Raw genomic sequence first — 68,700 nt, 5'->3', positions numbered from 1 at the left:
AGATGACATGAAGTATATGTTGTATCTAAAGACGTAAGGTGACATAAGGTATATATTGTATCTAAAGACGTAAGGTGACATGAGGTATATATTGTATCTAAAGACGTAAGGTGACATAAGGTATATATTGTATCTAAAGACGTAAGGTGACATAAGGTATATATTGTATCTAAAGACGTAAGGTGACATAAGGTATATATTGTATCTAAAGACGTAAGGTGACATAAGGTATATATTGTATCTAAAGACGTAAGGTGACATGAGGTATATGTTGTATCTAAAGACGCAAGGTGACATGAGGTATGTGTTGTATCTAAAGACGTAAGGTGACATGAGGTATGTGTTGTATCTAAAGACGTAAGGTGACATGAGGTATATGTTGTATCTAAAGATGTAAGGTGACATGAGGTATCTGTTGTATCTAAAGACGTATGGTGACATGAGGTATGTGTTGTATCTAAAGACGTATGGTGACATGAGGTATGTGTTGTATCTAAAGACGTATGGTGACATGAGGTATATGTTATATCTAAAGACGTAAGGTGACATGAGGTCCATATATGTTATATCTAAAGACGTAAGGTGACATGAGGTATATGTTGTATCTAAAGACGTAAGGTGACATGAGGTATATGTTGTATCTAAAGACGTAAGGTGACATGAGGTATCTGTTGTATCTAAAGACGTAAGGTGACATGAGGTATGTGTTGTATCTAAAGACGTAAGGTGACATGAGGTATGTGTTGTATCTAAAGACGTAAGGTGACATGAGGTATCTGTTGTATCTAAAGACGTATGGTGACATGAGGTATGTGTTGTATCTAAAGACGTATGGTGACATGAGGTATGTGTTGTATCTAAAGACGTATGGTGACATGAGGTATATGTTATATCTAAAGACGTAAGGTGACATGAGGTCCATATATGTTATATCTAAAGACGTAAGGTGACATGAGGTCCATATATGTTATATCTAAAGACGTAAGGTGACATGAGGTATATGTTGTATCTAAAGACGTAAGGTGACATGAGGTCCATATATGTTATATCTAAAGACGTAAGGTGACATGAGGTCCATATATGTTATATCTAAAGACGTAAGGTGACATGAGGTCCATATATGTGTTGTGTAGAAGTACGATGACATGTGGTATATGTTGTGTAGAAGTACGATGACATGAGGTATATGTTGTATAGAAGTACGATGACATGAGGTATATATTGTGTAGAAGTACGATGACATGAGGTATATGTTGTGTAGAAGTACGATGACATGTGGTCTATGTTGTATAGAAGTACGATGACATGTGGTATATGTTGTGTAGAAGTACGATGACATGTGGTATATGTTGTGTAAAAGTACGATGACATGTGTTATATGTTGTGTAGAAGTACGATGACATGTGGTATATGTTGTATAGAAGTATGATGACATGTGGTATATGTTGTGTAGAAGTACGATGACATGAGGTATATGTTGTGTAGAAGTACGATGACATGTGGTATATGTTGTGTAGAAGTACGATGACATGTGGTATATGTTGTATAGAAGTACGATGACATGTGGTATATGTTGTGTAGAAGTACGATGACATGTGGTATATGTTGTGTAGAAGTACGATGACATGTGGTATATGTTGTATAGAAGTACGATGACATGAGGTATATGTTGTGTAGAAGTAAAGTGACATGAGGTATATGTTGTGTAGAAGTACGATGACATGAGGTATATGTTGTATAGAAGTACGATGACATGTGGTATATGTTGTATAGAAGTACGATGACATGAGGTATATGTTGTGTAGAAGTAAAGTGACATGAGGTATATGTTGTGTAGAAGTACGATGACATGAGGTATATGTTGTGTAGAAGTACGATGACATGAGGTATATGTTGTGTAGAAGTAAAGTGACATGAGGTATATGTTGTGTAGAAGTACGATGACATGAGGTATATGTTGTGTAGAAGTACGATGACATGAGGTATATGTTGTATAGAAGTACGATGACATGAGGTATATGTTGTGTAGAAGTACGATGACATGTGGTATATGTTGTGTAGAAGTACGATGACATGAGGTATATGTTGTGTAGAAGTACGATGACATGTGGTATATGTTGTGTAGAAGTACGATGACATGTGGTATATGTTGTATAGAAGTACGATGACATGTGGTATATGTTGTGTAGAAGTACGATGACATGTGGTATATGTTGGGTAGAAGTACGATGACATGTGGTATATGTTGTATAGAAGTACGATGACATGAGGTATATGTTGTGTAGAAGTAAAGTGACATGTGGTATATGTTGTGTAGAAGTACGATGACATGAGGTATATGTTGTATAGAAGTACGATGACATGTGGTATATGTTGTATAGAAGTACGATGACATGAGGTATATGTTGTGTAGAAGTAAAGTGACATGAGGTATATGTTGTGTAGAAGTACGATGACATGAGGTATATGTTGTGTAGAAGTACGATGACATGAGGTATATGTTGTGTAGAAGTAAAGTGACATGAGGTATATGTTGTGTAGAAGTACGATGACATGAGGTATATGTTGTGTAGAAGTACGATGACATGAGGTATATGTTGTATAGAAGTACGATGACATGAGGTATATGTTGTGTAGAAGTACGATGACATGTGGTATATGTTGTGTAGAAGTACGATGACATGAGGTATATGTTGTATAGAAGTACGATGACATGAGGTATATGTTGTGTAGAAGTAAAGTGACATGAGGTATATGTTGTGTAGAAGTACGATGACATGAGGTATATGTTGTGTAGAAGTACGATGACATGAGGTATATGTTGTGTAGAAGTAAAGTGACATGAGGTATATGTTGTGTAGAAGTACGATGACATGAGATATATGTTGTGTAGAAGTACGATGACATGAGGTATATGTTGTATAGAAGTACGATGACATGAGGTATATGTTGTGTAGAAGTACGATGACATGTGGTATATGTTGTGTAGAAGTACGATGACATGAGGTATATGTTGTATAGAAGTACGATGACATGAGGTATATGTTGTGTAGAAGTACGATGACATGAGGTATATGTTGTGTAGAAGTACGATGACATGAGGTATATGTTGTGTAGAAGTACGATGACATGAGGTATATGTTGTATAGAAGTACGATGACATGTGGTATATGTTGTATAGAAGTACGATGACATGTGGTATATGTTGTGTAGAAGTACGATGACATGAGGTATATGTTGTGTAGAAGTACGATGACATGAGGTATATGTTGTGTAGAAGTACGATGACATGAGGTATATGTTGTGTAGAAGTACGATGACATGAGGTATATGTTGTGTAGAAGTACGATGACATGAGGTATATGTTGTGTAGAAGTACGATGACATGTGGTATATGTTGTATAGAAGTAAGACGACATGAGATTATGTTGTATAGAAGTAAAGTGACATGAGCTACATCTTGTATCTATAAAGTAAGGTGACATGAGGAATAGGTTGTGTACACGTAAGGTGATCTTTGAGGTATACGTTTACAGAAGTAAGGTGACGAGATATATGTTGTATAGAAGTACGGTGATCTATGCTATTTTTTTAATAGAAGTAAGGTGACATGACGTATATGTTACTTAGAATTAAGAAACCCGTGAAGGTCCCGGGGTAGAATAGGCCTTCAGGAACCCATGCTTGCCATAAAAGGCGACTGTGCTTGTCGTAAAAGGCGACTAATGGGATCGGGTGGTCAAGCTCGCTGACTTGGTTGACACATGTCATCGGTTCCCAATTGCGCACATCGATGCTCATGTTTGTTGATCACTGGATTGTCTGGTCCCGACTCGATTATTTCCAGATCGCCGCCATATAGCTGTAATATTGCTGAGTGCAGTGTAAAACTAAACTCACTCACTCATAGAATTAAGGTGACATGAGGTACATGTTGCACAGAAGTAAGGTCATATATGGTATATTTTGTATAGAAGTAAAGTCATCTATGGTATATATTGTGTAGAATTATAGTGAGATATGGTATATAGTGTGTAGAATTATAGTGAGATATGGTATATAGTGTGTAGAATTATAGTGAGATATGGTATATATTGTGTAGAATTATAGTGAGATATGGTATATATTGTGTAGAATTATAGTGAGATATGGTATATATTGTGTAGAATTATAGTGAGATATGGTATATATTGTGTAGAATTATAGTGAGATATGGTATATATTGTGTAGAATTATAGTGAGATATGGTATATATTGTGTAGAATTATAGTGAGATATGGTATATAGTGTGACCAGAAATTATGGAGAATTTTAGGAATATGTTTAATTGGATTTCTAGTGTAAACAACCTAGACCAAGTATCAAGTGCTTGGTTTCATTCAAGAGAGACAACTCCGTTAATTCGTTTTCACTTGTTTGGTGAGTGTTATCCCCATTTGTTTACTTGCTGGCAAATGACATTTTCAGTGATCCTCAGTATGGATGATTTAGACAACAGTAAGTAAATTTTAGAGCATTACAACAAGGACATCTGATCAGCTACAGTGATTTCAAGTAGAAAAGGCGTCCCCTTGTCCAATGTTTATCGTGTTTTGAAAAATATTGCAAATGGATATGTCATTGAGCACCAGGGAGGCGCAGGTAGGCCCAGAAAACTGAATGTCGGTGACAGGAGGCAGCATTGTATTCTTGTTTTTCAACTGGGACAGTGTGATTTTCCCAGATGAAAGTTCTGTGTGACTGTTTCTTAAAACACTGAAATTCTGGACGAAACAAACTGAAAAACCTTTGCCTCAGTGCCCAAAGTACAGTCCGAGATTTAACGTATGTGGTGGCATATCTGTGTTAGGGTCTTGGGCGAGAGAAACGATGATGCTCTGTTGAAGTAAGGTGACGTGTTGATATCATGCAAGCAATATTATCCATGATACCGGTGTATATCACCCTGGGTTAACCATGTCTTGCGGGATTCAGGTTTACCCACCATCAAACAAGGACATGTATGTTTTCTTCTCGACATCTTATACCGAGGAGCCGGAGTCCTGCGCGATGATGGTCAACATTCCCAAAACACAAGACTAATCCAAAGTTTCAAACAAAAGTATTTATGAAAATAAGAGTCCGATTCATCGATTACACATTATGCTGCTTAAAGCTTACTTGAATATTGCTAGAAGCGGCATAAAACTAAGTTCACTCCTGCATTTGCGCCAAGATTGAAACATGATCTTGACAATGCTATTAACAATTGCGAGGTGTGTTCTCTTTTAGGTTCTGATGCCACTTGATACAAGCACTCTTCCAGGCCAAAACTGACCACAATGAGCTATGGACGCAAGCTTCAGCACACTGGGGGAGGGGGTGGGGGGGACCAATCTCATATAAATTGGAATTGGTGGCAGTTTGACGGTCGGGTTCTCCCTCCTCACATAAATCACCTTGTCGACCACCAGGGGGAGCTGTTCCAAAGGGACAACACAAGACCTCACACAGCACTTGTTACAGTGGACTACCTGGCCAGTAAGTAAGTCAAAGTCCTCCCCTGGCCTTCCAGATACTCCGATCTTAACCCAATTGAAGCTGATGGATCAGAACGATAAATGTGTCCATCGACGTCGTCATCTGCCGTTTCCACCTCAACGGTTGTTCAACATGCTGCAGGAGTAACACAGGTGGGTTCCACAACGAAACATCCAGCAACTGAATAGTCTATATATGCGCTAACTAAATATGGTTCACTGTTGACGCCACGACGCAAGTGGAAAGCCTCGCTGAAGATAACATCTCCAAGGAAATGAACATTAAAGTGTGTGGCAAACTTGTTCTGCTTTCTTAGTATAATCATGGTGCGAGTATAATCCTTTAGCACTTCGTGGCAAAGCCTTATTTACAGTTATATGGTGTTGTTAAGAGTCCCTGCTACATTAACACCTTCATTAACACACACCCTGTGCTGTTCACATAGCAAATGACGACATGGGAACAAAGACGTGGATATCCAAACTATGTGACTTGCATTAACAAGGCCTACAAACACGACCTTGGGTTTGTTCGGCTTCATATTACTTGGCGATATGCCAACAGAATGCCGGAAATAAACGTCAAGTGGATGCCTTTGAGAGTTTGCAATTAAACGTCAATAAAGCCATTCACTATATTCACTCACTCAAGTTTTAAAACTAATTCCTTCATGAAAACGACAGGTTTTATAGATAACCTCTTTCTATTCTTTATAGGACCATCAGCTTGTATTGAGCATCATATACTAAACATTCTGCATATACCTAGGCACATAAGTAACCAGAAAGCGTCCTGCTCCAGACTGAATGGTGCAGGTTCGAATGGTGGAGTTTGTCGTATTCTCTTCTGGGGCAGTCACGGTAAGGATCGGGGATAGTAGGGCGCCCATATGGGGGTCAGTGCATTTACTCACAGATTGTACCACACAAGACAAGTAGGTGAAGTTGATGCAGGGCGAGGTGAGACTGAAGATTGACTATATTGAGATGCTGGAGTTGAAGAGGTTATACATTCAGCTTATATACATCCTTTTATCCGCTCCACCCAATACACCCACATACACTTTCAGAATTCCTGGATCCGCTCATGCATCCCCTTCACGTCCATGGAACATTCCAGGGCACAGATTTTCAAAGCTCTCTTCGATAGTCGTAAGTGCCATTTATTAACATTAATATACGACTGTCTTAGCACTAAGAGAGCTTCGAAAATCTAGGCCCTGTTTCATAACGTGTGCATCGACTCACACTCAGGAACTAAAAGTTGTTATCCATAATGTTTGTCAATATTGTAAATTAATTCTGGTCTCTTCGCCAGGAAATCGAAAGCTGTGTTACTAGGACGTGTTATTATTCACAGTCAGCATGACATAAATTGTGCATTTATTCAGTTGTGCAGGATGTGATGAATACTTCCGTTACGACTGGTGTTGTTCCTTCATTGAGAAAAAAAAAACTAGTGCAAATCATCCATATCCATACTCAACAGCATTCCAACAACCCAGAGTTCCCTTGAGTGCTTTATGAATAATCAGTGTTCCTGTCTTAATATAAGCGAGTCTAGTCTTTCGGTGCTATAAGATATAATCAAGCAATATCACAGAGGGGGGAACCAGAAATTAGCTCCACTCACTTTAGTGAATGGGGAATCGGACTCTTCAGCATGACGAGCAAAAGCTTTAGCCACTAAGTTACCCCAAACACCCCGGGTGCCTTAAATGCAGAGATTACATGCCATCAGTCAAGTCTCAAAGCAAATTCTGACCAACATCTTAGAAGGTCATTAAAATCAAGACTCACTCGATGGGCCCACCCATTCCAAGCTGAGCGAGTGAGTGAGTTTAGTTTCACGCCACACTCAGCAATATGTCAGCTATATGAATGAAACCAAGCACTTGATACTTGGTCTAGGTTGTTTACACCAGAAATCCAATTAAACATATTCCTAAAATTCTCCATAATTTCTGGTCACACTATATACCATATCTCACTATAATTCTACACAATATATACAATAGATGACTTTACTTCTATACAAAATATACCATATATGACCTTACTTCTGTGCAACATGTACCTCATGTCACCTTAATTCTATGAGTGAGTGAGTTTAGTTTTACACTGCACTCAGCAATATTACAGCTATATGGCGGCGATCTGGAAATATTCGAGTCTGGACCAGACAATCCAGTGATCAACAACGTGATCATCGATGTGCACAATGGGGAACCGTTGTGTCAACCAAGTCAGCGAGCCTGACCACCCGATCCCGTTAGTCGCCTTTTACGACAAGCACTGAGGCTTTTTATGGCAAGTATGGGTTGCTGAAGGCCTGTTCTACCCGGGGACTTTCACTGGTTGGCAGAGTGAGTGAGTGAGTTTAGTTCTATGCTGCTTTTAGCACCAGCAATATCACGGTGGAGCGACACCAGGCATGGACTTCAGGTATTGTGCCCATGTAGGGTATCGAACCCAGGTGTTTGGGGTGATGGGTGAACATTTCAACCACTGGGGTACCCCACTGCCCCTATTTTGAGCAGAAGCCACAGTTTACAGAAATATGTGCGCACACAAAGAAAATATGAAAATATTCATTAGCTACTTCTGGGTCACCATGAACAAAGGCAGAAGTTTGCTGATTCAAGCAAATATTTCCAATCCCTTTTATCATTCAACCGTTTGTATGTTTCCCAAAAGTGTCAACATCTCTATGGCTGGAAAAATGTTTAAAATGTCATCATGCATGCACTAACAGATGTGGACTATCTTGTCAAACAAATTTTACCATCAACAAGTAGTTATATAAATGTGTACATGAGTGTTTATTTGTTTACCTCCACTTGTAACATACAGGCTGTAACATCCATATCACACTTCTGTGTCACATTGTGACAAGCATGAAATACAATTCACTAGGTTTTCTTGACATGCTTATTGGAAAAAATTGACCGAATTAAAACTATTATTTATTTTTAAATGGTGGTTAATAATTTTATGAATCTTTCTCCTTGGGGAAATAAAATCACAAACATAGTTGCATCCAAGTCACTGTATGACCCCACTTGATTACTTACAGGCAGCTGCCATATAGCTGAAATATTGCTGAGTGGCTGGAATATTGCTGAGTGTGTCGTAAGACTGAACTCATGCACTCATCACAGCATGAAAATACCGATAATTAGAAATATTGTCATTATGAAGTATGTATTAGATTACTGATATGAAAATTGTGTCATTGGTAAATTCTTACAAAACAATTGATGAAATAACACACACAATACACAAAGTTATGTTTTTATTTATGTGGCACTTCTAAATTATGTTCAGAATGCTGCTACTGTAAGAAAACATTCATCGTAAATGTGACACTAACCAAATGTATGTAAAAAAGCTGATATTTTTCATATTGGCTGAAGGCTAATTCCTTGATTTTCATTAGTAATCAGTCAATAGCTTTTTGACAATATGAGTATACTTACAAACACTAATGCCAAGTTTGTGCTGAATGTCAGCCTCTAAACAGGTCTAGTTAAATCCCTGAGCAATGACCCTTCAGTAACCCAGTAACCCATGCTTGTCGTAAAAGGCAACTAATGGGATCGGGTGGTCAGACTCACTGACTTGGTCAACACATGTCATCGGTTTCCAACTGCGTGGATCGATGCTTATGCTGTTGACCACTGGATTGTCTGGTCCGGACTTGATTATTTTCAGACCACTGCAATATAGCTGGAATACCGTCAAGTGTGGCATAAAACTAAACTCTCTCGGAGTGACCAGTTCAAAAACACATCCTGCATTCTTGTTTGTCAGACGTTTGTTTACATTAACTTATAACATTCACACATTTTGCGCAAAGTGATAATAGAACTAACACTGTTGTAAGTCAGTGATACAGCAAAGGAGTCATACCAATCCTGGTATATGGTGGTATTCTAAAACAGGGAACTGACATTGTGTTAGTGATATACAGACAACCACCTGGTTCACATGGTAATTAAACAGGCTAGCTATTCTTGAAACGTTCGTAGCCCTACGAACTTCTTAAGCCCATTCTTAACACATTGGCTACGATAAAAGTTAACAATTCTTAGGGCTACGAACGTTTCGAGAATATGGGCCCTGGTAACCACTGATTTCTTGGTGTTCACCGGTTGTTCACTAAGCGTTCACCAGTTGTTCACAACTGTTAATTAAGAGTTCATCAGTTGTTCACTAAGTGTTCACCAAGTGTCCCTAAGATGTTCACCAGTGTTCACTAAGCATTCACCAAGTGTTTACTAAAAGTTCAGTGTTCACTAAGTGTTCACCAAGTGTTTACCAAGTGTTCAACAGATTTTCACCAAGAGTTCACTGTTCACTTAGCATTCACCACTTGTTGTCCACAGATGTTCACCAAGGGTTCACTAAGTGGTTGCCAGTTCACCAATTGTTCACTAAGTGTTCATCAAGTGTTCATATAGTTTACCAAGTGTCACTTAGTGTAGAGAGCTTGTCAGGAAAAAGCTTGTATTGACACCTTAAAACTGGCAATGGATTAATGTTTCTCAATTTCAGCTCTTCCTGAGCATTTTTAAAACCACAGTTTCACTTCCCGAGAAGGTCCTTTGTCTTGGCTTGCAGGAGTTCCTCAGCCTGGCTACTGTATCTCCTCATTGTCTCCAATACCTGAAATATCAGACACATTTCCAACAACTTTATACACTCACCCATACTTGACATCTTCATACATGTGCAGGTAAAGATATTGTTTCACCTCAATTTCAACATTTTCATCAGTCCCCCAAACCTTCTACAAAACAACGCCAACATTTATATCAACATCTTCTCCAACACAACCAAACTCACTGATAAATCTACCGCCACAGAAATTTTACCCAAATATCAACATCCCCACACACCATTATTGCGACACCAACATACCAACATCACCTAACCCACATGCCAATATCACCACACCCACACACCATCACCACATCCAAAGATCATCATCACCACATCCACATACCAACATCACCACACTCACATACCAACATCGCCACATCCACACATTAACATCACCACACCCATATACCAACATCATAACACCCACAGATCAACACCACAACACCCACAGACCTACATCACCACACCCATATACCAACCTCATAATACCCACATTCCAACATCACACTACCTCACCACACACAGACCAGTACCACCCTACCCATATACCAACATCACCACACCCATAAACAAAAATCACCACACCCGCATACTAACATCACCATACCAACATCACCACATCCACATACCAACATCACCACATCCACACACCAACATCACCACACCAACACACCAACATCACCACACCAACATCACTGTAATAACATCAACACACCCATAGACCAACATTCCTACCACATTAGGTGCCACGATACAGGTGCTTCACCACACAATACGTATCTCGATACTGAGGCCACAATATGATACGAGGGGACGTGAAAAAGTAGTGAACCTAACAATAATCTCGATGTCCAGTGTTTGTAACATTTCCATTTGATCCTGAAGGGATTATCAGCAAAGCCAAATGCAAGTGTCACATATGTGGGTAATGTGATGCACAAGATATGAGTCATCACAACACACTGGGGTACAATATTTGTAAAATAATTGCACAAAATGAAAATGATATGTCATTTAGTACCTCTTGGATAATGGTATGTCCTCAGATAATATCATGCAAAATATGTTTAGAAAGGTCGTGGATGAATTCTTCTGTGATGGTAAATCTGATGTTAAAACCATTGTTAACTCAACACCTTTAAACAACTAACTCAAGTCATTTCTGTTTTAAGTAGAGATTAATAGAGAAAGGACAACTACCTATCAACCATGTATCCATCAATCACACTCAAAAAGTCAGTTTTTGGAAAAAAATATTAGAGACAAACTGTTCAGATGCAAAATAGTAATCGACATATGTAACAAAAACTGAAGTGCTATAAAGTCACATGAATCACGCATTGTATCATGCAAAGCTTGCCAACGTTGCACCGGTGAATTGTGACATCCCTGTACCACATCAGTATTACCTAGCATCCCCAACCTAACACGCCCAACATATCATCCTCAAACTCCAGCCTCCAACATAAACATAACAACCCCATTACACACCTACATCAGACACCCCCAAATCCCCACCTCAACACCCCTACACCAACATCTCCAACACACTGCAACAATCCAAACCCCAGACCAACACTCCCATCTCACAGCCTCACCCCCATATAAACAGTCCTACCCCCCACACCACAGCTGACTTCTATCCTTGGACCATCACTCACCAGGTCCTGTACATCTCGTATAAGATCCTCAGGGTGACCTTCCTTATTGGCCTTGACCTTCTTTGTGTGCTTAGAATGGATGTCTCGTAATCTGTCCTTCAACTTGTTACACAAGACCTTCGCATTCTTCGCCAAACTTTCACGGTGTTCTGTTGTTACCCTGAAAAGACAAGACAGATATCACATTTTTGATGTTATGTAAGATAGGTCAGTTGATTTTGGTAGGTATTTCTTGATTCAGATGGGGAGATAACAATGCAGCCCTGTAACCTGTAACAAACATCATGTACAAATTTTCAAAAACAGTGTTACATTTTAATGCATAAAGCAACCTTGATTATTGTTAATTTTCAATCTGAAATTAAATTTTCGTTGTTTCAAGAATTCACTTCAATAGTGCATTAATTTAGGGATGTAAATGTAAATTCAAATGAACACCATTGATAACAATATGACATCAGTGTATTTGTTCAGTTCATTTACAGCCAATCAGAGGGCAGCAGCACACATGACCTAAATATTTAACCACAAGAAAATCCATAGTTCAGTGGTTTGCCAATCAATTATCACATCATCACTTGCAATATACATGTATGTGTTTTCATGAAAATGAATAGAAAATGAAAACTTTGAAAATTTGCAAAGAAATTTACCCTCAGTCATGCATGGTTTATAGAGGTTATGTAAGGAATGCAACTCAGGTGTTTGGCACGACAGATGAACACATTACCTACTTGGCCACCACCTCCATGTTGCTGGCATAATGATGATAGATGATGAACCTTGTTTTACTTAAGGAAGATTCCTGGAATATTTGTTTATTTTGGGTTTTTTTGTTGGTTGTTCACCACCACAGTCAGCAATATTCATGCAAACAGACTAGACAATCCAGTGACCAAGAGCACGAGCATCAATTTCCACAACTGGGATACATTGATATGTCAACCAAGTCAATCAGCTTGACCACCCCGTCCCGTTTGCTTCCTCTTTCAACAAGCATGGGTTAGTGAAGACCAATTGTATCTTGGTTATTCAGACGTGGGGATTCCAGATATCAACTGATCCCCAGAAGAATCTGCTTGTTAAGGCTGGCAAACAAGCGTAAGTTGAGCATCAACCTGACAATTGACCTATGAGTGGCACCCCAATTTAGCTTGCCATCGTGTGCAAAGGTGCTCCAGGTTCTCTGTGATCAAGTGTAGTGCAACAGGTGAAACCTGCAGACTGTCTAAACTAAGTCCTACTCGCAGCATCAATTTCATAGTCATGCATTGCACTGCATGTGCACTTTCCTACATCTGCTCTACCTTTCATAAACCAATGCTCACTGCTGTGGACTAACTTCATCTTGTAAACGCGTTCTCTGTGCCAATTCAACTTATCCTTGTTTGCCAGCAAATGGATATGGGTGTATGTTTCATTGACAGCATGTCAAAATACTTTGACTCCATGAATTGTTGTACCTAATATTAATGACTGGATTGTCTAGTCCAGACTTGTTCATAAAAGGTCAGTCAGTATAGATTTGGAATGTTGCGGAGTGCAATAAAATAACAAATAAACACATCTAAATTCCACAGCACTAAAATACACAGCCTTATACAAGGGCTCACAGACAGGTGTCAACTTACTTTGGCAGGGGGACAATGAGGGTTGTTCCATCTTGTGTTGGGTTGACATTCATCCCTGACTGTTCGATAGCCGTCTTCACTGCTGGCAGGTGCTGCAAGGGAGAGCCAGTTGAGAACCTTTCCATCCATCTTTAACAAGCTTCATGCACATCTGTGATAGGTCACTGAAATCTTTCCTTGGATCATTTCCATGTTTTTTATATAACCGAGAGATGTTAGAAATAACACATTATCGGGAGGGATTCTTACTGTTTGTTTGTGCTGCATAATGCACACTCAGCAATATTCCACTTATATGGTTGCAGTCTGTAAATAATCGAATCTGGACCAGACAATACAGGGATCAAGAGCATGGCATCAATCTATGCATTTTGGATATGATGACATATGTCACCCAAGTCAGTGAGCCTGACCACCCTATTTTGGTTCATCGCCTCTTATGACAAGCATGGTTACTGAAATCAGTTCTAACCTGGATCTTCAGATGAAAGGTCATTACTGGACCAAAATATGCTAAAACTTGTCACTCTACAACAAGGTTGCTGACTTACCTGAGAGGATGCGGCAAGGTTGCTGACCTACCTGAGAGGATGCGGCAAGGTTGCTGACCTACCTGAGATGATGCGGCAAGGTTGCTGACCTACCTGAGAGGATGCGGCAAGGTTGCTGACCTACCTGAGAGGATGCGGCAAGGTTGCTGACCTACCTGAGAGGATGCGGCAAGGTTGCTGACCTACCTGAGAGGATGCGGCAAGGTTGCAGACCTACCTGAGAGGATGAGGCAAGGTTGCAGACTTACCTGAGAGGATGCAGCAAGGTTGCTGACCTACCTGAGAGGATGCAGCAAGGTTGCAGATCTACCTGAGAGGATTCAGCAAGGTTGCTGACCTACCTGAGAGGATGCAGCAAGATTGATGATGAGTAGTTGGGGAGACTTCTGTACAATCTGACCAAGCTGTATCAGAGGGAAACGCCCATCAGATGTCGACACCATCAAGTTGTGAAATACACCTGGCGGAAATAATGAATGCTGTATGTGTAAAACTCAATTATGTCCTATGAACAGTCAGTCAGTGTTACCAGTGTTGACCAAGTATGGATGAGATGCAGGGGTTAAAAAATCCCATTGCTTGACATCCGGGACAAGTTAGTTTTCATTTCGGACAATTACATAATGGTATCTTACCATGGGCTACTGGATAATTTCCACTTATGGATTCAAACTACAAATAAACTTGGATTTCATTCCATATCTGCTCAAAATGTAACTACTAAATTTCTCAGTGATAATAAATTAGAGTTATCTTTCTTTGCTATTTATCTCCTCTCAATAAATAGTCCATCAAACATTACAACATCAAATACCTTGTTGATTTATTCTTTTATAATTACATCATCATGATCATGTCAAAACAATTAGGGCAAGTGGCTTTTAAACCATTTTTTAACCTCTTTAAGGATTAAGCAGGAATGAATACACGGTTATAATCCTGATCGATCTAGAAGGTGCATTTGATAAGGTATGGTGGGATGGAGTCACCTTAAAGGCAGCTGAACTGGGAATAAGTGGCAGACTTCTTAAATTCATCAGAAGCTTCCTCAGCGAAAGACACATCCAAACCAAAGTAGGTAATGAGTATTCAGACTTAATCAGCATCAACACTGGAACACCCCAGGGTTCAATAATCAGCCCAATCCTTTTTAACATCATGATGCAGGATCTACCATCTGTAGTTTCAAAGCCACTGGGACAAGTCACATATGCTGATGATGGCTCCATATATATCACTCACAAAGATCTCAACCACATTGTGACGCATGCCAATGAATGTATGGAAGCAATAAACAATTGGGCAACCAAGTGGAAATTAAAGATATCCCAAGAAAAGACAGAATACACAGTCATCACCAGAAAACGAAAACATGTGTTGCCACTTGACAAACTTGGTATACAAATCTCTGGTCGGTCAATAGGCTACAACAAAAATCCGAAAATACTAGGGCTAACACTCGACCCTAAACTCACATGGAATGCCCATATTGACGTTACATCATGACTGTCTAAAGAGGCTGAACCTCATGAAGGTCATTTCATCAAAAGCTTGGGGGGCCGATTTTACCACCCTAAGAACATTCTATCTGACATATATCAGGAGTAAGATGTCATATGCCATGGAAATCTGGTCATCATGCTGCCCAACGAGAATGAAAAGACTTTCAACCTTACAAAATTGTGCTCTCTGTCTCATAGTCGGTGCTCTGAAAACCACGCCAGTTGGGTCACTTGAGATAGAAGCAAACATCCCTCCACTTCAGATCCATTCGGAATCAGTTATCCTGAACAGAAGGATTAAAAATCACTTCCTTCCAAAAGATTCTCCAGGGCATCTCAAGAAAAACAAAGCAAAGAACTCCTTCTATGCAAGATCCAGCAGGCTACTCAAGGAAAGAAACATCTATCTCCCTTCTAGGTCAGACCCCAACTTCTCTCCAACAGCAATCATGAATGATATACCACCATGGCAATGGAAACCTCCAACCATAGTAACATCAATTCCAGAACAAGCCAATAAGTCAGAAAACCCAGTCAAGTTGAAGATGTTAGCCTTGGAGTTAATCCAGACTAAATATTCAGAATACAGAAAGATCTACACTGACGGCTCCCTGGATCCAAACAATGGAAAAGCTGGGGCAGGCATATATCTCCAAGACGATGAGAGTAGTGTCATCATTCCACTCACCCCCTGCTCAATCCTCAGTGCAGAACTTACAGCAATAGAAAGAGCCTTGCTGGAAATTAAAGATCTTTCCAACTCCGGTCCTTACACCATCCTGACTGACTCTTTATCATCCCTGCACACTCTGTTGTCATACAAACCTACTGAGTACTACCATCAAACCAAAGCCATCAACAGTCTGCTACAAACCCTGAAAACTGTCATCTGCCTACAATGGATCCCAAGCCATGTAGGGATTATTGGGAACGAAAAGGCTGATGAACTTGCCAAGCAAGCATCTGAGTGTGGCCCTCTGCTAAAACCTATGTCATCTCTACCTAGTTTGAAATGTAGAGTGAAGGAAACCTCTAGTGATAAATGGTCAAATATCTGGCTCAATAACAGCAAAGGTCGAAAGTACTTTGAACTGCAGGAAAAACCCAACAGAATTTTCTACAAAAATATCAAAAGAACGGATCAAGTTACCATCTCTAGAATCCGACTGAACCACTTTCCCTGTCAGAGCTATCTAGCCAAATATCATCTGGCAACTGACCCCATTTGCACATTTTGTAATCAAGAAGAGGAAGATCTTGAGCACATCTTATTCAGATGCCCCGAATATGATGAAATCAGGTCAACAGCCAACAACAATCTTAAAGAAGCCCTTGAAAACAGAAATAATGAATGGGCTCAATTCATCAATATAATCAAGAGGAGAAACGAGAGGGTACATGCAAGGGCCACGACGCCAGAGGCATGCTCCACTACCTAACCTAACCTAACCTCTTTTATGTACAGTGGGACATTTACTAAAGTAAATGAGATAATACATGGGGGGTGGGGGTGGGCACCTGGTGATATATAGTGGGATATTTACCTGTCCATGTAAAGATATTAATTTATTTACCCGGCAATATACAGAGGGACATTTACCTGGGGATGTGCGGAGGGACAACTGATGGATGTACTGTTGCTTGAGGTCATCAAGAGCGTGCTGCATCTCTGCATCAACAGCTGCAATGTCAAGTACACCTTCCATGTCCTCTGCTGTCAATGAAATCTTCCTCCCACTGCCTCCCTTCCCTTTACCTCCCCCTGAAACAAACCACATAAGTTGACCCATTTATCTTGAGGTCATCAAGAGCGTGCTGCATCTCTGCATCAACAGCTGCAATGTCAAGTACACCTTCCATGTCCTCTGCTGTCAATGAAATCTTCCTCCCACTGCCTCCCTTCCCTTTACCTCCCCCTGAAACAAACCACATAAGTTGACCCATTTATCTTGAGGTCATCAAGAGCGTGCTGCATCTCTGCATCAACAGCTGCAATGTCAAGTACACCTTCCATGTCCTCTGCTGTCAATGAAATCTTCCTCCCACTGCCTCCCTTCCCTTTACCTCCCCCTGAAACAAACCACATAAGTTGACTCATTTATCTTATGTGCATCATTTAGCAAGTGAAGGGTACAGAAAATATGGTGAACACGTCATAACTATCACCAGTTACTATATTAAGAGTATAGGATTAACGAATGAGTACACAGGTACATTACTAGAGTTCATTTTCAACATTAAGAGTTTATGGTGTTCAGTGTCATGCAAGCCATGGTTTGTTTATTAATTGTTTATGACTACCTGCTTAGTTTCAGTCAGCGATTTGAGACACTTATTAAGTGTTAAAACTTATATTTTAAAGGCATAGACATTTTTTGTGTCAAATTTAAACACTGTTCATCAATACCATTCTCACAGTTACAATCATAAACCATGGAAGCCCTGACTGATTGGGGTGAGGATCAATTTGCCTTAGTTGACATTGGTTGCGGCGTGGCATCCCAAATAGATTATTCACACTTATTTTTGCCCTACATGAGGAATACTGTTGAGTTCAGCATTAAACAATAAACCAACCTTTATTGTCCAAGGAAAGGTCACTTGAAAGTATTGTTGAGACATGCTGACATGCCTTGATATGCAATGTGTAAGGTCACCTGACAGTATTGTTGAGACATGCTGACATGCCTTGACATGCAATGTGTAAGGTCACCTGACAGTATTGTTGAGACATGCTGACATGCCTTGACATGCAGTGTGTAAGGTCACCTGACAGTATTGTTGAGACATGCTGACATGCCTTGACATGCAATGTGTAAGGTCACCTGACAGTATTGTTGAGACATGCTGACATGCCTTGACATGCAATGTGTAAGGTCACCTGACAGTATTGTTGAGACATGCTGACATGCCTTGACATGCAATGTGTAAGGTCACCTGACAGTATTGTTGAGACATGCTGACATGCCTTGACATGCAATGTGTAAGGTCACCTGACAGTATTGTTGAGACATGCTGACATGCCTTGACATGCAATGTGTAAGGTCACCTGACAGTATTGTTGAGACATGCTGACATGCCTTGACATGCAATGTGTAAGGTCACCTGACAGTATTGTTGAGACATGCTGACATGCCTTGACATGCAATGTGTAAGGTCACCTGACAGTATTGTTGAGACATGCTGACATGCCTTGACATGCAATGTGTAAGGTCACCTGACAGTATTGTTGAGACATGCTGACATGCCTTGACATGCAATGTGTAAGGTCACCTGACAGTATTGTTGAGACATGCTGACATGCCTTGACATGCAATGTGTAAGGTCACCTGACAGTATTGTTGAGACATGCTGACATGCCTTGACATGCAATGTGTAAGGTCACCTGACAGTATTGTTGAGACATGCTGACATGCCTTGACATGCAATGTGTAAGGTCACCTGACAGTATTGTTGAGACATGCTGACATGCCTTGACATGCAATGTGTAAGGTCACCTGACAGTATTGTTGAGACATGCTGACATGCCTTGACATGCAATGTGTAAGGTCACCTGACAGTATTGTTGAGACATGCTGACATGCCTTGACATGCAATGTGTAAGGTCACCTGACAGTATTGTTGAGACATGCTGACATGCCTTGACATGCAATGTGTAAGGTCACCTGACAGTATTGTTGAGACATGCTGACATGCCTTGACATGCAGTGTGTAAGGTCACCTGACAGTATTGTTGAGACATGCTGACATGCCTTGACATGCAGTGTGTAAGGTCACCTGACAGTATTGTTGAGACATGCTGACATGCCTTGACATGCAATGTGTAAGGTCACCTGACAGTATTGTTGAGACATGCTGACATGCCTTGACATGCAATGTGTAAGGTCACCTGACAGTATTGTTGAGACATGCTGACATGCCTTGACATGCAATGTGTAAGGTCACCTGACAGTATTGTTGAGACATGCTGACATGCCTTGACATGCAGTGTGTAAGGTCACCTGACAGTATTGTTGAGACATGCTGACATGCCTTGACATGCAGTGTGTAAGGTCACCTGACAGTATTGTTGAGACATGCTGACATGCCTTGACATGCACTGTGTAAGGTCACCTGACAGTATTGTTGAGACATGCTGACATGCCTTGACATGCAGTGTGTAAGGTCACCTGACAGTATTGTTGAGACATGCTGACATGCCTTGACATGCAATGTGTAAGGTCACCTGACAGTATTGTTGAGACATGCTGACATGCCTTGACATGCAATGTGTAAGGTCACCTGACAGTATTGTTGAGACATGCTGACATGCCTTGATATGCACTGTGTAAGGTCACCTGACAGTATTGTTGAGACATGCTGACATGCTTTGACATGCAGTGTGTAAGGTCACCTGACAGTATTGTTGAGACATGCTGACATGCCTTGATATGCAATGTGTAAGGTGTTTAGAAGATAATGTTCATGCTGACTTTGTATGAATTATCAGTACTCTGCAGAACGCCAAGGTGACCTGACATGCTGATCAGTACCATGAGCCGTTTTTTCAAATCAAATGAATAATTAACAAATGCCAAGTTTTCACCTGTATCTCATCTGTATCTCTGCCCATTACCTTTGTCTTTCTTTCCCTTCTTGGCATAAGAGCGGGTCTGCAGCCATGATCCCTGAGGAGTGCGCAGGTCTGGATGCAACACAGGAGGTGACTGTCTGCACATGTGCAGACAGCACTGCACTGTCTGCATCTTCACAATCCTCACCAGCCTTGGGCACAACAACACAGTGCGCACAAATGACATCTCCCTTTCATGTACACTCTGAAATCATCAACACATCACTGACTTCAGCACATATTGGTTCAAGTTAATCCAAAATCGATAACTGATCTATATTTTAATACATATTCACGAGGTCACAAGTCACGGAGTTAGATCCTGATTCCCTTTGTGTTTCATTACCATACTTGAACTGGTGGGTTCCCCAAAGTTTTAAATGTATTAGACCTGTGTCACACAGCGCCATTCTTCCACATTTACCATATAAGTATCATACACATACAGTGAATTCAAACTGACGTTGCCATATGACAGAAGCATTTTACAGGAGCTTCATCCAATTATTTAATCCGGACCGCTCAATTTATTTCATCCAATCCATATCCTACACTAGTCCCGGTCAGACGAAAACATACGATTTTAGCACACATGCATTTTGAGACAACACTGAAAATGTAAACAGCACTGAGTATTAAATTAATTAATGCTTGTCCTGAAAGAAACACTTCAAACAGCAGTCAAGCCGGTGACCTGTTGACCGCAACCATTGAACCGAGATATATTCTGTGATTTGAGAGCAAACATTCTGATAACGCTCTAGGTGAGAACTGCAGACACAAATGTAGAACCCACATGGGCTACACGGCCTAAACATTCCAATACCTCTCTGCACTTACTCAGTTTAATGAGTACAAACGAGTGAAGAACTTCTCACAAATGCACGCCGTCAAGGCAGGAAGGCCGACAACTCTGTCATCCAAATAGAATGCATACCGCATTTCAAATACTGTCATGTTACATGCTCTTAGAAAGTGGTCAAACTCGCACTAGACTCTCATAATCTGTTAGATACACACAATCAGTGGTGACACTTAACTGCAAGACATTAAAATGCAATCCCAAATATAACATGCGTTACGTCTGTGCCCTTGTGTGTTCATTAATGACATTAATTTGACATTTTGACATTTACTTGCCTAAACATCTCTTTATACCCTATAGAATCATTCTACATGTAAAACTGAAGCAAACACTGCTTGAATATTGCAACGTTATGGCGACTGATATTTGCTGTGTGTAAACAGAAAATGGAAAAACGTTACACTGCAAGCCAAAATGTCAATAAAGATCATTTGAGATGGTCCTACACACCTTTTCACAATATCAAAGACACGTATTACTTGTTTTCACTGATGCAAATCAGCAGAAAATGGTTTAAAATATTAAAATCATAGGAATGCCTCTGACTGGCTCACTGACGCTCATGATGTTGATAACTGGATTGTCTCGTCCAGATGCGATTATATACAGGCCGCCGTCATATAGCTGGAATATTGCTGACTGCGACGTAAAATTGAACCCATACACTGTTAGTCTAGTCGCCATTTCCGCGGCATGGTATTTCCTCATCCTCTAAGAATGCTATCCCTTCACTACATAGTAGATTTGTTATGGTGACGTAGGGAAGTACATCATGGGCGGATCCAGCCTTTTAAAAAAAGGGGTGTGGGGTGGGTGTCGGGTGTGTGTGTGGGTGTGTGTGTGTGTGGAGGGGGGGTGCACTTTTGTCATTTTTATCTTCAGTGGTGTGTGTGTGTGCGTGCGTGCGTGCGTGCGTGCGTGCGTGCGTGTGTGATGGGTGGGTCCAGCCTTTTGGATCCGCCTCTGTACATTGTGCAACGAATCGTCGTGGTGATTGCCCTTTTGCGGATCCCAGGCATTTCCGTTGAACTTGCATCTGTAATGCAAACTTAATCTTATCTTGTTTTGGGTGTTACTGCTGTATATTCTGTGTATAAAATATTCACGACTTTAGTTGGCAACTATTTTAAAATTTGGATGCCAACACAAAGATTGAGTGTCAAGAATGATACACGATGAGTGTCTTATGTACTGCTGTTTGCCGACGATATCGCGGTTTTCGCTTGCTTTGCCATAGTTTTGCAGAAGAAGATTGATGAACTCGGTTTAATCAGGGTTTGTCAGATGAAGTAAGAAGAAAGTTGTAGCATTCACAAAAGGCGAGGAAATATCAATCATTGAGCAATGGAACCTTAGTGGAATGGCCACGGGGTAACATTTATCCACGCATGTTGGATTTACAATAAAATTATAATTGGTAAACATTTGATAGTTTATTCTAGGTATGTATTTAAAATACTTTATATATAAGTCTCACTGTACTGATGTTTCCTGCAACATTTCATTACAGATTTGCAATATGCTCTGGAAATATACAAATATATAATATTATACAGTTTATATTTGTAGAAGCTCTCGTGTTAGATTTACAATGGAAATTACAATTGGTAAAAAGTTAAGGGCATACACTAGTAGGACCTCACCAGGTGGACTTGTATGGTTGATTTAAAACCTTGCTTACCAAGGATGAATTAAAACAAACAACCAAAAACAACATCTGTCCACAAATACTTGGATATTAATCATTCATGCAGAAAGTTATTAAGTATAAGTCTTCCAACTATCTTTCAATGACAGAATGTAGTCGCTTCCCGGCATGGATTAATGGAAGACTTACGAGACAGTATGTATTAAAGGAGTTAGATTGTGGTGGCGTTATTATCAGACTGACATTTTTGCGAACTGCCGTATTCTGTACTATTCTAATCTGGTTTTCGACATGTGCGGGTTTCCCACGATACCACAGTCCCCGTGTCTGTGAGAGGATTAAAAAATACGTATTTGAGATGACCCCTGACTCAAAATACTTCATAGTACAAACATCATGGTTTTAAGTATGGTACTGTGAAACATTTCGAGTCTGTGGTCATCTCAATGTTTTATGTGTTTTGAAAAATAGTTCTCCCAAAGACACGAGGGCCGGTGCTCGATACCGGAAATACAGATATATTCTAATGTCTACAAAACAAAGCTGTACATACATTATGTATAAGTCCAAACAACAGTGGCACAACGATATTTACAGAATCAAACCCGTTAAGTTATTTTCCGATTTAAAGCCTCAGAAAGACCAACGGAATAACTGGTAGCCAGAATAGCACTAGCCAGTGAGTTTTGTTATGTGCCTCATTTAGCGACATCCCAGCAATATTTCCAGAATCGGACTTGACACATTGTCCCCATCTAAGAATAGAACCCGAATCTTCGGCGTGACGAGCCAACGCATTAACCACGTGCACTGGACTACTTCCCAGCTCCAGAAAAGCGTTAAAACTTACCCAGAATTTTAACAAAATATAAATGCATTTGTCAAATAAAAGCAGAAAGTCCCAAAACGTTTGACAAAAGATGAAAATGTACTGATGATTTGTCCGGAGAAAAGTCTACTACTGAATGAAATATCTACTCGTTTATTTAAAACATGATACCCTGGTGTGAAATACTTTCCTGACTCAATACAGACGCTGCAGCTGAGGAGCATACATGTCTATATCACAAGAGAACAGTACATATTTTGTTTTCTGTGTTGTACAACATTTACTAACATGAGGTCAATGTAACATTGATGGGTGCAAGAGGGGGCATATTAAATTTACACTACATTTACACTTGATTACTTATGTTTATAACACTGAAAATCATTGGCACTGACAGATGGATGGCGTGTCGGTTACTGCCGGAGTCTTATATTGATGACAAACGTTATCGGTTCATTACACCATATGTACAAAGCCGTCACAACAGTACGCGTTAGCAGTATCAAATTACCTATATACTGACACAGACAGGTGGATGGTGTGACGTGCACTCTCTCGTCAGTACATGCCTGACAACTCTGACTGTTCATTCGCAGACACTCTCGTTATGTCGTCAATAAACCACGTTGTCTCTTATCGGATCTATACATAAAAATCACGGGCTCACAAATATATCCCATCTTGGAACGTGGGAAGGAACCCTACAGCCCCGCGTTTGCAATCCCCTATGTGATGTAATCCACATAACTTTAATAAATTTTATGAACATGTTGTCGAGGATCAACTGTTGGATACGGTGAGCGCATATTAAGGTTCAGCTTTCAATCAGCTAAGGCAGGTCAGTTTTTAACCATAACCCTTACATAAACACAAGCTAAACAAATACATGTGTATAATCTTCCACGTGCAGTGCAATCCCTCGTCCCGCGAATGCCCAAAAGTTAAAAGCTGCTAGACACCTTTCATTTGACATGCCCTGGGACTGTGATGAGTAAACAAACTGGCAGTTTGCTTGGAAATGTTCACCGTGTGCTTGTGGCTGCTGAGATGCTTTTCTCATCGTATCTGAAAAAGAGGAATTATATGGTATACCGATTGAACTATCCTTTGGTTGAGAGAGTGGATAGGTGGATGGATGGGTGAGTGGGCGAGTGGGTGGGTGAGTGAGTGGGTGAGTGAATGGGTGGATGGATGGGTGGGTGGATTTGTGGGTGGGTGGGTGGGTGGGTGGGTGAGTAGATGAGTGGTGAGTGGGTAGGTGAGTAGATGAGTATGTCACCATGATGCTATTGATTCAAGACTATAAATACTCAACCATGACGATTTAAATCTGTAGAGCAGAGACGTGCACATTTCGTCAGGCCTCTGTAGAACTAGAAGGCAAGCGTTCAACCTAGAAACACAGAAGTAATCTTCCCTGTTATCTCCACTGCGAGGTCGGAAGGTCCCTGGCACTTTGTAGCATAACCTTACATTTCCTGTACACACGTCCGTCCGTGTTATTGTTATATAATTATGACGGAAGACAGTTCTTAGAAGCAAAGATGTTTGTGTCTGCTCCACAACCGACGTAAAAATAGAGAATTTTATGTTTTTTCAGTCTTTTTTGCATCATGGAAGTTTCGTGAAAGCTCGAAAGTTCGAAAAGAATAAAAAACAAACCCAAAACAAAAAAACCCAAGAAAACAAAACAACAAAATACAACTGAAATAGCGAAAAAAATGATTAGACTACCAAAGTTGCACCATTAAGGGTTTGTACAAGATGTTTCGTTTTCATAAATAGCGTTATTCTTGTAGTGTTAGATGCAACTCGTCCGCTTTCAACACAGGGTCATTTTGAGGCAACGAACACCCCATTTGTGACCAGCTCGTGTTATTCCGGAGCAAGCCGAATAGATGCGGAAAGGAACGGGTGGTGACGAATGAACTCCCCTTTTCAGAGAAGATGGTTCCGTTGTGACAGATGACATGTGTACCACTTAACCTTGAGTTCTGATGTGCAATCACAGAAGAGTCTGTGTCAATCCTTGCATTGGCGAAACCTTTGAAAATTCCTTGATCCGTCTGTGCTATGTTGTGTTTTAACGGTGTCTGAGACGGGTACCCTCGGTATCACAATATGCTTACCCTTTCCGCGAACACCTGGTATCATCACTAATTTTCAGGGATGTGTTCATCATTTCCACCATCTGTTATCCTTTTATGCTCCACGGTATGGTTCGGGAAAGCTACGTTATGTAAGTTTGACATATTGTAGTCATCATGCCATCTTGAAACAATGATGAAACCTTCTGTATTAATATTCCACGAATGTTATAAATAGGAGCTCTGTAATGTCATATGTGGACCTGCATAGGTGCCCATGAAGTCGACAGTGCGTAAAAATATCAGTATTGAGTATTCTATACTTAGCATATTTTTTCTTCGATCAGAAAGGTCACACTTGAACTTACATTTTATTTTTGAAACAAATCACTCACATATGGTGTAACGGTGAATACAGGAAACATGTACAATGAATGAAGACTAAGTGAAAATATACACGTTTTGAACATGGAATCAAATACAACTTTTTAAAAAAAAAATTATGCCTGGTTTTGTTTTCGCTCCAATGAAGAACCGGTTTCCTTCATCAAAATGAAAAAAGTGCGTTTCAGATATATATTATAGCAGTTTTTAGATGGTATTTACTTTCGAATGTTTCAAAATCTGCCGCTGAAATCCGTTGATAACCTTTTGTTTGCCTTGAATTCTTACGAAGTGTAACATGAGATTTTATAGCTGTCAGGATACTGGACTGGCCACAGATTTCATTGACCTCACAGTTCTCTGCAGCGACGGTGCGCGTGCAGTGATGTGCGGAGTTGTAGGTAAATAATTACAGGTAACTGTGACGTCAGACGAAGTCTGGACATATAAAGTGAGGGGACAGGTAAACTCACCTCAGCTTTCTTTGATCATGGCTCCAGCTAGCCTTCTCAAGTGTGTTCTGTTGGCCTGCATCCTCTCAGGTAGGTAACACGCATTCAGTATGTATCAGTGATGTCTTAGAACAAAACGTTCGCAGAAGTCTAAACACAGACGCTGAAGATTTCATGCATACTAACTTACTCCTGAGATATGAAATATAATGGTTCTGTCAGATCACATAAATAAGATTTTTAATAGGCTAAAGGATAAATGGAGATAAATAAGTAATTTCGTGCTTGTAGGTCGATTTCTAGTTTGTGCACCATGATGGTTTATTCATATTTAACACATTGATGGTATACTGCTTGGTTAACTTGCGTATTCCAGCTTTAGTATTGCCCAGAGAGCGGTGGGCCACAGATAAGATGCCTTATTAATCACATGAAAGGGTCTTAACGGTTAAGCCAGATGACCACATGTGTTTTCGTCGGAGTCACCAATGATGACCTGTTCAAACGATGTGGTCTGGCATTGTCATTCGCGGAATATCTACCCTTAATCATGTTAATTACACACCCATGAGTCAACATTATCACTGACAGGTCAAATGTCCTTTGACACTACTTAAGCAGATGCGTTCGGCATTCACGTGGGATGCCACTGCAGACCATGACAGCGCCATGCCAATGCAGGTCAATGGTCAGACCATGACCGACCCTGATACTGTCGAGCCTAGACGACTCTTGTTGGCTGTAATAAAGCGTTATGGTCTTAATCGCTCCAGGACGCAATGCTTTTCGAAAGACTGCACTTGTATCCGAAAGTTGTCAGTGGGTAAGACTGTATACGAGGTTTCCAAGGTATTTAAATGTACCCAGCGAAACACACTTGTTCAAGTCACAATCTGTCAAACTGGCCGCAATGTGCAATGATATTAAATAACCTTTGGATACATGTCCACTATGTCCAAAACGGACATGTAAACAGTCTCTCATTTGGTACAGCACGTCTCCATTACAAGTGTCACCCCCACTCCCATCTCGTTGGTGTAAATGCCATATATTACATATAGTATTCCTACGTTCACAGGACCTTGTAAAGCTAAAACCTACCATCAAGGTATGCACTTACGGGGGTCTTTGCACTGTCCTTTAATACAGTCTAAGACCCCGTTATTGACAGTACATACGTTGGTGCGATTATACAAACCTAAAGTGCGCTTCTCACTATATATTAGGTCATCTCTTGTTTTCCCAGAACAACAGCATTTGGGGTTTTTGTTTTGGAGGGACAGGCTTTACTTTACGCTAGAAAGACCTCTCTCCAGGTTTTACTTTTCGTTAGTAAGACTGCTTCCCAGGTTTTACTTTTCCTAACTTTATATGGACACCCACAGGGACTTGTATCTCTTAGAAACGGCGTTCGAAAGACGTATAGGTGTATAGACCCTACTTTAGTACTATATAAAAAGAAAGGGATGTAACGAAGAAACCATCCCCTCCTCGATCAAAGTTACATGTCACGAACAGACTCGGGCCATCCGATTGGTGGAAATAAAATATACAGTGGGAATGACCAGTCCCTCGTCATTTCCCTCCCCTGCCGGATTTACATTGTCTGCCAAAACCTCGGAAGCGTGTTTTCTCCTATAAATAGAATACGCTCGCCTCTTATTATGTAGCTCTATGTTTACCTTATTCCACCAATGTTTTCTTCCCCTGATAATCAAAGGATTAGGGTTAGGTTTAGGGTTTTGGTGGTTTAGGGTTATGATTAGGTTGGACTAGGGCTGCGAGTAGAATTTGCTTAGGGTGGCCTACGTATCCTTTAGTGGCTTTCCAACCTTGATCGCAGTTTTTAGCATTACAAGCCCTTGTGCCTGGGTTTAGCATATATTTTACGAGCAGGACCTTCTTTTCTACATTGGCACAGCTATTTGGCTATGCCGTTATAAAGCAAATCAGGGGATGTTACTGAGCCTTTCCCACCAAGGTACTCAGCGCTGAGCGGTCTCTATGCATAGGGGGTTCAGGTATCCCAGGGGTATAAGGAAAAGTTGTATCCCCTGTCCATGGCAGGATCAGCTAGGACAGAATCTACGCTTCCATTCTAAGCCGACATTTGGAAATGCAGCACCACAGACGTTCTGGTTTCGTATAGTTCGTTCGAATCATAACGAGGACTCACCAAACGATTATAGGATGATTTGCCAATACCGATGGTCTGGACATCTCCACTCATCAAATAATTGGGAGCATTGCGTTATTGTCGAATTTGGGAGCGCGGTAGACGAGCCGGCTAATGCGCTAGCATGTGATACAGCGAGCTTGAGATTTCGGACTGTGACCGGGTGTAAAGACCTGGGAGTCAACTTATTGTGCAGGCTCTTTCAGTGTTGTCACAACCCCCAGTGTACACTACACAACCCAGTGCACTTAAAAGAACCCATAAATCCATTGGTAGACGACCCGATGGTGGCCACATGAATACGTGCAGACACCTAGTTGCGTGTACAGCAAACTGCAGTAAAGTTGTCCCGCGAACGATGATCTCTTTTACGAAAGAGTGACAAGCATCGAGTGTCCATATGTGGACAAAGTATTGTGACTATGTGTCCCAGTCCACCCAGCTGTGAATATCGGGTACCTCGTTAGGATGAGAGAGACAATAAACTCACTGCTCCTAGTGGCAGCAAAAGTTGTAAACTTCCCAGGGAGTTGGGATTAACATCCAGTGATCGAGAGAAATAAATACCAGCGCACTGAGCAAGCACTAGTTACATGGATTTATACGCCATATAAATATCCTAAAATAATGCCAATCTTTACAATGTATATGCTAGTTCTTTGTGTCTATGATTATAAGGTTACACCTGGCGGAGTAGCCAAGGTTAGAACATGACAAACCCACTACTGGTGTCCCCCGTCGTGAGACTGGGAAAGCGGCGTAAAACAATCATCACTCAGTCAACACAGTCACCGACATACAGCTTGACTGCCGCTCACTTGCTCGCTGTTTGTATTCGGAAACCCAAATTACAACATTAATATGATTTGTATGTTTTTCAGGGAATATCACGGATAAGGTGGACCAACGCAATTATGAAACGTAGGCGTTGCACGGCACTGAGCTATTCCATTTGGTTTGTGAAGCGGAGAGCAGATGTAGGCTAGTTCACGTGCTGTACATGACGATGAAATTGATTCCGTGCGTAGATGCACACGCCTGAATTGCTCATTAACTGTTCACGTGGATAACCTGGGCCCCTTCGCTCGCAATGGCAAGAGCCAGTGGGCGGCAGTCATACGTGCTAATACGGGCCAATTGTCTGGTCGGTGCTAAACTTATTTGCCAGTAATAACCAACAATTCGAGATGGCCCCTCAGTACTAAATACTTACCAAGCGCATCTAGATTAGTTGACATTAGTGTCAAATATCTATCATGGCCTGGGACAAAAGTCTGCAGTTAGCTTGCAGTTAGCTTGCAGTGAAGTACACGTAAATCGTTCTGAAATATATGTTTCACTGTTTTGGCAAATATACCATTAAGTCTCATAATTCGTGATATTAGACAAGTATAGCCCTGCTGACCCAAAATTTTTAGACTGTTTACGGGTGTCAAGCAACTTCTCGTACCCTGCATGCCCGGCATATGTAGGTGATATGTGGATGCGGAGGTGCTCTTCTTAAAATGGAAGCAAAAACAAACCAGATGACATGCTGGAGTGAGTGAGTGTAGTTTTACGCCGCTTTTAGCAATATTCCAGCAACATCACGGGAACATCAGAAATGGGGTTCACACATTGTACCCATATGTGGAATTGACCCAGGTCTTTGGCGTGACGAGCGAACTACATGTATTTAACTACTGGGCTACTCCACTGCCCCTGATATTCTGGACGCGAAAAGGACGATGTATGTGTGTGCGTGTGTGTGTGTGCGTGTGTGCGTACTGTTGTATTAGCACTCGCACAGCCTAGTGGTAACGTGTTTGCTCGTCACACCGAAACCACGGGAATTCCTCAATAGAGCTGTATTATTGTTTAAGCGTCGTAAAACAATATTCACTCATTCACTGTTTGTTTTCATCATCCCATTTGCGGGTCGTCTCTTGACTTCGCACGCCAAGCTGAGTGCGCGTTAAATGTCACGTGTCGAAATCGACGTTATGCGTGACCCTTCCCTGTCCAGGGATTAACACGAATATGTCAAGTCTTTACTTTTCTGTTCTGTGACTCAAACAGTATTTCAAATATCTTCTCCTCAAACATATATTTATTTATTCCTAAAACGCAACCCATAGAACACATGAAAGTAAGCATTTGGGCACCCGTCTTTAGTTGTTTAGTAGATTCTTAGGCAATTACGAGGGACTCGTCAGTGTGTAAATATCAGTGGGCGATGTGCTGTCTCTTGTACTGTTTACTTTTGATGTAACTAGCCTGTACTAAACGTTTCAGATATATTTGTAAAATATACAACGTCATATATCTCCGGAAAACATCTAACGTTAAAGGCAAACTATATGTGTGAACAATGTCAACAGGCCCCAATTTCTCAAAACAAACTTATATTTTTACTCATATTTCAAGCTGAATGTTCAACTTCGCTGCATTTCTAAAATAAAAGCGCCCCGATCTACCCAGCTAAAACAAATAGTCTTCTATGTTTGAGTTTAATATCGATTTCAGTTTCTTCTGGGAAAATGCATTTTCCTGCGTTTTCTCAAATTTGAGTAAAAACTCTACCTTAAGTCAAAACTCTGACTTCAGTTTGTTTATCGATTGAGATAAATGGTCTCGTCCAATAAACGTAATTGTTTGCTAAAATACTTCCGGTATTCCAAACAGTTTGTCCCCACCGCGAAGCTATTAAACTGACATTCCAGGAACTGCAAACAGCGAATTTAACCTCGTTTTCCTCATCTAAATAAAAAAGTAGCAATATAATAGAAGGGTTCAATTCTATTTGTTTCTTTACGTTGCGTTGGTCAAAACATTCTTTCATAATTTGCGAAACTTTCAACCCGTGCCTCAAAACGACAGTGCCAGAGAATAAAGGATAACTTTTTCCACAATACTTGAATTCAAACTAAATAAACGTAGCGAAGTTTCCACCGGGGCCTCCTTTCACATAGCACTAAGATGATCGTAAGACACTAAGGTAACCTTAGTACAGTGTTAAAGAGTGGGAGTTAAGGTTAACCTGAGTTAGGATTGCTTCGTGAAAGGATCCCCTGGATATTGTGAAGTCGCTGCTAACAATATGTGTACCTCCCTTTGACTTAGCCATGATCTCACATAGATTTAGTGAGTGAGTGTGTTTAGTTTTACGCCGCACTCAGCAATATTCCAGCTATATGGCTGCGATCTGGAAATAATCGAGTCTGGACCAGATAATACAGTGATCAACAGCATGGGCATCGATCTGCGCAATTGGGAACCGATTACATGAGTCAAACAAGTCAGCGAACCAGATCACCTGATCCTGTTGGTCGCCACTTCCGACAAGCATGTGCCACTGAAGATCAATATTCTAAAACGGACCTTAACGGGTATACAAAGTCATAGGGAGCCTGTTTACTAACAAATAACTAACAAATTGAATGTTTTCTTCAATAAACCGTTGCACAACATATTTGTCTCACCCTGTTGTTGCTTGAATATATCCGATGACGGCACAAAACATCATTCAGACACTCATTCTAATAGAAGTCATCCTTGCTTTAACTGTATGCTCTGCATAACCTTCAGCACTTCTGAACATCAGTGGGGCCGCACACGTATGAGTAAACGCCATGTGTGAAAAAATTAAGTCGATGCCTTTTTGACTGCTGTTTGTGATGGTTACACAGTTAAAAGGCTACTCGCTTGCCAAATAATCGCAAAAGTTCAACACCTTAACATTTGCATTCCAGCATTTTGACTTGAGACGATCATGTTTTGTGCTGATATTTGTGTGCACGCCTTCTGCACTCCTGCCGTCGCTTACATTCAACACTGCCATTTGAAACACTCTTATGAACCTATCTCCGATTTTGCCTGTAGTAAAGTATCTTTCTTCCAGAATCAAGCAGCCCTCTGCTGTGACAATGCGCTGATAATTTCTAAAACTAGGTTTTGAAGTACACGTTTCGAAACCTGATATATGTTGTTAAATTTCGACTTGAGATGAGGTTTTGAAATGACCATTATTTATGACTGATACAACTTGGTCGTGCTATCACTGATCGTAAAACATCACACTATTGAAAACTTCCATCGTATATGGTTTCGAACCCCCAGCGCTTCCCTCTCTAGGTTGGCTTTATCCTCTACGCTAGAATCGCTGTGAAGAAGGAGATTGTCAGTATGAACTACGTGTTCCTCACAATACGGGTATTGCGGATAGCGCACGTGCTGGGCACGGGTAGCGCGAGCAAGGCAAGGTGTTGGCCACCAGCCGCATCCAAGATGACACCAGCTGTGCCATCATTTATTATCCCACGCGACGTGTTTTGCAGGGGATATTAAAATGCACTCCGTCCGTCCGTGCACATTTATCTTTTCCGGAGCAGAACTCTAAAACCGTTCAATATTTCTTCCTGTAAGTGGCATGCATAATTATGTATGTAATTCCGTCCGATAAAGCTAACATCACATTTTTCAAACTGTTTGAGAGGCATTCTAGAAGTTGCTGAGATAAAGATGACAAGAATTTTTATGGATGATCAACTTCTTTATTGCAGGGTAGCGACGTTTCGGTATAGATTCTTATACCGTTTTCAAGCGTGTGGGGAATGGCAGGGGGAGTACAATCTATATACAGCAGAGATGAGCATGTGATGACAATACAACAATAACAGGATTAACAATAACTATTTGAGGTAACAATACATTAGAGAAGTGTTGAGGTAAGCTGATTAAGGACTGAAGCCAGCGGCTGAGTTGACAGAAGCCAGAGTGAGATGAGTGGATTAATTGGTGGAAGCCAGGGTGAGTTGAGTGGATAAATTGAGACTGGGGGCCAGAGTGGGTTGATTAATTGGTGTTAATGATGCAGTTGAATGCCGGAGAGACAAAGACGCCTTGATCCCTGTTGATTGTTGGGTTGTGTCTGCGGATTTGTACTTTGCCTTTAGGGTGTTGTTGTTGTGTACTGTGTTTCCTACCGTTGGCCTTAATGATTGTTTTGAGGGGTGTTCCTGTTGTAAAGTAGGTGTCAATGCCTGCTTGTTGCTTGAGTAGGCGACTGATGTGGTGTGATGTTTTGCCGGTGTATGGTAGTGAGATGCGTATGGGAGCGGGATCAGGCTTGGTAGTAGTGGGTTTGGGAGGTGGGTTGACAGTGGAGTTAATGACACGGTTAACAAGTTGGGGGGGTAGTTGTTTAGTTGAGTGAAGACATGCTTGAGATGGTTTAGTTCGGGTTGAGGAGAGACAGGATAGGTTTAGGGCACGGCGGGTGAGGGTAGAGATGATGCCCGTTTTAGTTCGGAGTGAGTGGTTTGAGTCAAAGTGGAGGTATTGGTCAGTGTGAGTGGGTTTACGATAGACAGAGGTTTGGTAGGCATTGACACCTACTTTACAACAGGAACACCGCTCAAAACAATCATTAAGGCCAACGGTAGGAAACACAGTACACAACAACAACACCCTAAAGGCGTCATCTACAACATCAGCTGCAGCTGCGGCAGCAACTACATTGGGGAAACATCCAGACCACTCAACATACGCATCAAAGAACACAAAACCTCCACAAACAAAGGTGACACAAAATCAGCCATTTCGGAACACATCACCAAATTTCCTGACCACAACATCAACTGGGACACTGTCACAACACTTGCTAGCAACAAACATGACTTCAAACAACGCAAACTTGCTGAAGCAGTACAAATCCGCAGACACAACCCAACAATCAACAGGGATCAAGGCGTCTTTGTCTCTCCGGCATTCAACTGCATCATTAACACCAATTAATCAACCCACTCTGGCCCCCAGTCTCAATTTATCCACTCAACTCACCCTGGCTTCCACCAATTAATCCACTCATCTCACTCTGGCTTCTGTCAACTCACCCGCTGGCTTCAGTCCTTAATCAGCTTACCTCAACACTTCTCTAATGTATTGTTACCTCAAATAGTTATTGTTAATCCTGTTATTGTTGTATTGTCATCACATGCTCATCTCTGCTGTATATAGATTGTACTCCCCCTGCCATTCCCCACACGCTTGAAAACGGTATAAGAATCTATACCGAAACGTCGCTACCCTGCAATAAAGAAGTTGATCATCCATAAAAATTCTTGTCATCTTTATCACATTTTTCATTTTTAGTTGTCCCAGCCCAGAATATCCGATGTTTCGACTGCAACAGCGGGGCCGGTTCTAACGGCAATTGTCCCGCGAACGGTGACCTCTTTTACGAAAGAGTGACAAGCATCGAGTGTCCAGAACTGTGCTTTGCCCGAACACATATCTGGCACCCTGGGGGTGAGTACACGTCACTTATACCTAATACACTGTGCACAGTAGGGGGTAGTCTGTCTCACAGTCCCTGAACCACATCATTTTGCCGACTGCCAGCCCTTAAATGAAGGAACTCTAGATTTCATCAAGCTCAGGGATCTCTGGTCACCTTGGGGCTCCCCTTTTCAGTTTATAGAGGTTAGTTTGTTGCTATCAAAAGTATGTGTATTCAGAGACCTGGGGAACTAGTAGCTTACCAACGAGACTGTGACCGAGGATAAACGGTTCACCATAGACGTAATTACGCAGTTGACCCAGTGACCTAGATGCACGGTCGTTGTTCAAAAGAGTACAAAAAACCTTAACATCTACGTCCTACCCGCTGTGATATAGCTGAAATACTGCACCCCAGAGTCTCGTGCAACCCAAATCTACGTAAAACCGAACTCCCTCCCTCCTAGTTTGTATTGTTTTTAATCAGTGTTACTTTTTTTTCGGATTTTACAAACCCCCCGTCAACTATCTAGGACGATGGTTAAAGCGTTCGCTCGTCTCGCTAAGACCTGAATTCAATTCAAAACATAGTTACAATGTGTGAACTCATTTTTTGGCATCCCATGCCGTGATGTTGCTGGAATATTGCTAAAAGCGGCGTAAAACCATCTACAGGCACAACGAACCCTTCTCCCAAAAGCAAAATAGCCTTGGCTCCGTTTCATAGAGTTTTCCTAAAGCCATAACTGCCGTCTGTACATGAATAATTGTAGAAGATACGCTGGCTTTCTGGAACCGACCAAGCGATACTACGTACGATACTTGTACGTATACAATATGCGGTAAACTATTATTCGTCTTTGAGACGTGGAACAAATTTAAGCATTATGTTACTTTGGATTACAGTCATTTACCGTGGATGTTCTAGTGGGTTCTGGCTGCCGCGCCCCCTACCGACGTCCGGCTGCATGACCGACTCAAGGGGAGATACCTGGTGTTTCTGCAACTCCAATGAATGTAATACAATGCAAATGTAACGAGATAGTGTAATCATGAGACAATGCCGAATTATCATTCCATAGTCAGACTTTTTCTTGATGTATATAATTTGTGTGTGTCACATAGCAATTTGTGTGTGTGTCACATAGCCTTGTATGCAACTTTTCTCTGAGCGAATAATGCAGAGACAAATAAAAATGTTTCGTTTTAGTAAAATTAGTAAAGTCACATTTTCATTTCAAGGACAGCCTGAAAAATAAGCAGCAACTTCTAGAAAGACATCATAAAATGGAGTGGATTTTATTAAATATGCCGGGTGAAAGCGGCCAACGCAATTCACTCTGTATAGAGTTCCGTCTCTTGCACTTGGAAAGCACCATTGTTCGTGAGGGTATCGCATCGTTTTCCCCACCGACTCAGCTTGTCGTAAGAGGCGACTAACGGGATCGGGTGGTCAGGCTCGCTAACTTGGTTGACACATGTCATCGGTTCCCAATTGCGCAGATCGATGCTCATGTTGTTGATAACTGGATTGTCTGGTCCAGACTCGATTATTTACAGACCGCCGCCATATAGCTGTAATATTGCTGAGTGCGGCGTAAAACTATACTCACTCACTCACTCGTTTTCCCCACACCGTTGACACACCTTTATATAAACTGAATGGTTGGTTGGTTGGGTTAGTGTTTAAGGCTGCACTCAGCAGTATTCCAGCTATAAACGGTGGTCTGTAAATGACTGAGACTGGACAATCTACTGATCAACAGCATGAGCATCGACCTATACAATAAAGACCCGATGACATGTGTCAGACAACTCGGTAAACCTGACCACCCGATCCCCTCGAGTTCAAGCATGGGTTGCCGAAGACCAGTTCTGACCCGAATCTTCACCGGTTATAACCGGAATACTATTCGAAGGAATCAGCTAGCTTACATGCACTGACACTTTTCCCTTGGCGATGGGATAGCTTATCTGGAGGTTACAGCGTTCACTCATCGCGCCGAAGACCCGGGTTCGATCCCAACATTGGTACAATGTGTGAAACCCATTTCTGGTGTCCCAAGCCATGATATTGCTGGAATATTGCTGATTCTGCGTAAAAATAAATTCACTCGCTACAATTTCCCTTTTGTCGGCAAATCAATCCCCCGATATAAAAAGTAGGATATATGTGTTCCCAAAGAGGCTGTGTGTGTGAACATACATGCATCGCTAGACCAAATATGGGACCGATCTGCTCAGGCTGATCTGCTGCCTAGTGTCTGCTGTTTACTACTGGAATGACCTCATAAATCTAAATGACATCATAATTATTATTAAACCCAGATGTGCTTAGCTCGAGGGAAATACGGTCTTGATGTAGCAGAGTCACCCGAGGTGGTAGGTGAGAGATGACACTGCTACAGAGAGGTGTATTTATCTTATCGACATATTAAATGTACAACATATCAATACATATTGAAGATCGCCGCCCACTATATGACGTAAGCAAAATGGCGTCTGCCTCTCGAATGGGTTTTTAGAATCAGTGAAACATTCTGACACGCAAAAAACGGCTATGTGCCATGGTTATCTGTGTTAAGTTGAATGTGCAAAGGATTCATAACATTTAATAGTTTAAAACAGTGAATATCGGTAAAAAAAATTGTGTACACAGTGAACTCAAAACCAGCGAATCAAACGGTTTTCAAACTCCAGGCACTCCATGCGTCATGTAATTGCGATTGTTTGCGATGCAGCTTCTCGGAAGAGAGTTTGGCGGTTATCGGGTAATATTTTGTCTGGTTGTCACTCTCCTGGGATGTGTGACACGAAAACTTTATATAGAGTCAGTGACCAATGAAATTAAAGTATTTCACATTGCTGTAAGATAATATATATTGTAGGAACGTTTGAGGACCATAATATTTCTGTAGAAACGTGTAAATAATATCTGGCTGCTTTGAGTGACAACTTCTTTGAGTAGTGCTCCTACTGCAATTACAGGCGCATGTTCGAGAGCCTATCGTTCTATCACGTTAACATAACATGTTTACATGTAGCTGACACTTCCATGAAATACCAACAGAAGTGACGTCATAGTACCATTTTAGTCATAGTACACAGAGGCGAACTACATTAGACAGAACATGTGAAGTAATCAGGATCACGTGACAGCCATCAAAAGAAACAATGTTGGACGTTCACGGTCGACGCCTAAATCTTCCGAGGAAGTAATTACCGTATACGAAGCACACAAACAAACTAGCGGAACGTGATACACACAAACATATCGGTCTCATCGCTGTTCGTCCTAAAGTGATGTTTACGACACAGGCAGTGTGGTGCGTGTTTTGTGGGGTGAGGGACTTACCTCTACAGTTTCTCGTTTAACCGTGGAGCATACTTGGTGTGAGTGGATCAGAGAGTATGTGAGTGTTTCGGAGAGTATGTGAGAGTGGTTCAGAGAGAGTATATGAGAGTGGTTCGGAGAGTATGTGAGAGTTGTTCAGAGAGTAGGTGAGAGTGTTTCGAAGAGTATGTGAGAGTTATTTGGAGAGTAGGTGAGAGTGGTTCAGGAGTATGTGAGAGTGTTTAGAAAGTTGATGCGAGTGGTTTGGAGAGTATGTGAGAGTGGTTCAGAGAGTAGGTGAGAGTGTTTCCAAGAGTATGTGAGAGTGGTTCGGAGAGTATGTGAGAGTAGTTCGGAGAGTATGTGACAGTTGTTTGGAGAGTAGGTGAGAGTTGTTTGGAGACTGGGTGAGAGTGGCTCAGGAGTATGTGAGAGTGTTCAAAAAGTTAATGAGAGTGGTTTGGAGAGTATTTGAGAGTGGTTCAGAGAGTATGTGAGAGTGGTTCACAGTGCATGTGCGAGTGTTTGCAAGGCTTTGACGGATTGCTTTAGGGAGATTGTGAAAGTGTTTGAGCGAGTAAGTGACAGTGTTTGTGAGAATATGTGAGAAACGTTGAGGTAGCATGTGGGAGTGAATGGGAGAATGGTTTAATGTGTATGAGACTAGTTGAAAGAAAAGCTGACAGTAAACAACTGTCCAGGTTTATTCATTCCGTATACGAGTACGGTTGAAATCGCATGATTACAATAAAAACGCATGATTACAATAAAAACACAAACAACAGATGCGACATCTATTTGCTGAATATCGATCTTTTTTCTCATCATGAAGCAGACAGATGAGTGAATGACTAAAGTTTTATGACACTTCACGACAATATCACGTCGGGAGACACCAGAAATTGGCTTCACACATTGTGAGCCGCTGTCATATTGCAGTAATATTGCTGAGTGCGTATAACTGAACTCACTCACTCACTTCGGCTTGAGAATACAGGAGAGGGAAATGTCATGGTTGAGAGTATTAGTGCTCTATGGCCTTATAACGTGGGAATCAACACATTCATTATCCAAAATAATAGACATGCTGCTTATTTACTGCGAACCAACGTTCACCGAACCCCGCATTTCCGTGCCCTAAATATCCAAAAACGTTGCCAGTTGGACAATGTTTAAGGTAAAAAAAGACACACAATTTAATTGTTTATGAATGCTAAATCATCATTTCTAGTGATCTTTTATTCTTTTATAGCGAATTGCAACTGGCTGTTTACTTGAATTATTTTGTTCTATATTTTCCATATTTCATGGTACAGGCAAACACATATAGAAATGTTTCATAATAGTGAGTAAGTGAGTGAGTGAGTTTAGTTTTACGCTGCACTCAACAATATTCCAGCTATATGGCGGCGGTCCGTAAACAATAGGCCTTTGCAACCTTTGCTTACCATAACAGGCGAGTATGCTTGTCGTAAGTGGCGACTAATGGGATCGGGTGGTCAGGCTCGCCGACTTAGTTGACACATGTCATCAGTTCACCATTGCGCAGATCGATGCGCATGCTTTTGATCACTGGATTGTCTGGTCCATTCCCGATTATTTACAGAGAACCACCATATAGCTGGAATATTGCTGAGTGCAACGTAAAACTAAACTCGTTCGCTCACTCACTCCATCACTCAATCAATCAATCAATCAATCAATCACAGCATACAGGATGCAAACAACTCACACTTAAAACGTCCTAACTTTCCTAGACCAACTGCCTGGAAGTTCCTAACCTGTCATAACCTGTCATAACCTGTCATCATGAAGATTCAAATGAAGCATTTAACATTAGCTATGAAACAAGCCATACCTAAATTTAAAGTTTAAAACCCGCTGAATACCTAAATATCACCATTGTTGTTGTTTAGCGTGGACCTCTGTTAAAACATACTTCAAAAACAATCCACTAATGCCACATAGAGATTCCGACTGGCAAGAAGTACAATATAAGCAATTATCTGCTAGTGCATCTTGATGTACGAGGACCCGGACATACTGTTAGCTCTGATGGCTATTTACATAGCGTTTCCGCATACTTGTGCGTTTCACTCTTGTTTACAGTAATGAAGATATATTGTGCTCGGGCACCCGCTGAAGAGGCAAGTGGTAAGTTTTTTGTCTACCAAGGAAATATCCTTAGCATAACATCGTTGAATACTTTCCCAGCTTCGAAAAACTTCAAGAAACCAAAATAGCTCAAATTGCATAGAGCTCTGCGAACAAGCCTTCATTACGAGCGCCAAAGGAGATTCTTTCTCTTCATAGACCCGTGTGCACACTCACTATGTCTTAGACCGCACTGGGACTACATCTGCTGCAGGCATTGTACGTCACCTTTACCAGATTATGTCATTCACAGTTAACATGTGGTAAGTTGACAATTTTATATAACTTAATAACGTGGTAACTAATTCTGACTCGGACTGTTTGAAAAGTGTAGCATTATATGCCAGTATAACGAAGTGCATGTTACTTTGGTTGCGATGCGTGAAATTAAGCATCGCTCCAACCTGACACAGTATTACTGGAATGTCCCATCTCAATTATGTGCATACTGTAGTATATGCGGAAACTGTATTGAAGGTTGAATGTCACGGCAGTTCAGAGGGCTCTAAAACACAGTTAGAGATGCCGCGTGTTTACATTGTGTAAATAGCGTCCCAAAAGACCTGATGCTTGACTCAAAGGTAAGATGGTTTTGGTTTGAAATCTTTGAAATTTAGGAACTTTCGCAGCAATGTAAATTAATCTTGGCCTTTAACTTGATTTTAACCTAGCAAAGATACAGTTCAAGTGTAATTCAACTGGATCGTTGAATCAGCAAACGGCTGTCACGTGGGTTGTTTTCTACAAGTTTGGCGAATGATTCAGAATATCTGTTTTGGTCCACTTTGACAGAGGCTGATTATTGCATGGCGGAGGGTGCATGGTGATTAGTGTTTGGCAGATGGTACATGGTGATTGTTATGTTGTGTTGTGTGGCGGATGGTGGTACATGGTGATTGCTGTATGGTGGTACATGGTGATTGTTGTGTGGTGGATGGTACATAGTGATTGTTGTGTGTCTGATAGTGGTGCTTGGTGATTGTTATGAGGTGGATGGTACATGATGATTGTTATGTTGTGTTGTGTGGCGGATGGTGGTACATGGTGATTGCTGTATGGTGGTACATGGTGATTGTTGTGTGGTGGATGGTACATAGTGATTGTTATGAGGCGGATGGTGGAACATGATGATTGTTGTGTGGCGGATGGTGGAACATGGTGATTGTTATGAGGCGGGTGGTGGAACATGGTGATTGTTGTGTGGCGGATGGTACTTAGTGATTGTTGTGTGTCTGATAGTGGTACATGGTGATTGTTGTGTGGCGGATGGTACTTAGTGATTGTTGTGTGTCTGATGGTGGTACATGGTGATTGTTGTGTGGTGGATGGTGGTACATGGTGATTGTTGTGTGGCGGATGGTGATACTTGGTGATTCTTGTGTGTCTGATGGTGGTACTTGGTGATTGTTGTGTGGCGGATGGTGGTACATGGTGACTGTTGTGTGGCGGATGGTACATAGTGATTGTTGTGTGTCTGATAGTGGTGCTTGGTGATTGTTATGTGGCGGATGGTACATGGTGATTGTTGTGTGGCGGATGGTACTTAGTGATTGTTGTGTGTCTGATAGTGGTACTTGGTGATTGTTGTGTGGCGGATGGTGGTACATGGTGATTGTTGTGTGGCGGATGGTACTTAGTGATTGTTGTGTGTCTGATAGTGGTACTTGGTGATTGTTATGAGGTGGATGGTACATGGTGATTGTTATGTGGCGGATGGTACATGGTGATTGTTGTGTGGTGGATGGTACATAGTGATTGTTGTGTGTCTGATAGTGGTGCTTGGTGATTGTTATGAGGTGGATGGTACATGGTGATTGTTATGTGGCGGATGGTACATGGTGATTGTTGTGTGGCGGATGGTACTTAGTGATTGTTGTGTGTCTGATAGTGGTACTTGGTGATTGTTGTGTGGCGGATGGTGGTACATGGTGATTGTTGTGTGGCGGATGGTGGTACATGGTGATTGTTGTGTGGCGGATGGTACATGGTGATTGTTGTGTGTCTGATAGTGGTACTTGGTAATTGTTATGTGGCGGATGGTACATGGTGATTGTTGTGTGGCGGATGGTACTTAGTGATTGTTGTGTGTCTGATAGTGGTACTTGGTGATTGTTATGTGGCGGATGGTACATGGTGATTGTTGTGTGGCGGATGGTACTTAGTGATTGTTGTGTGTCTGATAGTGGTACTTGGTGATTGTTGTGTGGCGGATGGTGGTACATGGTGATTGTTGTGTGGCGGATGGTACATAGTGATTGTTGTGTGTCTGATAGTGGTACTTGGTAATTGTTATGTGGCGGATGGTACATGGTGATTGTTGTGTGGCGGATGGTACTTAGTGATTGTTGTGTGTCTGATAGTGGTACTTGGTGATTGTTATGTGGCGGATGGTACATGGTGATTGTTGTGTGGCGGATGGTACTTAGTGATTGTTGTGTGTCTGATAGTGGTACTTGGTGATTGTTGTGTGGCGGATGGTACATGGTGATTGTTGTGTGGCGGATGGTGGTACATGGTGATTGTTGTGTGGCGGATGGTACTTAGTGATTGTTGTGTGTCTGATAGTGGTACTTGGTGATTGTTGTGTGGCGGATGGTTCATGGTGATTGTTGTGTGGCGGATGGTGGTACATGGTGATTGTTGTGTGGCGGATGGTACTTAGTGATTGTTGTGTGTCTGATAGTGGTACTTGGTGATTGTTGTGTGGCGGATGGTACATGGTGATTGTTGTGTGGCGGATGGTACTTAGTGATTGTTGTGTGTCTGATAGTGGTACATGGTGATTGTTATGTGGCGGATGGTACATGGTGATTGTTGTGTGGCGGATGGTACTTAGTGATTGTTGTGTGTCTGATAGTGGTACTTGGTGATTGTTGTGTGGCGGATGGTACTTAGTGATTGTTGTGTGGCGGATGGTACATGGTGATTGTTGTGTGGCGGATGGTACATAGTGATTGTTGTGTGGCGGATGGTGGTACATGGTGATTGTTGTGTGGCGGATGGTGGTACATGGTGATTGTTGTGTGGCGGATGGTACTTAGTGATTGTTGTGTGTCTGATAGTGGTACTTGGTGATTGTTATGTGGCGGATGGTACATGGTGATTGTTGTGTGGCGGATGGTACTTAGTGATTGTTGTGTGGCGGATGGTGGTACATGGTGATTGTTGTGTGGCGGATGGTGGTACATGGTGATTGTTGTGTGGCGGATGGTACTTAGTGATTGTTGTGTGTCTGATAGTGGTACTTGGTGATTGTTGTGTGGCGGATGGTGGTACATGGTGATTGTTGTGTGGCGGATGGTCGAACATAGTGATTGTTGTGTGGCGGATGGTACATGGTGATTGTTGTGTGGCGGATGGTACTTAGTGATTGTTGTGTGTCTAATAGTGGTACTTGGTGATTGTTGTGTGGCGGATGGTCGAACATAGTGATTGTTGTGTGGCGGATGGTACATGGTGATTGTTGTGTGGCGGATGGTACTTAGTGATTGTTGTGTGTCTGATAGTGGTACTTGGTGATTGTTATGTGGCGGATGGTGGTACTTGGTGATTGTTGTGTGGCGGATGGTCGAACATAGTGATTGTTGTGTGGCGGATGGTAAATGGTGATTGTTGTGTGGCAGATGGTACAGGTTAACTCTTGCCACATGAATAATACATTTTGATGTCTGAAATATAATTTGTTTTGTAATGTCGTGGTTCTGGCAGAGTCAGCTGATACATTGTTGTAATCCTGAGCCATACTCATTTTGAATAATGTTTTTTTCTGTCTTGGTTTCCAGAGAATAAAGCAAACATAATACATTTCACAACAACACATATTCACAACTCTTCTCGGATCATTATGGTATTTCTGCATCCCCTTCAGCTACAGGTGAATTCTTTGAAACCCAACGCTATTATGATTAAAATATGTACAATTAATACAAGATTGTTGTATCAAGTATTTGCAGTCTCGTCAGCATATTTTAATATTTCGCCACAGTTTAGTAATGATCATAGGATGTCCTATTAAGGATCAGGAGTGAGCGAGTGAGTTTAGTTTTACGCCACACAGCAATATTCCAGCTATATGGCGGCAGTCTGTAAATAATAGAGTCTGGACCAGACAATGCACTGATCAACATCGATCTGCGCAATTTGGAACCGATGACATGTGACCACCCGATCCCGTTAGTCGCCTCTTACGACAAGCATAGTTGCCTTTTTTGGCAAGCATGGGTAGCTGAAGGCCTATTCAACCCCGGGACCTCCACGGGTTATTAAGGATCAGGACTTTTCATCTATCCTAACAGCGTGAGTGAGTATGGTTTTACGCCCTTTTCAGCAATATTCCGGCTATATAACGACAGGGAACTCCAGAAATGAACTTCATACATTGTACCCATGCGGGGCAACGAACACGGGTCCTCGACGTGACGAGCGGACGCTTTAACCACTGGGTTACCCAGTCCTTTCAAAGCGTTGTTCACCAGACAGATAAAGTGACAGTGTTTGGAATTGGATTGTGTTTTCTAACAAGCACCATCGTTGCATTCCACGGTGTATTTTATCCTTGCTGGTTGTGCAGCGTGGAAATCGTCGGTTATCTCAAGCAGCAGTGACGTAAACATTCAAACGAAAAATGCTTCTCATAGCACGTGGAAAATATGCCCTAAAATAAGGAATGTGCATATGTTCATGTGCCAAAGTTTCAATTTAGAACTTGGTAAAAAATATCTTTTAAGCGTAGTCTGGAATGAAAGTCATCAGCTGTAAACTAGCACAAGCTAATGCACATATCCTTTTCTTTTTAGTCATTACACGGTTGGTTGAAACTCGCTTTAGTTAATTCATCATAGTTCGTGCAGCTTCCTGCTGTTTTTTTTCAACAGACCCAACAAGTTCCGAGTAGGCATAGCCACCTTTACGTTTTGCCTGTTCATTTTTTATGCATTTACCTGTTTGATTACCAGCTTGATCATCCCCTTCAAAGCTTTACCTGTTTCCGATTATCCTATAAGTATTTACTGACGCCACCTTTACAAATATACTAATTTAAGCGCCACTTTCAAGCATTTACCTGTTAAAGCTTTACCTGGTTAAGCGTCTCTAACGTCGTGACTCTTCACTCTTTGAGGTGGTTTAAATATGTAACTAACCAAAGAGACTCTTGCCATCCACAAAAACTCTTGGCTTTCTGTGTATCACTTCTGAATTCCCTTCAAAGACTCCACCTCTAAACGAATACCTGTTTGACCGTCACTTTCATCTGGTTAAGTATCACATTCAGTTATTCGCGTATTTAATCGTCACCTTAAAATATATATATACTTCAAGGGAGCGCGCTGAAGTTTTTTCCGAGATTCACGAGATTTATCAATTATGTCGGCATGTGTTAAGGAAAGAGTGACTTATACCGAATAGTCAGATCATTGTAGAATAAAGAAGTTGCTATTTCGTTTCTTTCGTTTCTTTGTTAGTTTTAAAATGTCAGTGAAACAGATCAGGTGTTACGACAGTAACCTGTCGCTCTGGGCTGACTGTAGATGTCTGTGAATGGCTCTGTCATGACTCTTGTACTTGCAGTAAAGCTGGCTCCAGGTTGTCTGACACACAACACTTGACGCCATGAGGCAAGGTGGCTGTAAAGTCGTGGTTGTGATGGTGGTTGTGCTTACAGGAACGGCTGTGATCTTTTTGGAAACGCCTGCGGTAAGCAACGAGTGGTGGAGACTGTATAACTATCCGGGTGGGAATGGGTAGGGATGGTGGGCGGGTGGTTGGGGAGATGCTTTACTGGAGCAGTTGGTCACCGGGTTGTTGTTTAAATGTTTTGATGTGTGTGTAAGCGGGTGGTTGCTATGGTGAGTTATCGGGACAACAGTGTGTTAGATGTGGCGACTGAATGAGACGGCTGCTGATAAAACGTTCTGTTTGGTGAATGGATCATCGAGTTGCTGTTAAAATGTCCACTTGATGAATGGATGAGCGAGTTGCCGTTAAAATGTCCACTTGATGAATGGATGAGCGAGTTGCTGTTAAAATGTCCACTTGATGAATGGATGAGCGAGTTGTCGTTAAAATGTCCACTTGATGAATGGATCATCGAGTTGCTGTTAAAATGTCCACTTGATGAATGGATGAGCGAGTTGCTGTTAAAACGTCCACTTGGTGAATGGATCATCGAGTTGCTGTTAAAATGTCCACTTAATGAATGGACGAGCGAGTTGCTGTTAAAATGTCCACTTGATGAATGGATCATCGAGTTGCTGTTAAAATGTCCACTTGATGAATGGATGAGCGAGTTGCTGTTAAAATGTCCACTTGATGAATGGATGAGCGAGTTGCTGAAAAAATGTCCACTTGATGAATGGATGAGCGAGTTGCCGTTAAAATGTCCACTTGATGAATGGATCATCGAGTTGCTGTTAAAATGTCCACTTGATGAATGGATGAGCGAGTTGCTGTTAAAATGTCCATTTGATGAATGGATGAGCGAGTTGCTGTTAAAATGTCCACTTGATGAATTGGTGAGCGGGTTCGGGGGTAGCCTCGTCACGCTGAAGACCCGGCTTCGATTGCCAAATTTGTACAATGAGTGAATCCCATCTCTTATGTCAGCTAGGATCTTGCACCAGCATCCTGTGACTTGACAACTTAAATTCTAAGTATTGAAATATGTATAGGTTTGGGAAGGAAAATGTCGTTTTCAAAGCATATATCTGATGTTTGTCATCAGCGTCAGCGCTACAATCATTTCACTGTTTCTCCGGATTCCTGTGGTTTCCGAGTCGAGTTGTAGTGGTCAGGGTTTCCAATCAATGTATATCGATATATGTTGTTAAAGTTTTAAATCGCTACTGAAGTGTAATAGCCGGTGTCATAACAGTCTATCGTGTCCCAATAACTGAACTTTATCAGTATATACACGCATTATAAATTTGGCGTTCACTATTTCATTAAAGGCTGCTAGGGATTTCATAAAACCGCCGAACTACTGTTTCAGTAATTTCACCAAATTCTTGAAAATTTTAGGGAATACATGAAATCCCTGGGAGTCACAGTGATTTCACAAAAAAATGACGCTTTTAGCGATTACGTGAAATCCTTGGTTTCACACATTCCCTGTGACAAATATGCGGTACATATTAACGTTGCTTCGTCCCCAGACCCACCGTTTATTAGCGGCAGTCACTGGACCATACCCACACACGAGATACCAGTCGAGACGGAAACATCCGACAACAGCCGAGTCCTCAAAGTGGCTTTCTCGATATGTAACTTTCAACGACACGAATGTACTTGGCGGACTGCGAAAATATGGCCTGGTAAGTACAGGAAATATTGTCTGATAAATTAATTGTAAATACAGGAAACATGTGAAAAATGAACATAGATGTCGATATTTTATTAGGAGCTAAATGTGAATAACTGCTTAAGTTAAACTTTACCTATATTGAAGCAATGTCACTGCGGGGGACACCAGCAGTGGGGTTCACACATAGGTACCCACGTGAGGAATCGAACCCAGATCTTCAACGCGACGAGCCGACGTTTTAACCACTAGGCTATCCCACCGCCTTATAAGTGTTGATATAGATATAGAATGCACGCTTAGCGTTGGATCTACACTACAGAAGCCGAATATCAAGTTAATGTTAACTTGCAAGGTTACCCTCAGGACATGATTATCAATATAATGTGAGCAGGTTTCACAGAAATCATGTGATTTTTAGATGATACCACCTACCACCAATGTCAAAGATAAAAAATATCGTAACATGACTTTAGATGTAGATATCTCGGGTGTACGTTTTGTCTAATCTACGGCCATTACTCACTTGTTAACGGTGTTAGAACAACCCGCGTCTGAACCAACATTTTAATGATTCCGATTGTTGATATAATGTCATAGAGGTAAATTAGACTAGGCTCGATTGGAAGAACCAACCAAATATGATTTAAACATGTTTGTGAAGATGTTAGGATAGCATGGTTTTACACCGCCTTAACAATATTGCAGCAATAACATGGCGGAAGATATCGACACCAGAAATGGACTTCATGCATTGTATCCACGTAGGAATCGAACCCGGGTCTTCGCCGTGACGAGCTGACGCTTTAACCACTAAGCTATGCCACAACCTCGGCATTGGGTGGGTGGTTGTGCGGGGGGGGGGGGGGGGGGGGGGGGAAAGAGAAGTGTTTTCTCTAACGTATACCGTCAATGATGGGTAATTACAATGTAGCTGATCATTTAATGAAGCTACATAGCAATAACTGAAGCTCGCGTAAAATCAATTTAATGACAATAACTATAAGTAGATAATTTAACCACTTTTTTAGTGCGGAAGAGCGTGTGCCTGTGGAAGGGAGAATTGCAGTTCCAATCCCGCCTTTGTATTTAATCTTGAACGATATTTTTCAATTGATTTCAAACACCCATGTATCATTTGAATGTTGATGTTCATATAAAGTTAGGAAAAGTAAACCCTGGGAAGGGGTCCTACTAACGAAAAGTAAAACCTGTCCCTTCTGGGATAACAAGAGATGACCTAATATATAGTGAGAAGCACACTTTAGGTTTACATTGACGAGTCACAGTTAATAGACGGGCTCTGTTCTTTAACTCCATGGTGTGGCATAGTTTTAAGAGGTTTCATTTACTTGGTTGTTGATTAAACATGACAACGTCATCTCATCTAGAATGGCTAGTACCACGAACAGTTTTACATAACGTGTTTTCCATCATAGTCGTCGCAGTGGGTGGGTCCACACTTGTACAGTGGAAGCTGTCTAAACCGGCACGCATCGGGACTGAAGAGATAGTCCGGTCTAGATAGCGTGCTGGATTGTAGAGCTGATGATATGTGTACAAACCACTGGTAGGACTGAGACTTTATTGCTGGTGTTGACAACTTGCCGGATTGGACAAGTGCCGGTTAAGCCAGCTTCCACGGTATGTCGTTAAGCTGGAAATCTACTTTTCACTACACGCACGCACGCTCAATTACTCACTCACACATAGTTACAAAGGGAGAGACATACATCTGTTGTGTTTTTTTATTTTACGTGCTTCCACTCATATACCTAGTTGATATCTTCATCTACGTACCCGTTATAAGACATCGACTTTTTACTCTAACAGTTGAACCTGCCCTCGAAGGAGGAACTCCCCCAGATGTCGCTTCAGCAGATGACAATGACGTATCACAGGTAAACCCTCAGGTGATCTGCTTCCAGTTGGTTGAGCTGCCCAAGGGTGCTTTGTTTTTCCCTCGATCACTGGATGTCCACCACAACGGCTCATAGTATTTTTAATCTCAACTCCCTGGGGATCATACAACTAGGCATAGTGGTTTCTTCTGCACAAAGAAATTGCCATGTCTATCGAACACAAAATATACAGTGTTACCTGAACACAGAGGCTGTTGTGTATGATGAACATAGAAGCTGCCATGTCGAGTGATCATACAGGTTGCCATCTGTACTACCATGTCACTTGTCTGCTTAATGTGGGAGAAAAACCCGAAGGGACGATATTTGATGATACCAATTGTGACATCACAAGTTGGTGACATACGTTGTGAAACCATCACCGTTTGTATGTTCAGTAGCTGAAGAGTGTTAAATGGTGTATGTTAGAATAAAATAACCAGTTCCGGAATATAAAGTACCCTATATAAAGTATACATTTGTATTCGTTGAAACATAACCTTCACGGTGGTATTCATTCTTTAAAGACTGCAGCAGATTCATACACCATGTCGTTATTATATCTGACGAACATCAGAAGCCATTCACTATTATGCTATATTTCAGTTACATCGACAATATCAACATCCTGTGTCACCGGAAGTTCCGGATGGGAAGGGTCGGCGATGGCGGTTGGGAGGTCTGTGATGACGAACCCTACAGACCAGGGAATCCGTGTCTTGTGTACTCCTTTGGGTTTGTACGATCTCTCTCGTGTGTCTCCTTTAATTAACTGTAAACTGCCCATGCTGTCTCCTTTCTCTAAGTGTGACCTGTCTCTTGTGAGTCCTGTATGTAACTGTAACGTGTCTCTGGCGTCTCTGTCTCAGATCAACTTGTCTCTCATGAAGCTTTTATGTGAATGAAACTCTTCCCTTTGTGTCTTTCATGAGAAGGAAATTAGTTGATTCCTGTGTTTAAGTGAAACCCATATCCTGTGTTTGACGTAAGTGCAACCCATCTTTGCTTTTTGCCTTTCAGTAAGAGAAACGCATCTCTGGTGATTCCTTTAAGTATGTGAAGCCTCTCCCATGTCTCTTTTATGTAAGTGAAAACTATCTCTGATGACACTTTTATGTGATTGAAAGCTATCTCTGGTGACACTCTATATTAGTGAAATCCATCTCTTGTGACCTGTAATGTAAATAAAGTCTAAGTCAAAGATACGTAGGCAAAACCTTTCACTTGTGGCTCTAACGAGTACGCCACCGCTATCTTTGGTGTTACTTTTGGGCAAATGAAAACAATGGCCTGTTAACACTTTCATGTGATCGAATACCATGCCCTGTTACACTTGCATGTAAGTGAAAACCATGTCCTGTCACACGTTCATGTGAGTGAAAACCATGTCCTGTTACATGTTCATGTAAGAGAAAAACATGTCCTGTTACACTTTCATCTAAGTGAAAACCACGTCCTGTTACCCACTTTCATGTAAGTGAAAACCATGTCCTGTTACACACTTTCATATGAGTGAAAAAACATGTTCTGTTACACTTTCATGTAAGTGATAACTGTGTCCTATTACACTTTCATGTGAGTGAAAACCTGTTACACGTTCATATAACTTAAAACTAAGTCCTGTTACACGTTAATTGTAAGTGAAAACCATTTCCTGTTACATTTTCAAGTAAGTGAAAAACATGTACTGTTACACTTTCATGTAAGTGAAAAACGTGTCCTTTTACACGTTCGTATAAGTGAAAACTATGTCATGCAACACACTTTAATGTAAGCGAAAACCATATCTTGTTACCCACTTTCATGTAAGTAAAAACTGTGTCCTGTTACACTTTCATATAAGTGAAAACGATGTCCTGTTACACGTTCATGTAAGTGAAAACCATGTCCTGTTACCCACTTTCATCATGTAATCGACAACCATGTCCTGTTACACGTCCATGAAGTGATAACTGTGTCCTGTTACACTTTCATGTAAGTGAAAACCGTATCCTGTTACACGTTCGTATAAGTTAAAACTAAGTCCTGTTACACGTTCATGTAAGTGAAAACCCTGTCCTGTTACTCTTTCGTGTAAGTGAAAATCATGTCCTGGTATGTTTCATTTATTTAAGAGAAATATGTCTCCAGATACTCCTGTTTTTGGTGTTTGCGCAGCTTTGTGGTGACTGTAACTAGGTGCGTTCTTGTGTACCACGTGTCATGTACGTACATTTGAAAGACTGTCTATAAACGCCCAAAAAACACAACGTATATTTTTCAGCATCAACCACGACTTCACATTTGACGATGACATAGCGAAGCTGTATGGGTGCGAAGTGTATGCATTTGATCCAAGGTTGGTTCCAGTTAGCTATATTCCACGCTTACACGCTTCTACTTTTACAACGAACCCACAAGAACCACTAACGTTAGATCGTCATAAGCGTTGTTTGTTTACACGAGTTTCGCCTAACATGTACAGCATATAGCCGAGTGAAGAAAGTCCATTGTATCCAACACTTCCTTATGTAGGTAGTTATTTGCAAGAAAAGGTCACTTAGTGGTGTCATGTTAACAAGATCCATGACGGTACATAAACATTCACATTTATCTTACCTCACACATAAATGTCTCTATCTGATTGGCTGAGCGCTGTTGTATTATTTTCAGTGCACCTCATGTACAAGCAAGGTACATTGCAATACACCCCCTTGCCAATAGCAACTCATTCGGTTCTTCGTGGCAGTTATTATTTTTTAACTCGAATAACATTACATGATGCATGGTGCACTGAAATTACCGATGTTTTGCGAATGAAAATCGAAGAAAGGGAGATAACTATGATCTGTTTTTTTTTTGTCGTCCGCAAATTCTAGCGATCGCTACGAAAACATTTGACTCTTGCTTTCAAAAGTTCAAATACGTTGCTCACTGGCCCATCGGGGACCATGGGTTGAGGTACCCTCGATATTTGCTTATGTTCAACTTGCCCCTCAACCCATGGGCCCCTCGTGACCAGTGAACAACTTAAAGTATCTATCAAGCACAGCGAACTACGGTTATAAATGAAATCAAAGAGAATACTGATTTTATTATGTTGTTTTAATTTGTTCCACATTTTTTGCTTGCTCTTCAGTTTTTGCTTCTGATGTTAGAATGTGTTAAAGGGTTCGTCAAAGATCCCAAAGAGAAGTAATTAACATTCTGCCGTGACTTCAGTTAAAACTGTATCGTAATCTCGTTATATGCCTCTAATTTTGCAACACAATATGGATTCTTTTAATAAAGCGGTTCTGGTAGAATATTATTATTTCGTTATATACCAATGATCTTCCAAAACAGTATGTGTATCTCATAAGAATGGTCATAAAGCAAAATATACACTAATCTTATAACGAGTTTGAATGTGAATGAGCGTAGTTTTACGTCGCTTTTAGCAATGTTCAAGCAATACTACAGTGGGATACACCAGAAATGGGCTTCACTCATTCTATCCATGTGGGTATATGCAAGTGGCCAACCTACAAACATTGCACATGTGGTAATATCCCTGCATTATTCACGATATATTTGAGTTTGTGTGTTTATCCATGTAGATATGTATACTTGTATACTTGTGCAATTGTTACTAGTTGTACTTTTGTGTGTGTGTGTGTGTGTGTTGTGTGTGTGTGTGTGTGTGTGTGTGTGTGTGTGTGTGTGTGTGTGTGTGTTGCGCCTGTTATGTGGCTGATTCAGTATGAATCAGTTGACGCACCTCGTGTACATATTTCCTCATGTATACATGTACTGCATTTTACAGTATGCGTGAATCAACCCACAGGCGTTCCCAGTCTGTACATTTTGCTCAGCTTGGTATCGGAGGCGAGGACACGTATATAAAGCGCTCAGGGTGGCACCTGATGACGCTACAGTCTATCATGGCGATGCTTGACCACACTGGGGTACGTGTTGCTTAGATACTCACGTTACATATAGGGAAATGCCATGTTTGGATCATGTTTTTGTAGCATAAAACTGCAAGGCAGAAGAAAGTTACAAGTTTGAACTCAAGCAGAAAACATTCGCCAAAACGCAAGATGGTCCCGATAACCACGCAGCTGTCCGAAAACATGGTCTTTGTTTCTACGCGTTAAGATCCTTGTTTGAATTGATCTTCAGTAACTGATCTTCAATAATCCGTACTTGTCGTAGAGGCGACTGACGCGATCTGTTGGTCAGACTCGCTGACGTAGTTGAATTTAAGGTACACAAAAAGGCAATTTGAAGTCATAATCGTTTGCTCTAGAGATTCCACCCTTCATGTTCACTGACAGAACTTGTTTTGGAGACACTCACCTCCTCCTTTCAGACAACGTAATCATAAAGACATGAGTTATTCTCATGTTTTCACTCATTCATTCATGATGGCAAAGGTTCAAACAAAATACTGAATGGCCACACAAGCGTCAGATCTCAATGTTTTGTAAACAGTGCCAGCATGGATATCTGGATACAATGTTTTTGAAAGATTAAAATGGGTGTGTCCTTGATAAATCAGCCCCCGTCCAACTGTAAAATCAAGCAATTCAAATCCTTGAATGCTGATTATGACGGGTAGTCATCCGATACTATACTGAACTGTTTTATATGATATTGTCTGGCGGCATACCGTTATCCAAGGGGTACCAAATGACAGATCATTATTCATTTTCTGCAGTTTTATAAGAAAACTACACGCCAGTGTGTTGTGATGACTGATATCCCTTCAACCACATTGCCCACGTTTGTGGAAATTTGGATATGACTTTGCTTATAATTTCTTCAAATAAAAATGGACGTTTTTCAAACATTGGACATCTAGAACGTAGTTAGACTAACTATTTTGAACACCCTTCGTATACAACATCAAAATCATCTTAAATTATGGTATATCAGTTTACTATCTGCAACACTATTACAACCGATATTATCACGATTTGTAAACGTGTACTCAATCAATCAATCAGTCAATTCACACTGTAAGGTCACAGACCTGTAGTACATTAATTAATCATGTGCGGGTAGAAATCTTTCTTTCTGACAATAAAATCTTTATGTGTATGTATAAACTCTCTTTCTAAATCTGTTTTTCACCAATGATATAAACATATGAGTTTCAGGATGTACCTAAAATGTATTCTGAATATACCTATTGCCTAAGTATGCTGGGCAAACACATGAAAAGTGAAAATATTCTTCGTCCTCGTTTACGATGCACATTTGACAGATTCTATGTTCTTCCTTCATCTTTCTTTCTTGGTTGACACAAGTCATGTCGTATCCCATTTGCGTTGATCCCTGGATCAGTGTGGGAAGTAGCCAATGGCCTGCAAGCCTGTGGCTAGTAAAAATCCAGTCGGGTCAGAAAATCTCCACAGTCACTGGCTATTGAATTTTCATGTCTTCAAAATATAAATACACCAATCTCTCTGATTCGTTAATGTAAAACACACTTTTAAATCATGTAACATTATGTCATTCTGACAAGATCGTATTGTTATCTATTTTTGTATTCTGTGCTTAGTTTTTACATTCAAAATTCCAGCTAGTGAATTATTTTGTAGGCTAGTAACTTTCAGGCACAGATAGCCCGACTGGCTAGCAAAATTTATAAACTTTTTCGCACTCTGCCCTGAACTTTCAGGTACAGATCCGATTATTTACATATCGTCGCTGGCTGGAATATTGCTAAGTGCGGCATAAAAATAAACACACTGACTAAAATTACAGAACTTTTTTTTTTATCCGATTGTAGAAACCATCAATTATTCCTGTCACATCATCTTTGTGAAGTCATAACACGAACAACTCTATACTTTCTTGTACTATATTGGCTCACTGACTGGGGTAAGAAATGGAATTTTTAACAAGCAGGAATGAAAAAGGTAACCATGATAACGGTACAAGGATCTGTACCAAAAAGGTTGCATCATATTAGAATAAAAAAATCATCCATAAAATGATCTTGCCTTTATCATTAATGCTGTCATTAATCCCACGGAATAATCTATTAATTTACGTTGTGTAGAGAACAATCGACGTTCTGAAGATGGATGTGGAAGGAGCGGAATGGAGGAGTTTACGTCACATGATCAGGTCACGTGAACTGTCACGTGTAAAACAATTGTTGGTGGAGTTTCACTTTGATGGAGAGTTTAAAACCAAAGACGTGGGGGAGGCTTTTCTTGATGTTCTCATTGACTTGCATAATACTGGATTCCGAAAGTTTTACGCTCACAAAAATCCGTTAAAAAATCTAAAGAGCCGTACATTCAGCATTGTCAGAACATCTTGTTATGAGCTTCATTTTGTAAATATAAATGTGAATAACGATAAGTGAATGTCTGGTGTAACTGTTGTGAATAAACTGAAGTTATTTCCTTTTTCTGATTGTGTACAATACTTAAAGACAAACGTGCTCCAAAAACGCAAGGGATATGTCTGGGATATTTCCGCGGGCAACGCAGTGGTATGTATGCAGTACGTTTTTGCCAATGTTGCGAAGAGCGGCGGATACAGCTTTTGAGAAAGCGCTCCCCTGCACACACAGACTAGCCATTTAAAAGTATTTCGACTAGGGTGTTGGGGGTGATTCATACCCCTATTCACGACCCTCTGGCATCATCACTATTTGATAGTGATTCATGAAGTCATAGTAGTGAGTGAGTATGGTTTTACGCCGCTGGGGTACACAGGAAATGGGCTTCACACATTGTCCCCATGTGGGGAATCGAACCCGGGCCTTTGGCGTGACGAGAAAACACTTTAACCACTAGGCTACCCCACCGTCCATAAACTCACAATAATGATATAGTGACATCGTGTTACTGAAATACACTCAGCAAGTTTGGAATATTCCTGTAATCGTTTTATGTATACGTATACATACAATTCAATGTAAAGATGTCAGTCATTTAATGGTAACTTGTGTGCATCGTCCAAACACAAACGTACACAACGTACGCAAACGTACACAAAGGTACACAAACGAAACACCAGAACCTCGGACTGATGCACGTGCATGTCCTGAACTGTGCATTTATGTTTCAAAGGGTCAAAGCCAGACAATCAACAGTCTTAATTTTCTCACAAAACCGATACCATTTACACAACGGTGAAAAGTATCCAAATGGACAAATGAAAATAGTGCCTTCACCAAGGGTTCGGAAACAGATGTAAGCGTTTGAAGCACTAAAAGGCTACATAAAAACATGTCCGATGTAATTCCCCACTTTGACGTGCACCATACGTTCCCGTTTTATTACATGTGCACTGTACGATCTCGTGGTGTGTGGTTCTGTGTATAGAGCTCAGGTAAAGTGTTAAGTTAAGCAACACTGAGCGTGGAGAGTCTGTGAATGGCTGACCTTGTTTGGCAGTTTCACTCCTGAGAGTTTCTTCGACTTTAGTCCTGACGATGCACATGTGATACATGTGGTGTTGCCTAATCCAAGTGAGTCAGGTAATTCAAAATGACCTCTGTTCACCCAGCAAAAATGGGTACCCGGTGGGATAGGTCATGTGACTATGGCCTTAGCCGACAGCATGGGTCGGTGTAATAGTGTGCTGCGGTATTATGAGTATACCCGGTGTTTGGCGCTATATAAATAAACACTTTTTTATTCTGACACAATATCGTTGTCTGTGTAATCTTCGAGTGTTTAATCATAAAACGAATTTGTTCTTCTGACACATTGTGGCAAAAGTCAGTTTGAGGTTTGGCTACATGAGATAGACATATATACAGAGAAGACATGATGTGATCAGTCTATATAGCTCTGTGCTAGTGCTAGTAGAATTGGACATATTTCATTTTTGGCGGCCATCTTGGACGCCATCTTGGATGTTTTTCGAAAAAGGGTAAACAAAAATCGTGCACACACAAAAAAATGTTTTATCATGATATTCACTAGCACTTTGCATAGTTTCATACTTTGTCTTCCAAGTATCTGTTTTCAATCCTTGAGACTGCTTTAATGTATACTATCAAAAAAAATAAAACAAGAAATGCATAGACCAGAAACCTGTTAAAATGTTGTATTTTCAAACATGTATAGCTCGTCCGCAAACAGACTTTAGTGGATGAAACTTTACACCAGTTTAGAAGAAGGTAATATCTAATGCAACCAAGTGGATACTTTTAGATAACGGAGACGCTGAGCGCAATGGTGACGACTTAGTAGACCCCGACGTCGGGTTTCCTGGCTTTCAGACCAATCTCTTTCGACCTGTTTCGTACAGTTTGGCCGGATATCCTCTGAAGTCCTGACTGGTGTGCTCTCATCCGTGGCAGTAAGATCACGCAACTGTAGTACCCGAATGCACCGATCTTGGGCTGCTGGTAAGGCGAGCTCTACATGTACGGGGACGGTCATTTGTTATACCTGTTTGGTTGCAACGAGCTGCAAGCCATGATATCTTGCTCACAATAACAAGAGTCAAGACGTGACGGACTTATTTGACCTTGAAACTCCTTCAAAACGAATGTCAATTTCTGAGAGTAATCTGTATTTTATTGCCAGACAGTGAATGCTCTTTCATACACAATTTCAACTGGTAGGTGATTTCTGTTTCGTTGTGGCGATGCATTTCTAATCCCTGTAAGCTTTTCTAATCCACGGCAGTTTCCGTGCATTGAGAAAGCTGGTTGTGTCACAAATTACTTCTGCAACTGAAACAGAGACTATTTTTTGTCTAGGGAAATCGATTAAATCCGTTCAAAACTATACGAAACTGACGTTGAATAGGTTTGGGTATCGAATTAACTTAATTGTGTCTTAAAATATATTTTCACCTCTTTTGCATGTACTTTGACTGGTGCGTTCGTATATTTTGTTTTGATAGAAGCCATATTGATACTTTCTGTGAATAAAATGATTCGAACATCGATTTGTTTTGCAAGTGCCAGTATGTTATTGATGTGTACAGACGCTTCAGAATATAGAACAATATAGTATGTATGTATGTATGTATGTATGTATGTATGTATGTATGTATGTATGTATGTATGTATGTATGTATGTATGTATGTATGTATGTATGTATGTATGTATGTATGTATGTGTATGCGCTAGTTGCCGTGTTGCGAACGGACACGGGCACGCAGTCACTGGAGTATATATCTTTCTCCATCCGTCAACGTTTGATCAACGGCATAACTGTTTCTCTCTTGCACTAAGACTTTGGTGAGTTTGCTAATATATTTTGTTACCCATTGCCTCAGATTTTGTCTCATTTGTATTGTATTTGAAATCGGTATTGTGAAATTGACTTGTGACTTGCTCTCGGGCTTAAAGAATTAATAATACAATATTTGAATGTCTTTGTTCTGTTTTGCTAGTTCACAGGGGATTTCTTACACCTTTTGTCACGGCAAAATGTTTAACCACATTTGTCAAATATATTCTAGATGATTGTGGTTTGTCTTACGTATGGTTAATCCATACAGTTTTGAACATCAGTGGCTAACTTCCACAGGTTTTGAAAGATTGTCTGATCAGTTTATACAGAAATGGCAGACTGACCGGTCCACTTCGCATGAAGGTTACCTGTACTGTTGTATAAAATCTACGTGCGGTTTGGAGGAATACTTATTTCTTTCATCAAAATTGTCCCGCTCTCTCATTAATCTCCGTACATGCAATCATCAACTGGTAGATGGTCAAATATTCCTTTTGAAAACAGATTGTGTGAAGTATGTGATACACCACATGCCGGCGATGAATTTCATTACTTTTTTCAATGTCAATATTTTAAGAAAGAAAGAAAGTTGTACATGCAACGTTTCTATTATGTTAATCCCAGCTTTCATAAGCTTGAATTGTTACTTTCGCCGCATGTCACATATCCGCATATTAACCAAAGTTTATAAAATGCACCCTCTCCACCTTCATCTAGAAATATTCCTGTTGTCCCCAGAAGACACTGTAAATGTGTACAGCAACATTATATTGAAAAAAATTGTAAACATATGTACATCCATGTACCATGGTGAATGGTCTTTGGAATAAACTTGATTGATTGATTGACCTATCACAAAAAGCGGCATTGCCATGTGAAGAAGGACATGGAATGCGGAATCGGATTAAAACTACAATATATGACACCATCCCATATATGTAGTGCACTGACAAGATTTCTAAAGACATCTTACATCTAGACTGACATTTGGTCTGGTGAAACAACATCGACCGAGAGGGAGTTTTAGAAAGTCAAAACAAGCACTTAACATCTGATTTCACCAATGTATGAATCCACTGAACAAGAAATTATCTGTTTGATTGACATTTGAAAAGTTCGTAATTAATAAGTAATGAACAGTTAATCTTAACAGTTGCAGAGATGCCTATCCCAAATACATAGGGCATTGACGACATTTCTCAAACCAACTTACACCAGTATCGCATTTGATGTAATGGGTTGTTAATGTGACAATAGTCTTAATTTCAGTCATTGTTTTCTTCATATTAAATGGATGTCGTAATAATCACTTTTATCTCTGCAGGATAACATATTTTATTTCAGTGATTTTGGAAATCAAGATTGTGCATTGCTTTGGCCAGGTTTTCCTTCATGGTTCAGCGACTCCTGTAAAGGGAAATAAGGGTGTATGTCGTGCTAAAAATAATTGCTCACAGTTATCCGTGCCCGTGCGTCCATTTAACAAAGGGAGACAACTGCATGTGATTTGAATTTCTTCTATTGTGAATGGGCCGCTGAGGCAACACACATTTTATTCCCACACGGTATCCCTGCCACTAGCAATATGTCGAGTAGTCAATCGTCAATCATCCATCAACATATCGAGCACTCGCGTGATGTTTTCTGGAGTGGTTGCTGTTGAAGGCCTTCCTGAGCGTGGGTCATCATCAAGGCTTTGTCTGCCACGCTTAAATTCTGCAGCCTACTTCTTTACTGTGGAAAATGAAGGAGCATCATCCCCTAGAGTGGAGACCATGTCAGCATGTATCTGTGTTGGGGACATCCCTTTCTTTTGCAAGTACTTGATGACTGCCCTATATTCAGTTTTGTCCATTTCTGATGATTTCAGAGGGTAGGTTTACCAAAAGAGCTGTAGTTGAGATAAAACTATTAGTACGTTTGTAGTTCTTGTGTCTATGATTCACTAAATGATTGTCCTCATTGGTGGCAAACACCTGTCTCTACCTGATGGGGAAAAACCACTCAGGCTGAGAACTTTTCAGCCAACCCTCGTATATATAAATGCTAGTTGCCGTGTTGTCGACAGGGGCGGACACATTTACTGGAGTATACATCTTCAATATCCGTCAACGCTCGCTGTTACATTCTGCATAACTGTTTCTCACTCTTGCACTAAGACTTTGGTGAGTTTGTTATATATTTGTGGTACATTGTATTTGATATTGGTATTGTGAAATTGACTTGTTACTTTGTATAACTTGCTCTCTTTGTTTAATACTGCAATATTTGAATGTTTTAGATTTGTCTTTGTTCTGTTTTGCTGGTTCACAGGGGATTTCTTACACCTTTTGTCACGGAAAAAGTTTTAACCGTAAGAGAGTGTACAGTCGTTTAGTCAGGAAGGATGACAATATATGGATGACCAACGTCTTTATTGCTATGAGAGCGACGTTTCGGTGTAGGTTCTAACTTATCACGCTAGTGATGAACAGTTTGTGGAAGAGGAGTTTATATACAAGTTAGAGGATATGCTGGTACAGTTTGATTGGGATAGGAAGCAGGACACAATAACTACACATGGCCTTTGATAGGAGCATAACAAACGAAGCCTGCAAAATACAAAAAGGGGTCGTGACGTCTGTGGTATACATAAGCAGGGGGTTGTCAATAATGAGGATCTTTGATTGGTGGACTGTTCATGTGTAGACTCGGCAAAATCTACCATTTGCCCATATCAAACAGGAAAGACGATTGAGAAGTCGAGTTGCAGTTCCCCTAGTCCATGTGGTGTTGCTGTCTTCTCACCTATCCACTGCATCTCGAACAATATGCAATGCTGCACACGCATATTTATTTCTACTCCATGGGTTGTGCAAATGTTTCTGTCTTCTTATCGACTGGGATATGGGCTGGTGGACTGGTGGGCCGGTGTACTTCCAGGTCTTTGCACACACATAGGACCGCAATGGCCAACGATTTGGTGGACGAAGATTCTCGGGAGAAAACCTATTTGTCGTACAGTGGGAGAATCTATCGTTTGCATCGTGCTCACGGACAGACCCCAGGAGATCATCTTTGTTGCATGGTATGCACGGAAAGAGCATCCAGAATCAAAGTACAACACATCAAAGCCAAAATGGAAGATTTCAGATTCTGGGCATGTCCTCTATTCGGAGTAGACATTTCGGCTGCCACAGCTACAGGAGTAGAAATAGATGCTACACAAAAGCTCCCCATATGAGATGTATACCATCTCAAAGTCATAGCTACATCCCAAAGGTCCAGATCCCCATACAATGCTACATCTGAGCAAACGAGTCGCTTTTTATTGGCAAAGAAAAAAAAGAAAAATAGATATTGTACGCTAAAACTTGCAAGGTCTACAAGATAACATGGTCAGTAAAAATGCACAACAAAGTCTTCCCATAAAAGGCTACTGGATACAAACTACCGAGTGACCAGATCCTCCACTGCCTAGCTGTTTTGGAAGAAATATGCCCAAGTATGGCAGGAGTTTCCATTTTCTTGGCCATGCATTCCAGATCTTCCAAGGAATTGTACTAGGCACTAGGTTTGTTTGCTAGGGCATTTCGGAACTCCGCGAATGGGAAGCAACCATGGACAATAGCTTGGGCGTTGCTGTCTTCTTCTTGTCAGCCTGTCTGTTGGTTGGTGTGCATTACGACCTTCCAGACAAACACACCATCGAAAGGTAGGCCCATCTTTGAAATGACTGCACCGTCAGCCCCACCTCTGCAGAACCGTCGACATGCTTGCCCACTCCTCCAAATACGACAATTCAGGATTTCTACGATCATCTGGGAAAGGTCAATGCTCATGTGGAACAAAATGCAACGATGTTCTCGACAATGTTGTTGGCTGGTGTGGAGCAAACAATGACTTGGCTGGCTGATATCTTGTCTAAGCTGGACAAAGACAAAAACGAACTCCAGGAGGATGTAGGAAACGTCGAGGAGGAAGAAGAGGAGACTTACTTTGATATCCAGAAGGTCGGGCAGATGGTGCAATCGTTCTCAGTTTTTGGACACACAAATATCTTGACATAATACCATTTCATTGTAAACGGTGTAGTCTAAATTTGAAACGAATAATGGCTGTCCTCTTTTTTTTTACCCTGAACACGATCTGCACTCAGAATTCAATAATCCGACATATGTATTACGATCCGTTTGTTTTTAAAACATCATGCTCTGAATGCAGTCCTGAAGGACAAAAACTGTATGCATATTTTAGTGTATTCGATTAAAACTCAAACCGCATAGTTTTATTTGTTATAACATCACAGTTAAAAGGGAAAGCTGGCATGAAATACTATCAAAATATTATTGAACATCTGCTTCAACTATCCAAGTCTTGAAAGGGCTGAATAATTCAGTTTCATGTCACACCCTCCATTGATATTTCAGTAGAAAGCCGCAGGAGCCGGTCACGCATACTATTGAGCAGGGACAATATGAAAGGATGGAATGACGTGAGTTGTCAAGAACAGACAATTCAAATGTAAAATGAAGTATTCTCTTTGCTTTCTTTTCGACGCATCAATGAGTGAAGAGTGCTGAAATTGAACTTTTTTGACATGCCGATGCGTAGGCTTTCTGAAAATACCACATGGCAGATTATTGGTATTGTAACGGAACGGCCAAAGACTAGTCAAAATACTAGTAGACAAACTACACAAATATAATGGATGCTGCCACCAGTCACAAAATGTGACAAAATAAATACCAGAGTTCGGAGACAAAGTTAAGTGAAAATATATCACAAGGACCTAACATACAAAGAATGAAGAAACTGACGATATGCAGAAGGATCACACCACAAGTAGATAAAGTTCCAATTACAATTTTATTTAATGAGCACTAAACTGAATATACACGATCTCGAAACTGTCACCTTGTCTGTCATCAGGACTGGATATCTTGCTTGTCAATCCGTGTCTTCGTGGTTGTAGAAGTCTTGCCTTGCTGTATGGCAGTCTTGACTGAGACTCCTGGCTGTTAAATGAATTAAACTGTATAATAAACTTTGAAACTGGAAAGTGAATGAACTTGCAGCAACCGGAACTGGATCCAGATAATGTAAACAACGTTTTCCGGAAGTCACGTGATCCGGAATGAATGACAAGGAGGCCACAACTCCAACAGCTGTCAAAATGTGATACGAGTATGAATAAGGCTAAATCCCACTTATAACTTGCATTGAAAAAAACGTATGTCTCGGCTGTAGACGATTCCAATAATCCCCTGTGTAAGAAACCCTCAGCAGAGACTGTAACTTGATAAGGTCAACATAGCATGTCGGAATGACCTTGGACCCCCCGCATCGCGAAGACAATCAGCGACTGTCAAACATTAAATGAAACTGTAATATTTCCTATAGGCGATAAACCATGCTTGACTTGCAATAGACAACTGTGACTGTGAGTGTATCTGTATCTGTAATCTGTACACTTGATTCCCATAAGCCAAGGATAATCCGTCGGAATGAATCCGTCGGAATGGATATGCCGGAATGAATCCAGATCTCAACAAGGTTGAAAATAAAACCACAATAATCACCTAACTACAACTAGATACTTGGAGAACAGTGAGTGAGTGAGTGAGTGAGTTTAGTTTTACGTCGCACTTAGCAATATTCCAGCTATATGGCGACGGTCTGTAAATAATTGAGTCTGGACCAGACAATCCAGTGATCAACAACATGAGCATCGATCTGCGCAATGGGGAACCGATGACATGTGTCAACCAAGTCAGCTAGTCTGACCACCCGATCCCGTTAGTCGCCTCTTACGACAAGCATAGTCACCTTTTATGGCAAGCATGGGTTGCTGAAAGCCTATTCTACCCCGGGACCTTCACGGGTCCTTAGAGAACAGACCAAGTGTCACCAATATCCTAGTTAATTAAAAGTTATACAATAAAGATGTCCCATAATGCGAAAATGAGAATTAAGCTGTGACGTAACCCTGGAACCCTACCTTGCTTGAGAAAGTCAAATCTGGCGCACCGACGCTAACCTTGACAGCTCTATTTATAGGTGACATAAGGTCACATGACACGCAAACGTGACGTCAGGGAATTCAAGATGGCGACTGTAAACATGACTGACGTTACTTGTGCCGTAATTTACTGTTATACCTGATACTGTAGCTTGGAAGCTGACTGCACAAAAGGTAGGCCATCTTAATTAAATGCAGCGTAAGGCTGGTATGTTGGCTCGAATCACTGTCATTAGTCGCCTTGTAAGGAAACATGCAGCCACTGGGTACATCAAGGATCGTCCACGATCAGGAAAGTCGAGAAAGGAGTAATGAGGCTCATCAACAGTGGATGATCCATGCAACTGAACCCTTTAGCGGTGGATCTGTAATGGTGTAGGGGTGTATCTCCTATGACTGTAAGCTGAATCTTATCACCATTCCAGGGACACTCAATGGTCAGTGATACCAACAGGACGTACTGGAAGTTGATGTTGTCCCGCGTTTTGATAAGCACCCCTCGCCATTTGGCCAGTATTTATGGTAATGCTAGGCCCCATCGTTCCGGAGCTGTTATCGTATACTTGCAGAACAACGCAGTTGCCAGATTGCCTTGGCCTGCGAGATGCCCTGATCTCAACCCAATTGAGCATTTATGGGACCATCTGGGGCGTCAAGTTTAAGTAAGGGATCCACCTGTTTAACATCTACAGGAACTAGCCCAGGTTCTTCACGAGAAATGGCAGAAGATTCCAATGAAGCGCATTCGGCGTTTGATTTCCAGCATGAGGCGGAAGGTTGCAGCAGTTATCCGTGTGAGGAGAGGATAGACCAAACACTGACGTCGTCATTACTGTTGGCTTAGGATTGAACAGTGAACATTTGTTTTGGGTGCAGATTCGACTCCCTGCTGCAAAAGATTCACTAATAGACTCAGATCTGCTTTACGCTGCCTATATGTGAAAGCGATGTTGTCATAGCTACTATCCTTAATCTGTGACGACTTAATCTGTGAAATGCATTCATTTGCATATTCATGACACATTTTGCCTTATGATCACGTGACTTGGATGAACAAATCACCATCTGATCCGGCTGATCCGTCTGGATGCGGCATAAGGAGACCATGGTACATACGAGCATGACGCCTGATCTGTAACAAAAGGCCCAATAGTATTCTATAAACTCAATGCATAACATTGATTCTCCGTTTCATGCAATGAATTTAATTGAATTCTAGGTATGAGTTGTGTATTCCTTTATGAGTTAAATTCTACACTTTAATCAAGAAATATTAATCTCTGGCTTCCGTCACTAAATCCTATATTAATTGGTCTCCTCAACGCTATTGTGAAAATACAGAAGTTGATCATCCATAAAATTTGTTCCATCACCTTCGGCTCAGCAACTTCTAAAATGCCCCTAAAACAGACTTATGAGTTAGTGGTTTTGCATAACCAGCAGCTGTCCTGTATTATTGATATCTTCACATGTGGTGTATAAGACTGGTTTATTGCACATCACCACCTGTGTCTCCTGCTGAAGTGAATTCATAACACACTATTCAAAGATGCGATGTTTATACAAGATAACATTATTGCTCACTGCTCTTTGTATAGTAAGTATTTGCAAACTTTTGGAAAAGGGAAGTTTTAACAATATGCGATTCTTCTTCTCAAATGAAACTGTTTATCGTATCCATCCACTGGATCTGGGTTGCAAGATTCCTTCCTTCTCCAAAAGAACGCTTCCCGTGACAGCTTTGGCCAGTTTTCCTGGATCCGGCAACACATGGACGAGACATCTACTACAGGAACTCACAGGTACTTGTTTTTGTTACGATGCCGAACATGTTATATTCACTTGACATAAGACATGGGGCAACTCTTGTCTTTCATTTTACATTCACTTTGATGTTTGACACAGAGCTTAGGGGCAGCTTGCGTCATTCAGGTTTTATTCACTTCGACGTTTCATCAGTCTTCTTGTTCCATTAATTGTTTCCAGTATAGAAATATCAATTCACATATTCATACACATATATGCATAGCCATTGTCTTATGTAGAGCGGGGCGGTGGGGTAGCCTAGTGGTTAAAGCGTTCGTGACAAATGCATGGATGTTTAAAAGGTTCATAAAGTACGGCCAAACGAAACGCCACCAAAATACAAATGGTAGCCAATATACATGAAATGTTCCAACCTGCGCGATAACATCTCTGTCGCTTCTTTGTATGAGCATTTGGGCATTGTGCTTTCTTGAGAACTAAGTCTACCCTGTTAGTTTAGAACCCAGAATAATAAATAATTGCAAGACGGACATTGATGCTACTTTGCATGCGAGTGTTGTATACTGGAAATACACTGAATTGGTTGTTACCACAATATATATATATATAATTATAATAAATAGGTCCAATACATTTGAAACACATAACGTATTAATTCAACAATGTATGTGCGTTCAAAAATTGAATAAACTGAAGAAAACATATTTGTTATTTTTATTCATTTTGCACATATCATTTCCGTATAACAACTATTCTACCATTTTGCATGGGGATGATCTTTGTGATGCAGTAATCCTGGTAATACAACATCTGGGCGATGCCTGTTTTCTACTGGATATGAAAAACCGCATAAGTATAATACATATAAAACTGTATATAGCCCCATTCCTCGTCTCACACTCCAGATACAGCCTCAGTTGTATTTTGTTATCTGTTGACTGAACTATTGACAAAACTTCACCATGATAGCTGTAGGCAATCAACTTATCGTGATTTAAAACGATGAATAAATATGTTTGCATTCCCCACATATTGCGTTACCTGCTCATATTTGTATCCAAGTGTAAACAGAATACTTTTGCTACGGTTAATAATTTGCCTTGACAAAAGGTACAAGAAATCCCCTCAGAACCAGCAAAATAGAACACAGTCTAAAATATTCAATTATTTTATACTGAGCATACTAAAGCAAGATACAAAGATCACAATAGATGTTTCATGTACAATGCAACAGAGTCAAAGCTATAGAATGGTTCACAGGTATAACATCAACTTACCAATTTTTAGGTTTGAGAGTGAGAAATAGCTACACTGAATGTAACATGGCAGCGGTCAGGCACCGGTTATGTAGGTCCAGTATTGAGAAAGGCAGGTTGATGTTGACCGAATGGTGTACTCCAGTTAATCCGTGCATGTGTCCGTGTCGTCAGCACAACCAGCCTTTATATACACAGTCACCGATTCTTGAATATTCGAGCACATGTCCCACCATCGTATTATATTTTCTCGTAGTCTCACGCAAGTAAACACAACTAGTCAAAGGAGGCAACTCTAGGGCACTTCCTTCAAGGCCGGCAGCTAAAATACTAATTTATGATACGAAATGTGAGCCGTAATAATAATCATGCAAAACTCTAAACACTGTGACCCAGTAATGGTTATCACTTACTCTATAGTACAATGTAAAGAAAATACACTCGCGTAACACTTTAAATATGAGTTGCCCATATGGTACAGCCAGCGTTGTCAATGAGGTAAAGTAATGTCGGAAATAGGCAAAAATGGGGTTTTTTTATTTTGTTTAACGTTTATCTCTACAGTTTATGTAGATGTTATTCGAAAGTTAAAATAAGTTAGACCTAACGACAGTTCCACTGGTAGAGAAATAGGAAACGTGAAAAAAGGAATATTTTGTCAAAGAGAATCTGCTTTGGTCGCACAATTTTTGTCCATATACATCATAACATTGTATGCTATCTCCCTTGCCTGAGAATGAACTATTTGCCCATGTTTTCCTAACTTGGACATTTTTTACTGAAATCTGTTTAACAGTATTGCGACAGGTGTAAAACAGTAGCGAGACAGGTGTTACACAGTAGCGAGACAGTTGTTAATCGTTAGCGGTGTTGATTTCATGTCACGGTTATGTATGGTTACATGTCATGTATTGCACGTGCATAATCGTCAAGCTACCTGTAGCAGCCAAGTGTAGTCGCTCAATTC

General features: G+C 40.9%; 3 protein-coding genes across 4 annotated transcripts; 2 read left to right on the top strand and 1 right to left on the bottom strand.

Moving 5' to 3' along the window:
- Positions 1 to 8,797: 8,797 nt before the first annotated feature.
- On the bottom strand, positions 8,798 to 21,085 carry LOC137273332 (ribosome-recycling factor, mitochondrial-like). Of its 2 annotated transcripts, none has more exons than XM_067805925.1 (7): positions 20,982 to 21,085; positions 20,145 to 20,346; positions 17,130 to 17,291; positions 14,369 to 14,487; positions 13,477 to 13,568; positions 11,846 to 12,005; positions 8,798 to 10,187 (listed from the first exon to the last, which is right to left on the bottom strand). In XM_067805925.1, the coding sequence occupies exons 2-7, from the start codon at positions 20,326 to 20,328 to the stop codon at positions 10,107 to 10,109; spliced, it is 798 nt and encodes a 265-aa protein (XP_067662026.1). In that variant the 5' UTR covers positions 20,329 to 20,346; positions 20,982 to 21,085; the 3' UTR covers positions 8,798 to 10,106. The 2 variants fall into 2 exon arrangements, with proteins under 2 accessions (XP_067662026.1, XP_067662027.1); XM_067805926.1 differs by having other exon boundaries at positions 20,968 to 21,056.
- Positions 21,086 to 26,444: 5,359 nt separating this feature from the next.
- LOC137273084 (uncharacterized) lies at positions 26,445 to 35,877 on the top strand. Its single transcript, XM_067805533.1, has 3 exons — positions 26,445 to 26,496; positions 34,715 to 34,870; positions 35,747 to 35,877. Exons 1-3 carry the CDS (start codon positions 26,445 to 26,447, stop codon positions 35,875 to 35,877), a joined length of 339 nt encoding a protein of 112 aa, XP_067661634.1.
- Positions 35,878 to 40,477: 4,600 nt separating this feature from the next.
- LOC137272306 (probable methyltransferase-like protein 24) lies at positions 40,478 to 55,912 on the top strand. The gene is made up of 8 exons (XM_067804668.1): positions 40,478 to 40,591; positions 45,897 to 46,022; positions 47,480 to 47,638; positions 49,459 to 49,526; positions 50,133 to 50,261; positions 51,790 to 51,864; positions 53,311 to 53,452; positions 55,558 to 55,912. The coding sequence occupies exons 2-8, from the start codon at positions 45,939 to 45,941 to the stop codon at positions 55,867 to 55,869; spliced, it is 969 nt and encodes a 322-aa protein (XP_067660769.1). The 5' UTR covers positions 40,478 to 40,591; positions 45,897 to 45,938; the 3' UTR covers positions 55,870 to 55,912.
- The last annotated feature ends 12,788 nt before the right edge of the window (positions 55,913 to 68,700 follow it).

Source organism: Haliotis asinina, chromosome 2 (assembly GCF_037392515.1).
Source record: "Haliotis asinina isolate JCU_RB_2024 chromosome 2, JCU_Hal_asi_v2, whole genome shotgun sequence".
NCBI lineage: Eukaryota > Metazoa > Mollusca > Gastropoda > Lepetellida > Haliotidae > Haliotis > Haliotis asinina.
This window is presented reverse-complemented; position numbering and strand designations above follow the sequence as displayed.

What these genes read in the sequence shown, in the direction of transcription:
- LOC137273332 (XM_067805925.1), bottom strand. Translation starts at nt 20,328, where the DNA reads ATGTCATTTGTGCGCACTGTGTTGTTGTGCCCAAGGCTGGTGAGGATT. An exon ending in GTCCCTCCGCACATCCCCAG is followed by an intron (nt 14,488 to 17,129) that starts GTAAATGTCCCT and finishes TATTTCCGCCAG; the next exon opens with GTGTATTTCACAACTTGATG. An exon ending in TACGAGATGTACAGGACCTG is followed by an intron (nt 10,188 to 11,845) that starts GTGAGTGATGGT and finishes CTGATATTTCAG; the next exon opens with GTATTGGAGACAATGAGGAG.
- LOC137272306 (XM_067804668.1), top strand. Translation starts at nt 45,939, where the DNA reads ATGAGGCAAGGTGGCTGTAAAGTCGTGGTTGTGATGGTGGTTGTGCTT. An exon ending in TGTCTTGTGTACTCCTTTGG is followed by an intron (nt 50,262 to 51,789) that starts GTTTGTACGATC and finishes TATATTTTTCAG; the next exon opens with CATCAACCACGACTTCACAT. An exon ending in GTGTATGCATTTGATCCAAG is followed by an intron (nt 51,865 to 53,310) that starts GTTGGTTCCAGT and finishes TGCATTTTACAG; the next exon opens with TATGCGTGAATCAACCCACA.
- LOC137273084 (XM_067805533.1), top strand. Translation starts at nt 26,445, where the DNA reads ATGGCTCCAGCTAGCCTTCTCAAGTGTGTTCTGTTGGCCTGCATCCTC. An exon ending in GTTGGCCTGCATCCTCTCAG is followed by an intron (nt 26,497 to 34,714) that starts GTAGGTAACACG and finishes TTTCATTTTTAG; the next exon opens with TTGTCCCAGCCCAGAATATC. An exon ending in ACATATCTGGCACCCTGGGG is followed by an intron (nt 34,871 to 35,746) that starts GTGAGTACACGT and finishes TTTGGATTACAG; the next exon opens with TCATTTACCGTGGATGTTCT.